This window comes from Amblyomma mixtum, chromosome 10 (genome assembly GCF_055824585.1).
Source record: "Amblyomma mixtum isolate Tamu chromosome 10, ASM5582458v1, whole genome shotgun sequence".
NCBI lineage: Eukaryota > Metazoa > Arthropoda > Arachnida > Ixodida > Ixodidae > Amblyomma > Amblyomma mixtum.
In genome coordinates this window covers 140,649,856-140,721,944 of record NC_143021.1, presented here as the reverse complement: position 1 = coordinate 140,721,944, position 72,089 = coordinate 140,649,856, and the positions used below count along the sequence as shown (strand labels likewise).

The window sequence follows — 72,089 nt, the reverse complement described above, 5'->3', positions numbered from 1 at the left end:
TTTTGGTATATATGCTGTGTGTCGGCGGTTCTGGAATAAAGTTGAAGTTCAGCACCTGTCCAGTCGCCCTTTCACTTTCTGCCCCTTGTCTGTGTGTCTGAGCGCTGTCAACCACAATCGATGCATTGAGCTGACTGCTCTGCAGCTACCCATGTGTATGCAACGAAGTGGCTTCAAAAGCAAAGTAGAACATGAAAAAAATTATTGCTTAAAATTTGCCGCTTCTTTTATGTTATTCAGGAAAACATTTGGCATTTAAAAGGCTAGGTGTGTGCTCTGAAAATTAAGAAAATTGTGTTCCTCTTGTGGCCTTTCGTGAAATTTCACCTCACTTCACTTTCTAGCTTTTCAGCATGAGATCCGAGCTGTTACCCACAGTTTGCTTTTTTTTGCTCATTGACTGGTGGCCCCCATGTCTGGGAGACAGTAGCATAGGGTTTAGGAGACAATCTGACTTCTGCGTTGGCCCTAAGCGCAAGCTTTTGAATGGGGGGGGGGAAGATTTAGGGTGCAACTTGTTGGCTGTAACTGCGGTTTGGCCATGATGGCTGGTCATTTTTTACTGTGACGCAGTGTCATTTACCTAATGCATAATTTGGTGATGCAAAGGACTCTTGCATGAAAAAAAAAGAACGTTCATTTTAACTGCTGCCATTAAAAATGTGCTGCACTAAAATGGGTGTCTGCCGGCATTCAGTATTCCAATAATTTCTTTTTTCCCCGAAGACACGACCACTTTTCTTGGCTCCTAGGAGATGCATCTATGAATCGGCTGCAAGGAGAGCACTGGAGAGCGTGCGGGAGCAAGTTTAAAAAAAGCACATAACAATAAATAAATTTATCATTTTCCTTTCAACTAAGCTATGTGGTATGTGCGTGAATTACTCTGGAATGCACAAAGACTGTGGTAATTGACAGGTGTCTCTTAACAAGCCTTGCATCCTTGTGCATGACTTCAGAATAGACAAAGCCTGTGTTAACTGACAGGTGATAGTTAACACAAGAACTGCGCAGTAACGACCTTGGCACAGCGTATGAGGCACTACACAAGACAGAGTACAAGAGAATTGACAGACTGCAGTAGACAATGCAGACTACGGAAGACATGCACAAAATATGACAAAACTGTAGACTACAGATATTTTCTGTCTTAGAATCCTGTAGTGTGTTTTCACTGGGAGGCGCCACTGTGGAGAGCTAGTTATCAGTTGGTGTTAGAATAAAAGCTCCACGAGGGAAGGAAACAATGTTTTGAAAGCAAAACTAGGCACTACCAAAGATATTTGTGCAAAACCTAATCTGCTTGTTAAACTGTCAAAGATGGCACTGCAGTAGAGGGAGATGAAGCTGGCTTAGAGTAGTATGTTAATATGCAACCACTGTCCTGCACAGAGTGCACATTGACTGTGTCTGAACGCATGCACTACTGAATAAAATCCGCCTTGCGACCTCACCTTATGTACTCGAGCCGCTCGGGTGGCCGATAACGCAAAACCCTTTGTTCGAGTACATCCGTGCGCTTTCTTAGAGCGCGAGACTGATCAGAGAAGCCTCTGCAGACAGGGCGACTCTGGAGAGTGTAGCATAGATGGTATATCCAGAATGTGCAGCAATTGAGATAGGTGGAAATAAGGATGCTTCTAGATTTATTAGAGGACCTCTGAAAGACATCAGGAGAGCACAAATTTGCTCTATCCCTACATTATGTTTTGATCAACACCTGAGGTAAACAATGCACTTCTATAAGCAGCAGTGAACGCACAATAGTGGTCGAAAATTGGCAGGCCCTTTCCGGCGACTTTTTCTTACTCGGGCTCTTGTCCATCACACGTGTTTGCGTACGTCGGTTTGAGGTGGTTATCGCTAAATGTTTGGTGACATTACGCAGCTACTACGGTCGCGACCAGTCAGTCGCTTCGCTCCAGGCGGGTCAGGAAGCTCTGCACGCTGGGGTTCCCGCACGACTCGGCAGCCGTTAACGCTTTCATTAATAAATGAAATTTTAATTCTGTATCCTCCTCTTTACCTAAATCTATGTCAGCTGTTTGCTTCATACGAAGTGTTCTTGAACACTGCCACGAAAAAAATAGTATTTTGCAAACTCATTAAGCATGTTTTCTGTCGGTCCTTTAAGCGACAAAACAACTGCTATGTTTTTGACTGGCGTTTTACTTTAACAGTTCACAGGTTTTCCCACTGATAAGCAAGCTTTGAATCCTGTTTTTGTTGGTATCAAAATCTGAAAGAGCTGCGTGCACTTTTACACGTTTCTTTTTCGCTTTGCTTATGTCATCCCCTTGGCTTCGTGTCTCGTTCTCCTGTGGCCTTTGGCTACTACGCTTTCGACGGGAATCGAGCCAGTGCTTCGGCGATATTTCTAAAAAAAGTGGAAGTTTATTGCTCAGATTTAGTCGCAATTAAACGATTTCGAGTAAAAATAACAAGATGACCTCTTCACAATTGGAGTGAAACGAAGAATCGTCTTTTTAAGTATGGTGTATGACAAATCCTACACAACCTTGTGTGCACTGGATGCAACTTACCATCATAGCTGTTTATTCTATGTGCTGTGGTCTGAATAATGAGGCATTCAAGATAGGGCCGTGGTACTCTGTTCTTTTTTCAGGCAATCACACGTGCCTGCGCCCAGTCGTTCTGGCTCCTAGATACCGCATTCTCGGAAAGCGCATTTTAAGTCGCTCGCCGATTCATCTTTCTTGTTATCCCAGAACCTTCATTCAATATGTACTGATTCTTCGATGCACACAGATGCGTAATCGGCACTCGGGAATTCGTACACGACGCTTGGGAACTTTTTTTCCCCCCGAGCTCTCGGGTTGGCACATGCACAGCCTGCACTTCGTAACAAAATATAATATAACTGCTTGAGTCTCGCTAACTCTTGCAACATACGAGTTCACGGCTCACTTCTGGGCAGCTGTGGTTTGGTGCAACGTAGGACGGACAAGGTCGCACTCAACGGAATCAATACAATGCTTTCTCTTGCTTTCTCGTCCTTCTCCTGTTGCTGCGCGTGGCACACAAAAACTTCTGTATTTTCTTTCCTTCCAGCTATTCGAAGCCATATCACCTCCATCTATGAAAAAACAATTCGACACCAGTCTATGCATACTGAAAAAATTTACGCAGAAAAAACACGACGAGACAAGGAGGAGCGCTAACTCACAACTGAAAATTTATTCCGAAACACAAGCACATATAAATAGGAAAAACAAAACGAAACATACCAATCTGACATCAAGAACATCACATGTCACCCTCTGTGTACCCCAGTGATTTTGCGAAAAAGCGGAACTCCCTATCAGAGAAGCGGACAGAAGTGTGGCTGATGCATTTATCTCCGCTGATACGCATATGAAACGCCTTTATGAGTTCCCGCACTAGTTGGTTCCTGTGCCTGAACAGAAGTGTTGCTTGGTCGACAACAGTCATCCTGAGTAGTGTCTGCCTTCGTCGGTGCTGCGCCTTTAGATCTTTTGCAATATATTGCTGTATCATTTCTCACGCAGTGCACGTGCTTGAAACTGGTTCCCCCCGGAATCGCGAGATGGTATGAAGCTGCAGAGAAGAAAATGGCGAGGAAGGGAAGGGATGCCACTCTCCCTGCTCTGGCGCAATGGCTGCGGTCAAAAACACCCAACCAGAGTTGTCTCGCGAGACAAGGAATGTCGGTTCGCTATAGTTGAGCATGCCTCCCAACCAAACACCAAAATTGAAACATAGAAGGTGAACCCCTCTGTTGTGATAGCGATGGCGATTAATTTGTAATTTATTATGCTGAATTGACAAAAGCTGGAGCTAAAATTATACCGTAAAGACAGCATAATTTTCCTTCGTTTCAAGCGTTATATTCCGGAGCGTGTCTGGAGCTTATTTTAAAACAGGGCTTTTTTTTTTTTTTCACGGAAGAGCCTGCATGCACGGTGCGACCGTAATATACACAAGGTTTTAGGCATTTTTGTCTCCAGCCGCCGCGGTGGCCCAGTGGGTATGGCGCTCGGCTGGTGACACGAAAGACGCGGGTTGGATCCCGACCAGTGCGGTTGAAGTTCGATGGAGGAAAAATTCTAGAGGCCCGTGTACTGTGCGACGTCAGTGCACGTTAAAGAACCCCAGGTGGTCGAAGTTCTCGGAGCCCTTCACTACGGCATTCCTCATAGCTTGAGTAGCAATGTTAAACCCCAATAAACCAAACCTAAACCAAGTTTGTCTCTGCTTCCGTAGCCATGCAAAAAAAAAAACCCCGAGGTGATAGAATTGCAGGCTTCTGCCGAGTAATTTATTTGTGCTAAGGCATTGCTCGCATACGATTTAGCAACAATCCAGTTTCCGCACGGAAAGAAAGGGTCACTGATAAATTCTTTATTTGATAAAAATCGTCGTGATGTCTGTACAACTAAAAGCAGTTTTCTTTCGTGGTCGAGGCTAATACGAGTCCCGCACTGCTGGAGCTGATCGCTTCAGTCCATGAATAAAAGAAATATTGCTCAGCATTGCAACAATGCTGCGTCACTTGTATCTAGGCATGTTCGTGCCACTGATGCAAGTCCCGTTTTTGAAGATCTGAGAAACAAGCACCACACTTGTTGCATATGAATACGCCAGCGTCTGTAATAGGAAAAAAAACGAAGCATAATTATCTGCAGTGTAGAATTTCCTAAAAAGCTGCCATATTTTGAGCACGCATTTCGTCTCAACCTTGATTTGGTGCACGCATGGGAAACAACACAAGGCTGCTGTCCCATTCCGGGCGCGTTTAAAACATTTCAACAAGCTAGGTGAACAACATGTTATACGGGCATGTCTTTTAAAGGCTGTTCCGAATGACTTTCACAATACGCAAGCAGGGAAGAAACTATGAGTAGAAATTTAGACGTTGTGTAAAAATTTCAACAAGCTAGGTGAACAACATGTTATACGGGCATGTCTTTTAAAGGCTGTTCCGAATGACTGTCACAATACGCAAGCGAGTAGAAATCACATCGCGGAGATCACATCGCAAATGTGAACTCCATCTATGAGTTCACATCATCAATATCAGATCAAGTCACCAGAAACTGCAAAACATAACAAGATTTAATTCACGGCGTTTCGGCTGGAGAACCAGCCGAAACATATATATATATATATATATATATATATATATATATATATATATATATATATATATATATATATATACATACATACATACACACACACGCACACACCACCCGGCGAACTCATCTCGCCGAAACACGAGGTCCGATATGATGGAGTCTGATAAGCTCTGAAGACTTTTTTCAAATTCTTTAACCAACTTCTGATCAAAACGTATAGAGGTGACAAGTCCTCAAATTATTTTATACCTACCATCCTCATCTTCCCTTTATTCGAAGAGTTAGGCTAGTGGCATCGAATGAGATGAGACCTATCCCATAAGACTACCGATGTCTGCCCCTAGCGATCGACGAGCACTAATCACGAACAGCTAAGAATCTCACAGGTAATTTTTCTTAACTATATCACAAGTGTTTACATTTTTTTAGCTAACCAGAAAGCACAGGTAAGCTGACAGCGTCTCAATAAATGCCTTTATTCACTAAACCATGAAGTCTGCAATATATTTTTGGAGCAACTGCTAAATGCCTATCATGTGCGCAAATCACCAATGTGATTTTATTTTAAGAATTCAGAAAAAAAATTCTCACACTCCGTTTATAATTTATAACCACCAATAGACAATTACAATAGCTCACATTGCCATCATGATGATGAAGAAGAATGATGCCTGAGATGAATAAGCTGAAGAGGCGAAAGCGTACTTGCCTTCTTTCACCGAAGAAGCCGCCGAAGTTTCAGCACGAGAATCCGTCGCAAAATGCCTTGGTTCTTTGAAACGCCGTTCCAGTTCTCGTTGCGCCAAGCGCTCGCTCCCCAGACCGTCCATAACACGCAAAGTCTCGGCGATATTTTCGAGACATACGTGGTCGACCTTCTGAGGCTCGTATCCCAAAACTTCATGCAGAGCGGCTAGCATTCGCTGCTCAATACTGATCCCCACGAACTGGACTGCGAGGAAATGCCGCGCCGGCCACAGGACTACGTACACGACGCTTTGATCCTGGGTCAGGGGATCTTGGTATTCGGTTAGCAAGCAGGCAATGAGTGCTCCTTTGTACACTCTACAACCGAGCGTTGCTGGGTGGTCGCCAAGCCGAAGCGCAAATGCCATTAGTTCCAGCACCTCTAGACACTCGTCTCAGGACAGTGAAACAATGAGGGAGTGGATCCGCCACCCTGCCAGGCGGTGAAACGGTGACAGCCAGCAGCGCAGCCACGCTATGCGCCGGAGGCAGATTTCTTCTGTCTCAGCCCGTTGCACACCTAGACAGATGCAACTCAGGATGTCCTCAGGTGGTAGTTGTTTCAGGCGCGGCAGCCACGACATTTGCGCTGCGTCCAGGCTTTGCAGCTCAGCTGGTAGAAAATGGGCAAGCAGACGACGAAGACTGAGCGTATGTCTTGCCACTGCCGTAGATGCCATGGAGAAGCACAGATGGGACGATTTTCAACCAGCGGTCGTCGATGAGGTCACAAATTTGAGCCGATCACTGCCGCTGCTGTTTTCTTTGCAGGCTGTTCTCCCGGAGGCTTCGGAGGTTTTTATGCGAGAAGAGCTTCCGTGCGATGCCACCAGAACAGCTTCTTTCACTTCTGGCGCATTTGGAAGCGGAGCAATTTCCAGACGCACTTGAACACCTTTCACGGGCACACTACCCTAACAGAATGGTGCAAACGCCCCTTGTCCTTCTTTTATAGATGAATCGGAAGTTATCTTTTGAAGGAAAGGAGCGTACTTATCTAAAGTGGAGCACTCCCATAAGCGGAGAAAATGTAAAATGCACAGAGTATCGCTATCAAGCCTGATAAACATGCCTCGCTCATTTGTGCGAAGAACGTCAGAACTCAACAGGTCTCCTGTGACTAGTTACTTGCGCGTTATTATGAAATTTTTTCGTGCATTCGTGCACCTGCGCTCTTGGGGCTACGCTTGTTTTCCTGATATTGAGCAATCTTGCGTTGCTTTGTTGGCAAGCGTGACACAAGAGGGATAGGCCTCATGTTTTCGGGAAGCGTAATTTTGGGCGCGAGCTGCAATATTACAAGAGCGAAAATGGGAATTGTCAATCTCACACCCCAGCTTGGATGAGGTCACTGCTCTTTGTGCAGGAGAAGACTGTTCTATAAATAATTTATGCTGCTTAAAGGGACACGGATCGGGTCAGACTCTTTTTTTTTCCCCATCTACGAGTTCCTCCTACCACATTTTTAACATTTTTTGTGACTGTAACAGTGGAATGTTTTTTATTCTTCTGCCTAAGAGATTTATTACTCCCTACATTGCAGGCATACTCAACGGATCTTGGTTTAAGCTTTGAACATAGAGGATTATAGGCGGTGACAATCGTAATTATTTACGCTGATAAAGGGGCAAAAAAGACAAGTTCCGAGTTCGCGCTCACGTGTAAGCAGAAAGCATTAAGGGAACCAAGCTTCCAGTCATGGACTTGGCGCTGAAGTCATTAGTAAATATCACGAAATGTGTTATTGGCGGACTCCCTTTCTTAACGGTATTTTATCCATTTCTCTTTGAAGAATTATGGTCACTGTGCTACCGTTCAGTTAAAAACACTACATTTAAATATGTCGCTTCTATACCCGCATAATAGTGTGCATGCATGTCTGCCTAGCTTCGACGAGTCAACGGCTTATTCAGAATTAGGAATACTATATAGAGGTTGGTTATCTTCTGCATATTACTCTTTCACTTGAACTTAAAAATTAAAGCGGTCTATTTTCGTGCATCTCTTACAAAGCCAGCCGGGCTCTTTGGTTGACTGAAGTCTAAAATAGCAGTTATTCTGTAAGCAATTAACTCAGACCTAGTGTGCATATACTGATATGAATACATACCATGGCGCGAAATAACAAGCGCCGACCAATCGTTAAACACAAACAAAAGCAAAAAGAGACGTTTCGGCTCCGCTACAAGAGCCTTGTTCACAATGAAAGGGAGAACGAATTGAGGGTTCATTTTAAATGCTTCATGGTGTGACGTAAGCAGCGCGTGTAGATCGGGGGTAGATTTCCTTCGTTACGGTTTAGCGTCTGTGACCTGTATTGGATATGGATGGATTCCAGGGAAAGCCTTGTCGTCTTGTTCTTTTCTTTTCCAATTATCCTCGCGCCATCCCAGTCGATGGCATGACCCGTGGAAACAGCATGTTCTGCTAGGGCGCTTTTCGCCACGTGCCCCTTGTTGGCATCATTGTTGTTCTGCTGCAATCGTTTGCGGAAGTCGCCCGTTTCACCTATGTACGATTAGTCAGAGCCAGCGGAAGGGATCCTGTAGTCAACGCCGGAGAACTTGTCTTTTTCCAGCTTATCTTTTACTTTCACTACCGCGTGTCTAAGCTTGCGCGTAGGAACGTGGGCGATGTCGACCTCACAGGACCGGAATATGCGGGACAGGCTCTCGCTTATGCCGGGTACGTAGGGTATTGCGACCCTTTTGCTTCTTTCCTGTCGTCGGGGTTGTTCCGGTGTTGGATGCGCCAAGCGATTTTTAATGGTCCGAATAAACGAACTGGGATAGCCCGAGTATAACAGGTCACGTCGTGTAGTCGCCAAGTCAGCCTCTCGCTGCTTCGGGGTTGAGCAGACTTTTTCTGCCCGGCGTACAAGAGAAGCAACCACGGACTTCTTTTGACAAATCGGGTGCACTGAACGGAAGTTCAGGTACCTGCCTGTGTGCGTGTCCTTTCTGAATACAGTAAAGCTAAATCGAGATTTGTCGCGTTTTACCAGCGTGTCCAGGAATGGTAGCCGGCCGTCGACCTCTTCCTCTCTCGTGAACTGTATGGCTGGTTCTATGCCGTTCAGATGCAGAAGGAATGCGCTCACCGCCGATTCCTTAATGACACAAAAGCAGTCGTCCACATACCGAAGGAAGATCCTTGGGCGCGGAGTGAAGCTGGAGAGGGCGCGAGACTCCAGCGACTCCATTGTTAAGTTCGCTGGGGTGACAGAAATACATACAAGTATTCATTGTGTCTTGCATTGTGAAGAGTGCTATTTTCCCGTGTATTAGAAGGGTCCGTTAAAATTTAGTGTCGCTGTGTACTTGAAATTTATACAGCTGAATCACACGATACTGATGGATGACCACTGCTTCCATATTGCCGAATTGTAAAATTAAATACTTGCAGTTGCTAAATATGTAGTACCTGCTATTGCTCTCACTGCATTTTTGTAACATTAAAGCCTGAATAAAAAGCATGACTGTGACTGCGAACGTACTGTTATCATTGAAGGTCCTGTTCCGGAAGCGTTAAAGAATGCACTTCCTCCTGGAAACATTGCTCTCTGTGAATACTTTAGAATGAGCAGTGAGTTACATAATCTATAGGAAGGAATTGAATGCGTTGAAGTGAATTCGATATGTTTCTTGTGCTCTAGGCCTATCATGAAATTAGCCCCATAATATGCAAATTCTTGTTCAGAAAGGCAACAAGATGTTCCTCTCTCTGTGGAGCACGTAGGCTTTCTTTTGCCTGCAGATAAAGTTTTTAACTACGCTGTTTTAAATACAGTCGTTTTGATCATATAAAACACTGTCATTCAATGAGCTAACTGAAGTACTCCCTAAAGCAATCTAAGGCGGAATGTATTGGGTTTCCCAAGGTTTCGACCAGTAATGCTTTCTTTTCCTCACTGATCCAGAAATTGTTGCTTCGAGTTTTTTCCTTGCCGCTGCTCGTTTCACTACCGGCGCTCAAACATGATGACTTCGTTTATATCAGAATGCTAATTAGCACACCTTTCCCAGCTGGACGCGATAGTATTGGTTGCGAAATATAGCTCCTAGTCTTGTCGACTAGGAGCCATATTGGGATAAGGTTTGTGGGACTTTAGCATTCCAAAGCGACTGAGCCTATGAGGGACACTATAGTGAAGGGCTCCGGTAATTTTAACCACCTGGAGTCCTTTAACGTGCACTGAATCGCAGAGTACACGGGCCTCTAGAATTTCACCTCGATCAAAATTCGACCGCCATGGTCAGGATCGAGCCCGCGTCTTTTGAGTCAGTAGCCGAGCGCCATAACCACGGAGCCAGCGCGGCGGGGCTATAGTGGGATGTACTTCCTATGTGTGGCGAATAGAAAATAACTACTACAAACACTGAACTAGAAAAAAGCATTGATGAACAAATAGAATACCAGAGATTTGCGGCCACAGACTTGGCACGCGATATTGTAAATCACTTCTGCGTCGCCAGCGAGACCTTTCCATCGTGTGAAGCCCTCTCAGCAGATCGCGGAATGCCAGCCGGGACACACGGAAGAATTGCTTTTGCTTTCATTCTTTTGCATATATCCCCCTATAAGACTGAGGTAAGCGATGTCAAGTTAATATTTGAGGGCAATCAAGAAGAGTGCTCTCTTTGGTTGTTTCCATCTATTAAAAGTTGAAGTCTTCGCGGGATCTCGGCGCGTCTACTTACCTGTAAATATTCGAAGCCCCGCCAGATCAAGCCCACATTAATGGCGAGCACTTTGTCGGGTGTGAAGCCTCCGTAGCCAAACAGGATAACCATACCCAACGTTTGAGTCGTTGGATCCTTGGCCAAAAAGTGTTCCATGCACAACATGATGGCCCGGTGAACATTGAGGTAAGAAGATTCATCGAGATTCCAAGAAACTGAGAAAAGGGAGAAAATGCGACGGTTTCGAAAGGAGTCTACGCGTGAGTTCGTAGGTGTCAAATATTTGATGTGTATTCAGATATTTTTACTGTATCACCGGCACTTCCTTAAAATTATTCGTGATTTTAGGATTCGTTTTGCTCTCGACGCAGAAAAATAACTACGAATTGGAGGTTGCGAAAAAAGAGCTGACCGCTCTCGAGACATGATGCCAGCATAAGTTTCTCGTGAACATTTGCGATGACTCTGATTGAAATGGCAGTCTTTCGCCTCAGGGGTCTGAATATTTCCGCCTCAGAATGGGTCAACGGCCTGTTTTTCGGTGGTATCAAATAATTACCTGCTGTACCGGCTCGAGTAATATTACAAAACTCTGTTTAACAGGCATGAAGGATGCGCTTTAGTCTAGAACAATTTCTCTATGAATGCTACATGAAGCACTGAGCGTAATAACTATAACAGCTCGAATCCTAAACATAACGCAGTTTTTAACGGAGACACCAGAAATGGCATTCAAAAAAGATGCATCTTTTAGCAGGCTTTCTCGCCGTTCTTTTCAAACACGCCATGAGCGTTTTTTTTTTTTTTTCGAAGCCCTCTGGAGGCCAGCCCAACAATACATATAGTTGTACCTCGGGTATATACGCAGCAAGAATATTTTTTGCTACGCACCGTAGCCTTTAGAGTGACTGCCACAACTCAGGTGACACGTAGAGCTAGAGACTCGCGTGCTCTTTTATTAACCTTTATTTAATTATTTATTTATTTATTTATTTATTTATTTATTTATTTAATACTGCGGATTCGCATGACTCCAAGCAGGCGTGAGCACAGATACAAATTAAAAACACGATATGCACGAGCGTCATGCAAGAGCATGACGCTCACATATTAGATAGCACTGTTGTGGAAGACCTTTGCGTCAGGTGCGCCCGCGGACCTATATACGTGTACATCCGCGTCATGCAGGAAATGCACCTTGGCTGCACATGTCTCCAGATAAGCGTATCTTCTCTAAAACTATGTTTACTCAATAATTTCTTTTACTGTCGCGTACAAAGGCTAGCGCACTTGAAGATCGCAGTATGAGACGGCAACATCTCATTTGCTGCTTTGTTTCCGGGATTTTGGCATGATATCAGCTGGGCACTGGGTTGCCAACGCTTTCACTAGGTGGAAACCACTAAGCCTTTTACCTACATAAAAATGATCTGGATATATGCTCGAACAATTCTCTGCAATATGACGGCCGGTTGCTTCGGTAACATAACCCACCGGGTTTGAACAAGAAGATACGGCGTCCATGTACGTTCTTTTCTTGCATGACCATCATGAGTTTTCGCGTGGCCGGAGACACTTTGGAGGGCAGAAAGTCCTCAAAAACCGGACCGCTGGTTTTCCGGATCTTGTACTAGTTTTTCACTGTGCGCAGGGCTGCTTGAACGTGGTATTTCCGCACGCGTAGAAAACGCAGAAGAAATTGCGCATCCTTCCGGGAATTGAGATCCTCCTCCTCTGCAATAGACAGCGGGTTAAAATTTTCCAGGTGTGTTCTCAGTAAAACATCCGCTCTTCCATCCTAACCCTACAATCTGTAATTTTTTTTTATGAAAGATTCCTTGCCTGGCACTCCATGTGGCTTTCTGATCGCTTTTACAGACACAGACTGCGTGCAGACCAGTGTGATGACTAGAAAGTTATTAGCATTCACGTTTGTCTGGGGCGAGAAGGTTGTGAAACAGTTCACGTTTAGCTTCTTCAAAAAAAGGTCGCTAGTTGGACATGAGTCGCTTGTGGCCAGACGTCACAAAGGGTAATACTCTTTAGCCAGTCGGTCTTAAACGGTTAGTGCTATAACATTTAGCGTCTTTCCAAGAAAACTCTTTATAATGATGGGTCCGGCAACGTTGCGTAACTTAGAAGAGGTGAATGAACGTATTGAGTTCTACTTACTTCAGTCTTCCTTCGGTGGACCGCGGTTGATTATTTCTCGACTTAAAATCTCAGTCGGAATATAAATCTCACTGAATTTTAACAATGGCAACAAATAACCGGTGAAGTGGCCAAGCTTCCCGCCAGTAGTTATTCTAGTGACAGCAAAGTTGCTTGTGTGAGATAACGTTTAAAAGAAAGAGGTATAAGATTACCCTCCCTCTGGCACTTTGTGAAGCCGCCTGCAAAACGACGTCACTCTCGTTCACTCATTTTTAGGCAGTCGAATTTCTACCTCACCTGATAAAAGCTGCAGAAGTTCCGCGAGGGATTCCTTTCTCCTCTCTGGAGTCTCTCCCAGCTGATCTTTGGCGATCTGTTGGAGCCTAACAGGGAGGGCATCCTCGGACGTATCGAGCACGTCGTCCGTTGACTTCTTCATGTTCACATCAGCCATCTCGGATAGCAGTGCCAACGAAGTAGCAGAGTCAACTTCGAGGGCACCGCACAGCCGAAGCGTCCCGCAACACTGCAAAGGAAGCAGACACTCTCAGCGGAGAAAGTGTCTGCGCGGCACGGGGCACTCCGGATGGCCGAGTCAGAGCTGTTTGGAAACCGGATGCTGCGGCCGTCAGAGCCGGCGATAACCTTGGTAGCAATATAGGTGCACCCGAGCGCGCATGAGCTGCTTCTGCCTCCCTGAAAGATGCACACCACTTTAGCCTAATTGTCCTGCCTGTACACCAGTCTGCACACAGTCCTTGGCACAACGGTTAACGATGGGGATCAAGTAACGCGTTGTCTTATGTCACGTCTCTTCATCGTCATTAGAGAATTTTCTTTGAGACCAAAGAGAGTCGCTAGAAAATGCTGCAAAAGGTGTCATTTAAAAACACTGTGTCCCTTCTGTGACATTGTTTGTTAGCGCCTCGATTTTTCCTAATGAACTTAAAAACCCTGCTAGCGGGTGTACGAGTTCAATAATTTTATTAGGAAAGAGGCAAAAGGGGAACCTTTTTGCCAGGTCCACTCACTGATCTTGTTTCTTTCATATAGGTTCGACAATACGGTCCTGCAATACGGCCTTGCAATAACACCAACTGTCTTTTTAAACTGGTAACAATAATATCACTGCAATAATAATCCCTAACAGGTGGAGAGACAGAAATATGTCGTAACGTCAAATTGCCACGTTCTTTAGTGCGTCTGAAATATCGAAAGTTTAAACTGCAGCTGCTCGCTTGTACACGCCAAAAAGCGAACCTGCATTTTGATTACGGTGAAGAGAAAAAGCGTAGGATGTGCTTAGATTTAGCCGGAAAAAACACACAAATTCTTAGGATAAATAATTCTTCTTGATGAATATCGCATAATTCGCTCAACCATGCAACGTCTGATGCTTGACAGCGCGTCATCTTCGAAACGTTTAGCGCTCTCTGTGCAGAGGAGGACAGCGACGGGGAATAACCGGAGTGACACTCGTGCCACTCATTTAATACCGTCCCCCCCCCCCCCTTCCCTCTATCTTTTCTCCCATTTCCCCCACAACGCTGAACAATCCAAATTTGTATCTCTGTTGCATGTCAAAACTCTTGCATTTCATTTTTTTTTTCAATTCTTGTTTTTCACTCCGACTCCAGTCAGTTGTCGCGCTATGGCTGACACGTCGACCACCGCAATGTAATTATTCTGCTAAGTCTTCTCGCAAACGTGTCCAACGTCTGGGCAGCCGGCGGCATGTGACTGCATGCTCGCTGTTCTCAGCCAGCGCTTTTTCGGACCGCAGCTGCATTCCGTTGGTATCATACAGTGACTTTTTGAGTGCATAATAAGCACGCAACCGCAGAAACAAAGTCAGGAACAGTTCGTTAACCGAAGTGTGCAAAATGCTGGCTAGAAATGACTAGGAAGAAAATCAGCCTCTGCAGTTCCGACTGGCAGAGGCTAAACACCGTGCTGAGCGTCCGAATTCAGTGTAGCCTGCTGCTTTCCGTGCGTAGTCTAGAGAGAGACATACCGGAGGCCCCCCAAAAAATGATAAAAAACACTCGTTTCACTGCCCCGCCGCACACAGCAGCCCATCCAGCACTGGCTCAGCGGTTAAACTGGCGGAGTTTTTAGAGAGCTGGCGCGTCCACCGCGCAACCCTGCGCGAAGAGAAACACAAATGTCGTGGTGAATCGCGTCACAGCCGCGGGTTGCGACATCCTTTCGCGCATTTTGACAAAATAGCTGGGCCTGTGGGTGCTTTATATTTTCGAAATTAGGCAGAACACAAGATGCACTGCGTAATACAGCATACATAAAGAAATCTATCTGAAAAGTATGTTGACGTTGAGCACTTCTCGGGAGTTGGCGATTGGCTAGAAATGTGCGCCAGCCAAAGCTTGAAGAAAAGAAAACCTATTGATGTTTCGGCGCTCATATCCCTTACATGATGAGAATGAGATGCAAGAATGGGTCGGTGCATTATATGGATACGATCATTCAGGGCACGCATGTTGAGAGTTGAACCCAGATATATCGAACCCGGATTATTGGAATTATTTCCTACATAGTGCATGTTAATTATTACCTTGCAAATTCTATGCAAATGTTCAAGAAAGGCACGCACTATATTGATGCAATTGGAGTGGCCATTCGCCATTATGAACTGAGCAGTGCTACTTTGCAAGTTGCACTTTTCCTGACCGCGTCACTCGCGTAGACGTGTCGGCTGCGCGTCCTTGGCCACCGGCAGGCAGCGCTTGCGCTGTGAAATCATAATGCCATATGAGCGTGGACCAAGGTTGAGGGGGCCTTCGGTCTCTTGCACTCATTTTTCGTCCAACATCGCGGTGATCTGCTTAAGCGAACTACTGTAATTGATGCCTTGCAGCGGCCCTCGGCTACTGCGCTTCACCTCCGATGGCATCGCGGAAACCGGCTGTACATTAATTTAATTGAATGATTAGACTATTTTTAATATACTGTTAACGGGATTGGACATAATATTCATAAGGCTCAGAAGTGGAAGAAGGAGAAGTGCGTCGCCATCTTAGATATTGCAAAGGCTTACGACAGCGTTGAACACAGCATTTTGCTTAAAACTGGCTTATGTACAACCTCCATTGCGCCTCTTTGCGTGGATAGGAGAGTTCTTAAGGAATAGAGCGTTATTTTGTTCTAAGGGTACCTTAACTACCACAACATACGCCCAGTCTAGAGGTGTCCCACAAGGCTCCGTTCTGTCGCCGTTATTGTTTAACATACTAATGCGTGATATCCCTATTCACCCAGCCATCAAAGTTTATGTGTATGCGGATGATATTGCTTTTTTCGCTTCTGCCAAGGACATTCATATCCTGTACCAATTACTGCAAGAGTATTTAAATGCTCTGGAAGTTTGGCTAGACAGCATAAAGTTAACTTTAAATGTCAACTAGTGTGCCGTCCTCGTTTTCCCACAGGCAACCCTTCTTTACATCTCTCTGTCGTATCACTCTATCCTCATCCCGCAAGTTGATTCAACAAAATACTTGGGTATAATATATGACCCGGATTTAGACTGGTGGCCACACATTAGAAGCATTGCGCTTAAGGGTGAGCGTGCCCTCGCCCGGTTGGTGAGGATCAGCAACAAAAAATTCGGTACGTGACGAGACACTCTACTACTTCTTTCTAAGACCTATGTGCGGCCAATCCTTTAATTCGGCTCCGTTCTCTTTTCTGGGTGCCCAAAGTGCAAGTGTGAACCCCTGTTTGTTATCGAGCGACGCGCTCTGCGCCTTTGCTCAGGTCTGCCCAAATCAGTATCTAATGCTGTGCTGTACTTGGAGGCGCGGATACCTCATCTCAATTCCCGGTTTCAGCTTATCACTGTGCGGACTTTTTTTAGGTCTTTGGAGCCTGTTCCTGGATTTGCTAACCCTATATTTACAACGAACCCAACTCTCTTCTTTGGTACTGCCTGGCCTCGGTATAAGCTCCCTCAGGTGGTGCTCACTAATTCCCTGCTGTCAAATATTTCTGTATCAATGAGATCTTTGGTACTAGTCAACCACAGGCGGGCTGACACGGCAGTCTTCTTTGACAACACCCTCCCAAGGAATGCTAAGAACCTGCCCGCCAATGTGTTAAATGGGCTCACAGAGGAGTACCTTGGCAATTTTCCTAACCATATATATTGCCGTCTATACAGATGCCTCCCAGCAAAATGAAAAGGCTGCTATTGGCATTTAGTCAAGGGTTCTTGATTGGAGCTACTCATTTCGGGCCCCTGACTATACCCCCATTTTTGTAGCTGAGTTTCTGGCCATTGAGTTGGCTTTAATAAGGATTCCCTGTAGTATCACTCGGGTTATTATACTCTCAGACAACCTTTCTGTTTTGGCAGCGCTCGAAACCTCGAGAGGTACTCCTATGAGTCCTTCCCTTCAATTTTTTATTCCTCCACATGTTACAGAAGTACGCTTTCACTGGGTCCCTGGGCACTGTGGAATTGTTTCTAATGAGAAGGCTGATTTTTTAGCAAAGTCTGCCCTTGATGGACCTATTGTCCCTTTCCTCCCAAATACTGTTTACTTGACTCTAGCACGCTTTCAGCGATTCCAGCGTTTCCACACATTCAGCCATGAGCCTCTCCTCGCTGCAGCGGATTTTCAACACCTGGCATTTCCTTGGAGTGTGGGGATGTGCAGTTCGAGGCAATGTGAGGTGTCCATGACCCTTTTGCGCGGCAGGATACCGCGGCTAAATCTTTATTTATGCTGATTGGGGCTTTCGATATCCAACCATTGTGAGTCTTGTGGCGAAAATGAGTCTATAGAACATTTTTTCCTCTCTTGCCGGCGGCTCGCTGCTCCCTGTAGAATTTACTTCGAGATCCCATTCGCTCGGCTTGGGCTACCTCTATCTATTCCAATTCTCTTATCCTACGGGGCAAGCGCCAAGGGATATATGCCCTGAAACCAGTGTGCGATTCTATTCACGATTATATAATTTCATCTGGTAGATTCCTCAGCTAGAATGTGAATTCACATCTTTTCCTTATCCGTATTTTTTCGTTTTGTACAAATTCTAGCTCTGCGTCCCAAAATTTTAAATATACTGCATTCCCTGTACATGAGTGCGTTTGTATCCGCTATGCACCTTGGCCAATCCCCCGCCGTGGGTATGTGCCATTCAGCCTGAGGACATCATCATCACCGTCATCATTACCGCCGCTCGAGAGCCTGGAGCAGTTCTGTTCCCGATTGTGTGGCCCGTAATCATAGTGAAAATTACTTATGTTTCTCTATGGCGCAACATTCATGGAAAATCTGGCGCAACTGCGGGGTACGCTTCCAGACACGCTTATGCTACCGACCAATACAGAACTCACCCTAGGTCACAAGCGCCGCGGCCGTCGCCACCGTAGAGCATCCTCTAAATTTGGACTCCTTCCGGCTGCAAAATGGCGACGCAACCTCGGTCTTCGGAGGCGGCAGCTGCCATGGCAACGGAGACCAGGCTTTCGGCTCAATTCCTCTGTCACCAGGCGCGAACACTCCCGTCGTTTCATGGCGACGTCGTCGAGGACGCCGAGGACTGCCTTAAGGTCTTCGAGCGTGTTGCCCGTTACAACGGCTGGAGGGACGACCGTAAGCTCCACAATGTCTATTTTGCGCTTGAGGAGTCGGTTCGGACATGGTTCGAAAACCACGAAGCTTCGTTTACATCCTGGAAGACCTTTTGCCGCGATCTGACAGCCACATAGCCGAATGCAGATCGTCGAGAGCGAGCAGAAGCTGCATTACACTTGCGCAACCAGCGCCACAACGAGAGTGTACGCATCTATTTCGAGGAGGTGGCCCGCCTTTTTGAACGCGCGGATCCCAACTTTACGGAAGACAAGAAGCTTCGCGACCTCATACGGGGTTTCAAACAAGGGCTTCTCGCAGGACTCGTGTGCTGCCCACCACGCACTGTTGCAGAATTCCTCACCGAGGAGGTAACTATGGCGAAGGCGCTTAAACAGCGAGCCCGCCAATACAATCGCGAAGTCAGCACCTTTGGGCATGACCCCTTCTTTATGCCACTGGGTAGCCATGAAACTTTTCTATGCGAGCCGGTCCAATCTGTCGTCAGAGAGGAAATGCAGGCCTTCCGGATGCCATCCGATACGTCATCTTTCCCGCCACTGTGTGGAGTCATTCGGGACGAACTACGCCTGGCAGCACAACAGCACAAAATTTCTGAGGTTCGTCGCCGGCTTGATGCAAAACCCACGTATGCGTCCATGCTACGTGCGGCCTTTGGGTACGATGCCACCGCCGCGATTCCAGTAGTGCTCCCACCAATTTATTTCGCGGCCACGATATGCCAGCCTACCAGCAACCGCGACAGAGTGATGTGTGGTGCGCCCTGGATCGTCGGCCCCACTGCTATCACTGTGGCGAAGCGGGTCACCTATACAGGGCATGCCCATACCGTCGAGTGGGCCTGCGTGCTTTCGCGCCGTACGACCAGTGCCCACAGGACGGAGAACGACCACATGAGACGGCATCTCATCTCTCGTCACGCCAGAACCTCCTCACTTCAGGCAACCGAGGGGCTCGATCCCCGTCGCTGAGGTGCAACCACTCCCCAAGCCCCTGTCAAGCTGCAAGCTACTCCGGACGCCGTTCTCCCAGTCCATGCCAGGAAAAGTGATTCCAGCGGTCTCTGGATGCGAGGACTTGTGAAGATCCTTCTACGCCACTACCATGCGACGATGTTTCTCAGGCAGCCAGTAGCGACAGCATCCAACGAGCTACCTCCGATTTGTGTGTTACAATTGAAGGAGTCGACGGGACCGCTTTGATGGATACAGGTGACGACTATTGCGTCATGTGCTTTGCCCTTGCCCTGTAACTGAAGAAATTTTGAGGCAGTGATCGGGGCCTAGCAGAAATTTTGACACAGTGATCGGGGCCTAGCATTCGCACTGCTCGGGGTCACCTGACAATCCCCGCCGGCACGTGCACAGCTCGTGTCGATATCCGTGGTTTTGAGTACGTCGGCGAATTTGTAGTCCCCCGTGTATGTTCCAGGGGCTTCATGAGCGGTCGCGACTTTCAGCAGCCGAACGGCGCTGTCATTGGCCTGCACGAAGGGCGGATCATGTCCTCGAAGAAACGGGCCGTGGCGCGCACTGACCAGATGGTTCACGTTTCATTGGTATCGTTACGGAGTGCGCCGCAGAAGAAGGTTGTAGGATGATTCGACAGGATACCGGGAAGCTACCGCAGGAAACTGAAGATGTCATTAAAAACGCCCAATAATTTAATAAATAAGCGCATGCTTGCTGACATAAGGAAGTTTAACATGTATAAAATCGAACACATTATCAAGAACGGAGGTAGCTTAAAAGCAGTCAAGACAAAAAAACAGGCATAGGTAAAAACCAGATTTGCGATATGTATATGGCATTGCCTTGCTAAGTCACCCAGGAGATGACCAGAAAAGCATGATAAATGAGTTAGATACGCAGATCAGAACAGTGCAGATAAAATTAACATGCAGGAAACCAAAGTAATGTTCAAGAGTCCAGCAAGAGAATAGCAGTTCGCATTTGCTAGGGAAGCGCTGGAAGTAGTAAGAGAATGTGTCTACTTAGGGCAGGTAGTGGCCGCTGATCGCGAGCATGAGAGGGAAGTAATCAGAACAATTGGATTGGGTAGAACCCATAGGGCAGGTTCTCTCAGCTCATGAATGGCAGTTTACCAATATCCCTGAAGAGAAAAGTATACAACAGCTGTATTTTACCGGTACTCACCTACGGGGCAGAAACATGGAGGCTAACAAAAAGGGTTCAGCTTAAGTTAAGGACAACGAAGCCAGCTGTGGAAAGGAAAATGGTAGGTGTAACGTTAATAGATCCGAAGCGGCCGGAGTGGGTGAAGGAACAAACGCGGGTTAATTACATCCTAATTGAAATCAATAGGAAAAAATGGGCTTGGGCAGGGCATGTAATGCGAAGGCAAGATAACCGCTGGTGCTCAAGGGTAACGGAGTGGGTTCCAAAAGAAGGAAAACGTAGCAGGGGGCGGCAGAAAGTTAGGTGAACGGATGAGATTAAGATTGCAGGAATACGGTGGCCGGAACTTGGAAAGGACAGGCTTAGGTGGAGAGACTTGGGAGAGGTCTTTGCCCAACAGTGTGCGTAGTAAGGTTGATGATAATGCTCTGCGACTTGCTGACGACGATTTAATTGTGCCACCCCGGTCCAGTGTGCTCGTTCTCGTGAGGAATGATTGTTTCCACGACTACGAGGGCAGCTCTGCTAGCAACGTACCCCTGCTGCTCGAGGAGGGAGTAGCCGTCGCTCGCTAGCTCGTCCAACTACAAGACTGTTGTGGCAGTGTGCTCCTTGCAAATTTTGCCGGCGAGTTACAGCATCTCTCGCCAAGGGCATGGCTGCACCAGATGCTCCCTTACGTTACCTTTGCTTATAACAAAGTGATTGAGAGAACAACCCGCTTTATCCCGTTCCGTATTTTTACAGAAGTGCGCGTGACGTCGATCCGATGCTTCTGTGCGCTGGTGACGACATTACACTACACGCGGGCAGCTTCGCCGAAAAAGCCATTAAAGGGGTAGAGACATCAAAATCCAAGGTTGTACAAAAGACTGCCATACGTTTCCTTTGTATGTGAGGACCATAAGAGCGAAGTATTAAACTTAAGGGAGGTCTAGAACATATTTTAATTTCATTTTAAAGTTTGTGAAAATGCTCACTCTTGAAGTCTGAGCCATCGCTAGTGCATCAATGTGACGTAGGAACAGAGAAGAAAACACAAGCAAGTATTTTCTACGTCATTGCACAGTTTTCTGACGTACGGGACCAAGTTTTGCGGTTTCGCGGCCTAGCAACCTTGGTTACGAGTGCTCACGAGTCTTTTTTTTTTTTCTGCACGCTCGCGACTGCGACGGTGCTTTACGCCCGGCGTTGCCGCAGGTGATGTCGTTGCCGAAAGATCCGCTTTTGCACAGACATATTGCCGGTGCTCTAATGTAGGAAGCATTCTCTGGTATCATGGATGTTATGTATTTTCTTGTGCGAACGTGAAGTGCGCCGAGCATGCCGGCCGGTCGACCAGCCTGGATCCCGCCTGCCGGCGTCATAAAAAGGAGCTGAAGTGTGTTCTTGACGTAAATAATAAACCCTGGGATAATAAATGTGAAAAATGTGTCATTTTTGAGGATCGCTGACGAATACTGAGCTGCTGGCAAAGGTAACGACTGTGATACGAGCAAACGTCTTGCCACAACCACCTCGCAGCTGCCGCTGGCCCGACGTTGCGGTCCGGCTCGCAGGCGCTCGCTTCGCTGCTGAAGACGTCGCGGAGATTTACCATACTATTATTTTATTGCGAGATGATGCTGTTGACAGTAAAGCGATGTGTAGAGTAGGCCTTTTATTATAGCGCAGGCGACTTCCGAAGCGCCGGCCGCTGCGCGGCTTCGATGCGAAAGAGGCTATAGGCCTAGCGACGACCACGGCAACTAGGCAGCAGAAGAGCTCGTCGCCCGGAGCGCCCGCGAGCGATGCCGTTGCCGAAAGCTCGAAACATAAGCAGGCGTGCTTTGTCGCTGCTCGAGCAGTCTTTCTGATAACAAGGCGATCTTGTCTTTTCTTATGAGATTTGTACACCATCCCAAGCAGCGCTCAGGCACTGCTGCACGGCGGCGAAGTGCGACATCGGTGGTGGGCGGAGCTTGGGCAGAGCGGCGCAGCGATGCTCACCGCTCCGTGTCCCTGCTTGTAGTGGGGCGGCAGTTCGCAAGCGACGATCAGTGCGGCGCGTCGGCCAAGTGGCCATATGGCTGGATGAATGTTGCTGCGCGAGCATTATTTGTCTAAATAATGATTGCACTTCGCGCTCTGAGCTCGCTACTTATTTTTGGTCGGCGAATGTTTTCGCTCGGCCACCGATATGCCCAAGGCACGTCGGCCGATGGGTCTCGTTTTGGTCGGCGGCGTTGTCACACTAGGACGACGCTTGGTCGTTGGGGCGTCGTCGTCGTCGTCGGTGCAGCGTGAATAGCTAGTCGGGGAACGACCAGGTTGGCCGACGCGACGGTCGGCGTCGCTGTCGCGTCGACTTCGGGGTCCCGTCGGCCGAGTGTGAACGCGCCTCGACTGCGCGCTGGTCCCAGGCTGCCCTAGTCGTCGCTAGGCCTAGATGGTCTCGCTTGGAAGCCGCAGTTGACGGCGCTTTGGAAGTCGACTGTGCTATAATAAAAGGCCTACTCTTCACATCGCTTTAGTGCGAACTCGTCCCATAATAGAAGGTAAGTTCGATTTCCACGACGCCTTCATCAACGGAGCTAGCAGACGAGCAGCGCGCACGAAGCAGCAGCGTCGAGCTGTCGGGATGGGACAACGACGGCGTGAGGTCGGCGCTGTTGTCGACAGAGTGTGACACACGGGTCGGCCGACGGCTGCTATCTCGGCGACGCGACGGCGATGCGCTCGTCAGGCGACGACCGGCACTCGGTCGGCGTCTGCGCAGTGTGACAGACGCGCCGACGGCACGAAAATCGCTGCCGCCGACCATCGCTAGACTGAAACCGGCCGATCGTAGGCCTAGTGTGAACGCGCCTTTACCATTTGACGTTGCCTACACGCTCGGCGTTCGCTGGCGCAATCTGAGCTGCGTCGGGCCTGACGACTGCCTCCTCTTCGGGATCGCTGGCCAGCGGATCAAAAATGAAGTGGTTGTCGGGGTTCGAGCCGCGGCGTCGTCTTCCTCGTCTGCGTCATCCCGCGATTCCTCATAATCGGTGTCTTCGCCGAAATAAAACTCTTCTTTCCGACTCGGAGCTGTTCGGAATTGCGACTTGCCCTCCGTCCGGCTCTCCGTGTTTACGCGCACCACGTGCGTGTCAAGCAGACGACATGCCTACAACGACGTCACGGCTTTCTGGACCCACGTGACAACGCATTGTCTGGTTTTTGACGTCATGCAAGAGCCTGGAAAAACCTGGCAACTACGAACCGAAACCGAAACTGCTGGTTACAAATAATACGATTATTAATTATATAATGCGAGTTCATGCTTTTAAGATGGTGTTCCATGCTTACTGAATCGCTACGCATTATTTACAACCCAGAGGTACAAAACAAAAATTTGGTGTCTCTACCCCTTGCTTGCATGCCCACCAAGACTAAGGAAAACACGGGCTCCCGAAATTACAACCTCCGCCCTAGGTAACTGCCTTATAAACAGGTGAGGGCGTGTGGGTGTGGGCCCCTGTAAGCCAAAAATGATTGTCCGAATTACATTTTCTCCGCTATTAAGGACCGTATAAAGTCTCCCGCCCCGTCAGCAATATGAATTATAAAGTCGTTCCTGATGGAAGTGCGCCCGTCGGCGACTACGAACTGATATTTTATACCTTCGGGTGGTTTAAAATCGTAGCTCTCGCGTGACTGCAGTGCTCTTCACTCCGTATATTAAACTGCACTCTCGTTCTCTGCATGCTATTCTTAACTTTTGTTTCCCGTCCTTATCGACGGTATTTTTCAACTTTCCTCTGTGGTTTTCCTATCGACATTTGTTTTTTTGCCTTTCTCTTTATTTGTAAGTACTTTGCTCCGCATCAACACGACGCTTTCCTTTTACGGAGGAGCGCCTACTGCCATTCGCCTCACCAGCGGTTGGGCTGGGCTAGGTTTTTGGGAAGGAACTCGGCCGCTCAAAGGTTTCCGTCTACGTCTGCGGCTGCCATTCTCCTGCTTCGTTACAATATTGATGACCACGCTTTGCCATTCGTGCCATAGATTGTGTCTTCCACACCCAAGCTTGCAAGTTTCGAACATATGGGCTTCTATAAAACGCACGCTACCAGTATATACCTGGGGAACCCGCGCTGAAGTTAGACGCGTCAATTTCAGCGCCGTAAAAAACAGCCAGCGAGAGCAGCAAACAGATTTCGTTGCACTCGGTGAGGTATCTCTCTGAGCTGCGCCGAGAGAAGCTAGGCAATAAATGCTATCTACCGAACGCGGGCCTCAAATCGTTTAGAGTGTGCTCGAGCGTTTGTAGCCGAGCAAGCGGCTAAGATCGCCAGTTTTTAGTCGCCAATAAAACAACTGCAGTGCCGCATGGGCCACGCGGATTCTCTATACCTTTATCTCACCTTCTCCGAAAACAGCTACCAGAATGACTTGCTTAAGAGACTGAGACGTGTGCGTCGATTGATAAAGTCAGTAAGGCACCCATTTTGAAGAATAGCATTGTCCTCCAGCTGCCGTCGTGAACACGTGCCGTTTGTTTCTCTCAGCTAGACCACTCGATATGATTATTTTCGCGCCCCCGCCCCCCCCCCCCCCTCGACAAAAAAATAATCCCTTGAAAGGGCGGGTACTTAGCCAGCGAGCGTTAAAGAACGAAGAGTTATGAAGACAACCAGCCAGTAACTTGTTATAGAGGCGCTGGTAAGACCTTAACGCATATGCTTCTGAAAAATGCGGCACCTGGTTTCATATTATGTGATATATTTTTTGTACGCATTTTTTTTTTTCATTTTTGGGAGCGCTTCACAGTGCTTCTTCTGAGATAAATACTTCCGCATCTTTCATAAAATCTATGCAGGATGACAAAGCATAGAATGTTAGAGTGCCTCTGAGTGACGCCTAGAGTACATTGCGCCCGGCAGAGGGCTTGACGCCAGTCATTAGATGAAACCACCCCTAAATACGGCCTGAATAGAATGAGATGTATCAGCAGCAGCACTCAGAAGTGCAATTTTAAGCCGCACATCTTCTTGTGGGCAATGGAAACAGCTGTGCCGGGTAAGTGATTGCGTTTGTTATCTTACCGAGAGGGGTGTGCACTTCCTAACGCCGACGAACGCCGGCAAACCATCGCCGCATCAGTACCACAACTCGGCTCCTCAATGGCGGATATCCAGATGTTAAACCTGCGTTTGCTGCTGCTTGGATTCCGTGTAGCGCAACTGTTGCGCTTGGACGAAGAGAACTTGCCGTGGTTGCCGCGACTTCGGGAACTGCCGCCCTCCGATGTTCACGGTGCGTTATGCGAAGCTGTCCGAGCGGCTGAGAGCGACGAATTCCGTCTCCGGCGGGTAGCATGCCTGCGCGGCTGGATGGCGCAGCGCCAGCGCTTACAGGTGTGGCGGGTCTTCCGTCTTACGGCTGCGCCTACTTTTGATGAGTGTCCCGCTCTGCTGAGGCGCATTGCGGCTGCTTTGGCAGTTGGCGAACGCGAAGCAACTATTGAGTGGACAGCGCATAGGGATGTGTTCACCGCCTGCTTGCTGACCGAAGAGCCAGACTGCCCGATAGAGACGTACTGCGCCGTGTATGTAGCTCTGTGGCCGGGGCGGCCTTTGCTGGCCGTCGACTACCTGCGGGCCACCATTCATCAGCCATTGCTGACAGCTCTACGCGCAGCACTGGGATACGATCCACGGTTGCTGGTATGCGTGGATCAGGACAACATTGACAACGTCTACCGCGACGGCTATCTTGCCCTGTGTGATGTGACTGGCACACCTCCACCTGTGATTCCTTGCAACATGTAATTCTACGGTGGATGCGCACGCTGGAAGTTCTGTCTGCTCGTCAATTGAAGAAGGCAAGTGTACGACATAATTTAGATATTTTTCTTTTCAAGAACCTTTTAGCTTTGAAATAATGTTAATAATGTCTAGAAAATACGCATTATTGTTTAATATAATATTTACGTTAATTTAGCATTAATTATTAAGGAACTCTTTAGGGACACTTTAGAACATGCTGATCTGGAATTTGAAAAAGAAATCAGAAATGTACACAGTCGACTTCAGTCCCCCGCCATAACGCGGAACGCCTCTCGCTGACTGATTCTTGTGGAACTATTGCGCAGATGCGATGAGAGCCGGAGGCAGGTCCTCTGCATTCGTCGTCGGCTTCAGCCTGCTACTACAGCTGCTAGGGGCCGAGGCAAGCGCAGGGACCGACTGTAGCGGCCGACAACGCCGGTGCACCCCGCTTCTGATTTCCCATGACCTCCTGGATTTGCTGGCATTTTAGAATTATTTTTAGCCACACACACAGGTTGTTGTTGTTGCCTGTATTTTTTTTTTGTTCTCGTTGAGCGTTTTCCTTTGACTCTGCTTTCGCTTCGCCGTATTGACTCTAATTTTTCTGTGAATTAAAGACGCATTCTGTCCTTATAAACTTCGTTACTCCCTTCAGCGTTTGGCTGCACGACAGGGAGATTTTACTGGTATCTGGCCGTCAGTGATAAAGTTGAGTGTTTGCGTCGGCGCTGCTTGAACTTTCGTGGTTGCTCATGCCTCAGGGCTCTTGGCGTATTGGATTGTACATAATAAGGCTCGTTTGAAAATCAAATTTTTTTTTCGTAGTTCAGCCCTGGTCCTGCGTTTTTGTGTCTCTCTTTCGTTCTTGTTGGTTCGCGCTGCCGCTTTACCCGATTGTGCTGAGCTGGGCGAGTTCGGCTCGTCTGTCTCTTCTTCCTTTGTACTCATCCCATTGTTGAGCTGAATTTTCCAAGGCATCCACACGCTATGCGAAGAAATTCGGAACGCCTCGAGGCGCCCTTAGCACAGGCGAGCGCTTGGAAAGAGCCAGCCGAATGTAGTAAAAGTGCCTGGTCTCAGCCGGTCGAATGTGCTGCGTTAGATACTATCAGCCTCTCTAATACAACAATAAGCGAAACGTTTACTGTGAGATTCGCTGCAAATGCTGACCATGCTGCAAGCCGTTAACGTCACGTGGATCACTCTGAACATTCATAACAATGCGATAACTGCAGAAAACAGCCGCCGGCCGTGCGCAGCTTGAGGAACATACTTGGAGATAACGGCGACCCAGTCGTGGGCTTCGCCCGCATGCAGCCACTCTCGTGCAGTTTGCCGACTCGTTTCATGATAGCGCACTGATCTACTGAGCGAACAGTCGTAGCTCGAGTGATATTATTAAAATAACAGAAGAGAGTACAGCTTCTCGTTCCTGCCAACCGATGAAATCGCACATGATTTTTTGCCTCACCGTCTCATGTGAGGTGCGTGATCTGTGCCTGAAGGGAAGGAAGGGAAGGGGAAACTTTATTTTCACTACTAGTTTTTCCTGCAGTTTGGGGACATCTTCAGAGACGTCTTGGTTCTGCCCCCAGGAGCCTTCTCTGTTGAAGTCGTCCGCCTCTAATCCATGGTCGGTTGCCCTCAGTCCAGGCCTCCGCTGGCCACTGCCGCCCGTTGAACTCGCTGTGCCAGACTTTGTTGGTCTTCACAGCGGTCGCTGACAGCAGGGTCTCCCACTGCTCCGCACTCGGGTTTTGTATTTTGGGGACCACGTCTATGTTTTGGCAGGCCCATGTGATGTGGTATAGAGTAGGTTTTTCTTCGCACCAGGGACATTTGTCCGTGTATATCCTAGGGCGCATTTTGTTTAGTATATGTAGGTTTGGGAAAGAGCCTGTTTGTAATTGTCTCCAAGTGACAGCTTCCTCTCTACTGAGAGATTTGTGCATTGGGGGATATCGCACTCTTCTGCCTCTATAGTTTTGTAGTATGGCCAAGTATTCCCCGGGTTCTGGCGCGAGTTCCGCGGTCTCGTCGGATGCTCGCAATGTAACGTATCCTCGAGCTATACTGTCGGTCTCTTGGTTCCCTGCCACCCCCGTGTGCCCCGGTACCCACACATTTTTGTGTGGGATCTTGTCGTTTTGTTCTTTCTGGTTTTTAATTCTGTTGCCCGCTGCTAGGAGTATACGGAGCGCGTGACGACATATCCTGCCATTCATGTAATTTCGGCAGGCTGTTTGAAAGTCCGTGAGTACTGATAGTGACCGCCCGGTTCTATAGCCCTCCGCCACCGATAGAGCAACGGCTACTTCCTCGGAATCTGTGCCTGAAAAAAATGCCTCTCCCGTAACCGAGAGTAGAGCAAGCATGAAATGTTTACGGGCATAACGCATTGGTTGTAGATGGTACTAGTCAAAATCTTGAAATGTGTCTAGTATTCAACACACCACACCACACTCTTCTTGTTGCGCCGAAGCGTTCGCCTGCAATAGTGCGGGCTTAGGTAGGCAGCCACGAATCGTGGCGGCCTTGTCGCTTTCGGGAGCGGCCGCATGATCGTGGTGTTGTCGGCAGGGGCGAGCAGTCTTCTGATGTGGCGTGTCACTCGCAAAGAGATCGCTTTCCGCAATACGCTTCCTACCTCTCCTTTCATCAGGCTCCATTGCTCGGCTTAAGGAGCGGTGACGGTGGCGGCATTAAAATGCAGGACGCTGCAGAAGCTTACGCGGACACGACGAGACGCAGGCCTGACAAGAATGTACAATCGCCCAATTTTTTAACCTGAACGCGCGAGCGTCGACCGGCCAGTCGATAAGCGCCGTACAACGGAGCATAGCGGCGAAGTGTGCGAGAATACGCGCGTGCGCACAATGCCCAGGCCAGTGCAGCTGCCCTCTGCCAGGCTGTTCCGGGAACCGGACCCCACCCCCTTTCGAGCACCGTTATCGTCTTCGTCTTTTCTTTTCTGAACGCTGCCATCACGCTATAAATAAAGGGTCAAGTGGCACCGCTTGGGCTCGATGGAATGCGACATACACCGGCTGATTGCACTACGTGCGAATCAGCACTTCTTTTTATTTTTATTTTCCCTATGGCTCACGCGGCAATTTCCTGCGGCAAAAAGATATCTGCCGCTGGAAGTCCTGCTGATTAGAAACTTCGATGTTGCAAAGAATAGCGTGCCTTGCCTATGTCTGACCAGAAATAAATTTATTGCTTTTCTCGAGAGCAAAACCAGAAGAAAAACAACGCCTCAATAAGGATACCTTTGCTCGCACTGGTTACCAAGGGGTATTAGAGATTTTGGTAATTCCAGCTGCTTGAGAAATTGTGGGGTCCCGGGTGTCGCAACTCGCTTTTTGCCCTTCAGTATTTGGAGAAGGCTCCTCCAGACTGAACAACCGTTGCGATGCGTCGCGGAAGAGAGTCGTACAGCGCTGGTACGAGGTTGTGGTCGATTTTCAACAGCTCCCATTCGGCTTCAACTTTGCACCATAGTTCATCGCAGCTCACGTTGTGAAGCCCCATTTTTGATAAGTTCTTTTTCATTAGGCCCCACACGTTTTCAATTACATTCATGTCCGCTCCTTGTGGCGGCCAGTCAATGGTCATGATTCCGAGTTCTTCCAGGCGGCCTTTGGCAGCGCGAGACGTGTGCACGGGGGACAAGTCCTGCTGTAGGATGAAGCAGCCGTCATTGAAAGGACCGTCGAGCACATGAGGCAGGAGCACCTGTTCGACGATATTAATGTAGGAGGCGGTACAAAATCGGCCCTGTATTCTGTGTAGTGGTCCAAGGCCCTCTTTGGTTACAATCCCCCAAACGTTTATGCTTTTGCGTCCACTGGCTCTTACTTGGTGGACGTATCGGGGGTCATACCTACAAGAGAGGAGAACAATAAGTCAATTTAAAATTGCGGCAATTTACACCACAAACGTATCTTAAATTAACAATAACAAGAAAAGGCTCACAGGAATAAATTTGTGAAAATAGAAACAGGCACAAACTAACTAAATATTCATAATAGGAAGAAACGAACCTCGTTAGGTCTGGTCTGTATACTTTGCGTTTTTGGTCCCACTGCGTGCAGAATGTGGACTCGTCGGTAAAGACGACATTGTGCCAGTCATCTGCTGTCCAGTGCAGATGGGCCTGTGCAAAATCCAGTCTTTTTGCTTTCGCTGTGTCGGAAAGAAGCGGCTTTTGGGCAGCACTTCGATTCTTCAGGCCTTCTTCCAAAAGCCGTTTTCTCACCAATTCTTCGCTGACATCGAGGCCAACCGCATCTCTAACCTGGCCAGCCGTCATGAAGGGATTAGTCTCGGCGACGAGAACCAAGGCGGCATCCTCTTCTGCTGTCGTCTTCCGAACGCAGTTCCTTGCTGCATCACCTATGCGCCCTTCGTCTCTAAACGCGCAAATTATCATGTTCACTGTCGCTACATGTAAATCCAAAGCCATCGCGATCTGTCTTTGGGATGTGCCGCTCAAAGACATGCGTACTGCAGCTACTCTCTTTTCCTCTGGCACCCGAGGAGGCATTGTTGATGCTGCGTGAAGCAAACACTCCAGAAAGCGGATGCAAGGCCTTATATACTGTGAAGCGCGATAGCAATGACATCTGATCGGATTATTTCACTTATCAATTCACACTTCCCTCTCCTACAGAAAAGAAGGCGGTACCACGTTGCCTTTTCTAATCCTTTGTCAGTGGCGTGGAGAAAACATAAGGAAAGACGGTAACGGACAAAAAAGCAGGTGGGGTGGGGTCCGGTTGCCGGAACAGCCTGGCAGAGGGAAGCTGCATTGGACTGTGCATTGCGCGCACGCGCGTATTCTCGCACACTTCGCCGCTGTGCTCCGTTATACGGCGCTTATCGACTGGCCGGTCGATGCTCGCGCGTTCAGGTTAAAAAATTGGGCGATTGTACATGCAGCGCGTTCGAATACTCCGTTGGCGTGTATACATATGCCTACCAAAGGGGGAAACTTCATGAGCAGAAGGCCCAGCGGCCGGTCTTTTACATGCGTGAGTGTGGGACCGCGGCGCCATCCTCGGGAACGGCGCGGAAGACGGCACTCTCTCTTAGAGAGTACCGTTAAATCTCGTCCGGTGCCCGGATGCTCTCGTTTCAGTGCCCGGATGAGTGGAATTCAGTCCCCGGATGAGTGGAATTCAGTGCCCGGATGAGTGAAATTCAGTGCCCGGGTGAGTGGAATTTCGTGCCCGGATGTTCGCTCTCGGTCTCGGCGTGACGTCACCACACTGTCGACAACGGGAGCTAAAAGCATTTCATAATTAAAATCACCGAGACACCCCACGACAAAGCTATGAGTGGGCTCGGCGGCACACTAGCTGGTCGCTAATGAGGAACTTGTGTAGCAGAGCGGCGTATAGATTCAGCGCACACCCCCGACCTGCCTTGTTGCACGATAACTTGAATAGGCCTGCGCGCTGGTTGTCTCTTTCTTCGGGGTAGGAGCGCCTAGAGTAGCCCTTTCTACTACGGCCAGAGCTTCTGCTGCTCTGATTTCATTTCGTCAGCAGCGTAATTCGCGCCGCAGCCGAACCGCATCACCAATGATATTTCAAAATTCGAATTGGTGGGATAGGACGGTGTACGTAAGAGAAATTTAACTCTATTTCCGATGAATATTGCGAACGAACAGTGCTCCATCGGATTAAGGAGTAAGGTGGATAACACCGCCATATTTGACGTGTAGCATGTGTCAAGCATAAAGGAAACACGGCAACGCGCTATCCGTGCTTCTGTGAGCGGAAGCATGGCCAGATGGCGAAAGTTTGCGCATGTGCGGGAAGCTCGAGAGGCGGCACCTATAACGCCTTTTCTAGTCCGTCGTCGCGCTCCTACTTGGCGGTTCTCGCGAATTTTATCTGGCAATATCAGACAGAGAAGCAGACGACGGCGCGCAACAAAACAGTGGACGACATTACAAAACCAGGACCATAGGTAATCCAAAGTAAAAGGTTCATAGCAAAAGCAGTGTCAAGGATAAAAGGATAAATACGACGGCAATAGAACAATTAGAAAGCAGCAGCAAGAACGAGAACATTCCTGTATTCACAAAATCTTCGAGAAACGTTAGGAACTCCTATGATAACTAAACTGAGAGCATGCCAACCTCTCTGTCACTGGCCTTTGAGATATTGCAGGCATGAATGATTTCCCTGCCACATTTTTTTTTGTTGAATAGCATCCAGCATTATTTTTGCAACCTCTGCTCTAGTAGAGCGTTAAGCTGGGCTACTCGACGGATGCGCCTCTTGAAAATGACGTTACTGCGCCATAAAACAAGCACAACCGAAACAAAAGTGCCGAGAACGCGTGCACTCACAACTGAATTTTATTCGATGATATGTATGCGCTAAAAAGAACAACGTGGTCATCGCTGCCAAATAGTTGCGGTCACATCTTCGCACCCAAAAATTGCGCTTCAAAATCTGAAAGCTCAACGGAATGATCCCTAGGACACAGGTGTCGTTTTTTTCTTTATAATATAGGCTTCGAACAACTCTCAGGTACGGCGTCACTTTGCCTGTAAAAAAATTTATTCTTGTCTAGAAGCGGAAGGCGCAACTTCTCCAATTTTTTTTTTGCCGCACAACAATGCTTTTCAACGTGGGAATACTCACCAGAAGACTGTAAAATTCTTCCGTTACCATCTTTCATATCAATCAATTAAGTTGTCAGTCTGTCCGCGTCCCTTCCACTTCTCTTTGTGTTGTTCGTGTTTGTCTCCAGTTACCTTGTTTGCAAGAGGAACATCAGCTCTTTTGCTCTCTCTTTGAAAGACCAATCCACATTGGCCAATATAGGCACTGTTGTGTGACAAATAAACTTGGTGCACAAACCCAGTTGCGCCTTTCTTGAATGGCCCACTTCGTCATTATCTGCATTTGTGGTTCTTTTTCTTGGACGCGATAGGGAAGAATCTTGATAACTTGCATGGTACTGGAGAAAGCATTTTCGTGTTGTCTCCTGGTCGCCTTTCTTAAATTATTCAAAAGCTTGTGACGCAGAGGATTCCATATAGACGCTGAAGTTTTAGTATACACAAGGTGGTTATTTTTGTTCCCCATCGAACAATCGCTTGTGCCTCAAAGCTATCTTTCGCTTAATGACGACAGGCTTTTTTTTTTCAAGCAACTTCAAGGCTGTTTAATTGTATGCGGAGTTGCAAAGGGTTGTACGACAAAAACACTTACAATTCCTGGTACATAGGGATACAAAAGTAAGAAAAACTTGCATAAAGAATATAAATATCAACTCTTTTTTCTGTCGTCTTATGGTGAACAAAAGCACAAAATTCCACCTGTATTTTGAAAGTAACAACGCAGATGCATACGCAGCTTGAAATACTTTAGAAAGGGTAAGGTGTGTTGATTTTAAACGTTAATAACAACACGTAGTTCTACACTTTTTCGTGTCTAATTCTATGATTATTTTCATTACTACTTGGTCTGCAGCGCGCCACAACTAAGACCATCCATATAAACTTGTGCTGCAATGTTTTTGTAAATTCCAATGCCAGGATGTAATAAATGCTAGGTGGTCGCAGTAGCCTTAATCTGCTACTAGAGCGCTTGTCTCTCGCAATGTTTTTCCTAGCTGCTGCTTATTTGTGAAACCCAGGGCTGAGGCTTCCGCCGAAAGTGAGGAAATTTCTGCGCCTTTCATTTTTTTTTTGCATACGAACTACAGCCAGCTGTAACTGAAAAATATTTGAAACGTCGCAGACTGCAGCGTCGCAAGCTGTTGGTTGCAGATTAAGAGCACTCAAGTCTTCAGTTTTAATCCCTTAGTTGCATGCCAACGTTTGCAAGGTATTTTTTCTTTATCTTGCGTCATAGATGCCTCCTTTGTATACTCTAGCTTTTAAAAGGAACGATTATTAGTTTAAAAATCCGTTTGCACCAGTAAAATTTAAAAAAAAAACATGCGCTGACAAAGCAGAAAGCTGATTGTCCCCGTAAATACCTGCATTAAGGAAAGCAAACTAAACATTTTAAAGATGATACTGATAATAAATAAAGCAATGTTTGAGCACGGCTTTATAAAATTTTGATCTTGCAATATACTCAGGTCCCCTTTACACGGGGACCGAACGGTCGCGTTTTTGATGCTCTCCGCAGAAATGGATAAATCGGTCCTAGGCCGAGGTACTGTTGCGGCTTCTGCTGCCAGTAATACTTACCATACTGTTCTTCCCCTTCTGCCTGATGGTAAGCTGGTTTTTAACTCCGTATTTCTGCATGCGGACCTTGTTAGCCGTCCCTATCGTGCCCAGGACTTTAGAGATGCCTTACGGGGTGTCGTTGACCTCTGCGACATCAGCTCAATCGGACAGTTTCAGATGTCTCACGTATGGATGATAACATGCAAGACAGCGTTAGGGAAAGCTAAGCTCGTGAGCACTCAGGAGTTACAAGCGAAAAACCGCCATTGTCTAGTGATTGACCCGGAACCGAAGACAGTAAAGCTCAAGATACTTTGGCTCCCAGAACATCTTGAAGATTTTTACATTTGGGACTCCCTTCGTGGTTGCGGAAAGATTACGTCCATCACAGTGGAGCACTGGAGGGTTCCAGAAATAAAGGGTGTGCGCACCTTGAATCGAGACGTTGCCTTGACTCTTGCTGATGGCGTCACTGTCACCGACGTGCCACACATTTTAACAATTTGCGGTGTACAATGTCTGGTTTTAGTGCCAGGAAGGCCACCACTGTGTCTCCGCTGCCACAAGGTTGGCCATATACGCTGTCATTGCCGCACTCCTCGGTGTGATGATTGTCGGCGTTTCGGCCATACTACAGAGGAGTGCGTATTGTCGTATGATGATAAGCTACGCGGTCGCACCCTTGCCATGGACGACGCATTGCAGGAGCAGCTGATGGACGCAACAGAAGTTTTGGATGCTGCTGGTGGCACGCCAGCCGTTGCGCCCATTGACTGAGCGACTACTGACCCGCTGTCTGGCCCCGTTCCTGCTGTGCAGCATGAGCCTACCCAGCCTTCACAGATGGAGCAGCTGTCTGCAGATGATGAGCGTCAATGCCTGGCGGAGCAGGCTCCAGCTATATGCAGTGTCAGTGATGGCACTCCTGGCGCACGTGCCTGTGCTGTGCGTGGGCCAGAGGAAGACAAGGACGGCGGTGTGGCTCCGGTGCCGAGCGCCTGCACTGCTACATCTTCTGAGGCTCCTGCCAAATGTGCCCCACAGGTAACAGAGTGCCAACCTGGCACTGCACTCCCCGACGGCAACTGTGATGCCGATGAGCAACTTTTAAGTGTGGCCTCGAAGCGTCGTGTGTCTCCGAGTTCTGCCTCCTCTGAGGAGGACAGTGTCCCCGCCAAGCACAAGTCCCGCCGTCGATAGTCAAAGAATAAGAAACCTCCTCGGCGCGCCAGATCAAGGAGAAAGGGCGTCAACTCTAGGGAGGTCTCACCTTCCGGTGTGATGCCCCCAGGCATCGTGGATGCCTGATTGAAGCTCAAGTTAGCCACCATGGCGTCTAAGCAGCAGTTGACTGTCGCAACACTCAACATATGTAGACTCCGTTCAAGGCAGAAACAGGTACAGTTAGGCCGATTGCTTTGGGGCATTCGGCTTGACATTGTCGCTATTCAAGAAACTGAGATAGAAAGTGAAGTGGATACAGAGATAGCCCTGCGACCTTTCCTAACAGATTACAACGTCTGTGCGTCGCACTCAGTGGGTCTTTCGGCAGGTTGCTTTCTTTTCTGAAAGAAGAGTCTACCTATTTCTGACTTTAAGTACCAGGTTGACATAGAAGGGCGTCTGATATGTTGTGACTTTCGACTGCATGGCGAGTCGTGGAGGGTTATGAATGTGTATGCTTCATATAATCCGGTGCAACGAGCAGTTTTTTTGCATGTCATTGCAACTCTCCTAGGATGTGATCGTTATGTCGTTTTCATGGGTGACTTCAACTGTGTGTGCGACCCACGCGATCGCACAGGTCCTAACCAAAACGAGCATAAGAGCTCTGGTATATTATTGTCTATTACCGAAAACGCAGGTTTAATTGATGCCGGATTGTCATCCACCTTCACATACATCAGAGCAGCCTCACATTCACGCTTTGATCGCATTTACCTTTCCGTAGATCTCCTTAAGCGGCACATTTCATGTGATGTCAAGTCTGTTTCTTTCTCAGATCATGCTATGGTCATTGCGCGGATTGGAGAATGCGCCAATCCCAAATTTCAGCCGCAGTGAGAACTGTGGAAGCTTAATTCCGAGCTTCTAAATGATAAGCATTTTCAGCAGCGAGTGATGACAGCTTTGGAATCTTGCTTGGTCATGGATGTCCCATTATTTGCAGCTTGGGAGATATTTAAGCTAGAAGTTCATAGCATACCTATTGAGATCGGCTCTGTGAAGTCTTATTTTAAGCATGGTGAGGAGAAACGGTTACTTCAGAGTCTTTATAATCTGCATGCGCTTGAATGTGAGGCTCCTGGCTTGTACACAGAGGAAATTGGTTCTGTTACGTTCAACCTTCAGAAGTTTTATGCAGAACGCTATCGTGCGGCCCGTGTACGATCCCGCAGCACCCATGCTCTGCACTCTGAGGAGCCTACTAGACAGGCCTTGCTAGATGAGCGTCGTCACGTGGCTGCCAAGCGAATTTCTGACCTCTACTGTGGTGGTGCCGTGGTCACAAGTACAGATGTAAGAGTTACCGAGTTTGAAAACCACTATAGCTCTCTGTTTGCTGCCACGTCTAGCACTGCTGATGATGATCATATAGCGCGATTGGTGCCCATGATTAACCCACTCAATGAGGATGAGTGCAAGGCAATAAGTGGCTCTTTAAGCTTGGGTGAATTGCAAGATGCAATTGATCAATTGCCGCTTTCGCAAACCCCGGAGCCTGACGGCATCTCAGGAGAATTTTATAAGGCATTTAAATCCGTTCTAGCCCCTGTGCTGCTCCAAATTTTTGAGACAAGTATTGATGTTGAATTTCTGCCTCAGTCATTTAGAAAAGTAATATTTTCTTTGTACCAAAAACCGAGGACAAGGAAAAACTTCGATTTGTTGATGGCTACAGACCAATCACGCTTTCTAATGTAGATTATAAGATTTTTGCTAAAGTGCTGTCAAATCGGCTCCAGCTTGCAATGTCTACTTTGATTCGGCCTCATCAAACGTGTGGCTTGCGGGGACGATCAATACAATCTAACGTACATGTAGCGCGTACGGCGTTGCAGTATTGCAGTGACGCTCAAGAACAAGTAGCAATGCTGCAAGTTTACCCGGCAAAGGCATTTGATCGAGTGTGCCATTCATTTCGTTTTCCACTTTTAAATCACGTCAATCTCGGTTCAATACTTTCTACTGGCATACGCCTTTGTTACAAATCCTGTACCGCGCGCTTGATTGTTAATGGCGGTCTCTCGCAACCAGTCCCATTTCAGTCTTCGGTGAAACAAGGGTGCCCACTGCCTCCGCTCCTGTTCGCATTATACTTGGAGCCACTTTGCATAAGTGTTATAAACAGTAGAGGTGTCAATGGTGTCCGAATAATGGGCCACGAACTGAAGGTATGGGCTTATGCAGATGACCTTGCGTTTTTTTTTTGTACTGATAAGCCAAGCATCGATGAGGTTATTCGTTTAACGGAGGACTTTGGTTCGGTGTCAGGAAGTCGGAGTAATCGCTCTAAGACTTGCAGTCTTTGGTTTGGTAGCTGGGGTTCGACACCTGCGGAATATGCTGGTATAACATGGACATGCAGGCCACCAAAGTACCTTGGCGTCCCTTTGAGTGCCTATAAGCATAGCGCACATTATTGGAAAGACCGCGTGTCAACTCTTCAGCGCTATGCTCAAACGTTTCTCCTCCATGGCCTCTCAATTTTTGGCAGGGCGACCGCCTCTAATGTGTTTCTCGCCACTAAAATATATAATGTACTGCAAATTATTCATTGCGCAAGACTTCCTATCCAGCGTTTTCACAGGGTTTTCGCTACTTTTGTGTGGGATTCGTCTTTTGAATCCATGAGGCGTGATAACATCTTTCGGTGTAAGCGCTGGTGGCCTTGGTCTAGTTCACCTGTATGTCCAACAGATAGTGTCAAGTTTCATGTTTTTCCCTGACACTACACACCCAATGGTACGTTCATTCCTGTAAACAAATTTAGTTCATGTTTTACCCAACCTCATTGTGTCTTACAATGTTTGTGACCGTCCGTGTGTGTGGAGCATAATGCAAGAGGTGTATTTGGCTGTCCGTTTCCTACTTATTCGTTTTTCTCCTGAGTTCCTTTTTTTTAGTGCGGAAGAAAAAGTTGTACAAGGATTTGATTAGTATGCTCTTCCCTCCGCCCATGTCCCGCTCTATGTATTTTGGTTTACCTGGGCATGACGTACTCAAAAGAGTACGTAAGATGCCAGTCTCGCCGTGTACAAAGACCTTTTTCTTTAAGTTACACACCGGTACGTTGCCCGTTAGAACATGGTTAGAGAAAAAGGGTATTTGTGTGTCTACCGTTAATTGCCGCCTTTGTGATGAACCAGAAACATTTGAGCATTGTTTCATCATTTGCAAAGATTCAGTACTCTTCTGGTATATCCTTCAACGCACATTTAAAAAAAGAATTCATCTGACTCCACATTCTGTTCGCTATCTCACTGCGCTGCCATTTGTTGCTGAACCTCTTGACATGTTCTTTCTGATTGGACTGCACAGCCTCTGGAAAACCCGCATGATGGACTGACACTGTGAATCTGCTGTGTCTACAAAGGATCACTTCAGTCGAATGGTTGTTCATCTAAGAGACGTGTATGCCCAGACTGATTACGAACCGGAGTGGCACTCACTATTAGTAATGTGCTCTGCATTGCCCCTTTTCTTGTGCATGGTCTTTTCAATATCTATTGTTTAACACTGTTTTCATAATGGCTTGTATATAGTTCATGTACATAGAACATTACATCGTAATAAATACGATGTTGAAGAAAAAAGCCTTCGTGGCGGATTAGTACCGTCTCCACTTCAAATTTCAAATGCCGTGGTTCAATTCCCTGACTCGACAGTTTTGTTTTAAGTACTGACGCCGAAATGTGGACACATTTGCTAACATTCCTTGGTCACGACCGGATGAGTCATTAAAGGCTTTCGTCTTAAAATCACAGTACACTGTACTAATGGGTGACTTCAGTGCAAATGTAAGCAAGAAGCTGGCCAGAAACTATGCGGTAGGCTACTATGACATAGCCTCCAGGAATAGCATGGAAAAGTTATTAGTAGACTTCACTGATAGAAGTAACTTACTAATCATCAATGACTTCTTCCTGAAAAAAAATAACAGGCGGTGGATGAGGAAGAGCCGATATGATCGAATAAAAATGAAATATATTTTACACTATGCGCTCACCCTGGCATCGTAGAGGATGTGGTGGTGCTCGGAAAGGTGCGTTGTAGCGATTACAGAATAGTGAGGTCTAGAATTATCATAGACTTGAAGACAGAATAGAAGAAATCAATGAAGCGAAAGCCCATTAACGAGTTAGCGGTAAGAAGGAAAGTAGAGGAATACAGAATGTTGCTGCACAACAGATATTCCGCTCTATCATACGACGGCGATAATAAAGGTCAAGCAATCTACAATGATGTCATGGTTATCACTACGGAGTTAACAATAGAAGTAGGCGGTAGGATCGTTGGACAGGATACCGGCAAGCTATCTCAGGAGAAAAAAAGTGGGATATAGAAACGCCAGAGTTTGAAACGACTAACCCAATGGACAGAACAGAACTGGTACAGCTATGAAAGTTAATAAATAAGACCAAGGTAGCCGACATAACGCAGCTTAATATAGAGAAAGCATGCTCTCAAGAACGGAGGTAGCCTAAAAGCAGTGAAGAGAAAACTAGGCATAGGTTAACACCAGATGCATGGGCTAAGAGATAAAGAAGGCAATGTCATTAGAAATACACAGAAGATAGTTAATGTAGCCGAATAATTATAGACAAATCTATGCAGTCACCAACGTAATCAGAACATTAATGAGAGTTGCAGGAGCGCAGAGCAACGGGACATCCGGCCAGTAAAGAGGAAGTAAAGAAAGCCGTAGGAACAATGCAAAGGTGCAAGCAGCTGGTGAAGATTAGATAACCGCCGATCTCCTGAAGAATGGAAGGTAGGTTGAGCGACAAAAACTAGCCAGACTGTAGACTCAATGCCCTATGACCTCGAGCATACCTATGCTTCCTATACTACCTACAATGTATTAGTCCTAATCAGTGCGATAGTGTGTTTTAGTGTTCAGGTAGGTTTCATTGTATAGGAAGAGCAGGCCATTGTCAGGTGCGAAACTACCTTTTGCTTGCTTTTCCTTGATTTGCGCAATGTAGGACAGAAATAAACAAAAACAAAAATACGAAGAAAGCTAACTATATTTTAGTAAGAAAAGTGACGGCAACGGCTTGAAAAACTTTAGACTCTTCAGTTACTTCCCGTCACCTTGCAGGCGACGGGAAGTAATCGCAAATATAATTACGGCATTCTGAGATTCCAATCAACCAAATGATCACGCAGGGTTTCGTAAAGGATACTCGACAATAGTCCATATTCACAATGTCAATCAGATTACTGAGAAATGTGCAGAATATCACGAACTCCTATGTATAGCTTTCATTCGTTACGCGAAAGCATTAGACTCCGTGGAAACGTCAGCTGTCATACAGGCATTGCGGAATCAGGGCGTGGAAGAGTTTTATGGGAAAATGCTGGAAGATATCTCTAACAACTGAAGTCAGTAATAAAGACAGCAAAAAAATTACAGTAAGAAAGGGTGGCAGGGAAGAACCCACCATCTCACCAATGCTATTGACTGTCTACTACAAAGACGTGTTCCGACGCCTGGATTTGGAACATTTTGGGATAAGTGTTAATGGAGAATATGTAAAAAATTTGCGATTCGCTGATGACATTCCTCTGCTAAGTCACCCAGGAGATGAGCTGGAAAACAGGGGCAATGAGTTAGGCAGCGCAGAACGGTGGGTGTAAAAATTAACATTCAGAAAACCGTAGTAGTGCTCAACAGCCTCGCAATGGAACCGCGAGGTGGGCGCATATGGCAGGTTTTTTGAGGTGATGAATGCAGGTCACTAATATCCCTCAAGAGAAAAGTATAGAGCAGCTGTATGTTACCGGTGCTCACCTATGCGGCAGAAGCGTGGAGGCTAACAAAGAGGGGTCACCTTAAGTTATGGACAATGCAGCGAGCTACGGAAGGATAAATGATTTGTGTAGCTTTGAAAGCCACGAAGCGAGCAGTGTGGGCCCCGGATCACACGTGGTAATGACATCCCAGTCGAAATCAAGAGGAAGAAATAGGCCTGGGCAGGGCATGTAAGGCAAAAGCAAGATAACCGCTGGTCCTTAAGGGTAACGAAGGAAGAAGTAAAGAAAGCCTTAGGAGCATTGCAAAGGACGAAAACAGCTGATGACGATCATGTAACAGCACACTTGTTGAAAGACGGAGGAGATTGTGCGAGAAAAAATAGCCATCGTGTATACGCAATGCTTTGCCACCTCTAGCGTACTAGTAGTTTGGAAGAACTCTAACATTATCCTAATTCATAAGAAAGGAGAAGTCAAGTACTTGAAGAACTACAGAGCGATCGTTGCCTACAAGGCATTTGCTAAGGTAATCTCTAATAGCGTCAGGACAACCTTAGACCTCACACACCCAAATGTTCAGGAAGGCTTTCGTAAAGGATACTCTAATATATGCCATATTCACAGTATCAATCGGGTGACAGAGAAATGCGCAGAATATAAGCAACCTCTATATATAGTCTTCATTAATTACGAGAAAGCATTTTACTCAGTGAAATCCTCAGCTACCATGTATGCATTGCGGAATCAGGGTGCAGAAGAGTGTTATGTGAAAATATTGCAAGGTATTTATAACGACTGCTCAGATACCATACTTCAGCATAAACTCAGCAATAAAATTCGAAGAAGGAAAGGACTCCGGCAGGGAGACGCGATCTTGACAATGGTATTCACCGCCTGCTTACAGGAGGTATTCCGGGGCCTGAAACGGGAACAGTTGAGGATAAGAGTTAATGAAGATTACCTAAGTAATTTGCGATTCGCTTGTGACATTGCCTTGCTAAGTCCCTTAGGACATGAGCTGCAAAGCATCATCATTGAATTAGGCAAGCAGAATTAGGGGCTAAAAATCAAGGTGCAGAAAACCAAAGTGATATTCAACAGTCTAGCAAGAGAACAGCAGTTCGCAGTTGATGTCGCGGTGCTGGCAGTAGTAAGAGAATATGCCGACTTAGGGCAGGTTGTGACCACTGATGGCGACCATGAGAGGCAAGTAATTAGGAGAATAAGAATGGGGTGCAGCGCATATGGCACGTTCTCTGAGATCATGAATGGCAGTTTGTCAATATCCCTGAAGAAAAAAGTTTACAAGAGCTGTATCTTACCGGCACTCACCTGTGGGGCACAAACGTGGAGTCTAACAAAGAGGGTTCAGCTTAAGCACAACACAGCGAACTATAGAAAGAAAAGTGATAGGTGCACGTTAAGAAATCAGAAGCGAACTGAGTGGGTGAAGAAACAAACGCGGGTTAATGACATCCTAGTCGAAATCAAGAGCAAGAAATGGGCTTGGGCAGGGCTTGAAAAACGAAGCCAAGATAACTGCTGGTCCTTAAGGGTAACGGAGTGGATTCCAAGAAAAGGAAAACGCAGCAGGGGGCGGCCTAAAGTTAGGTGGACAGATGAAATTAAGTTTCCAGAGATACGGTGCCCGGAACTGGGAAAGGACCAGGTTAATTAGAGATTCTTGGGAGACGCATTTGTCCACCAGGGGGCATATTCGGGCTAATGATGATGATCCTCTGCGACTTGTTGACGATGGCGTAATGGTGCCACCCCGGTCCAGTGTGCTTGTTCTCGTGAGGAATGATTTTTTTTCCACGACTACGATTGTAGTACTGCTACCAACGTACCTCTGCTGCTCGAGAATGGAGTAGCCCTCGCTCGAGGGCTCGTCCAACTACAAGACGGCTGTGGTAATGGGCTCCTTGCAAATTTTGTCAACGAGTTGCAGCATCTCGGCAACGGCACCGCTGTCGCCTTCTTTCTTGACTCGCTATGTTGCCTCAAGTGTGTGCCCTACAGACAGCCCCTCAAGACCGGGCTCCACCATTCCGTGCACTTCCGCCCGTCAGAATCAATCCGGACTTGGCGCCTGAGGAGAAGACTCTTCTCTCGGTGCTTTGTGCGGATTGCTTATCAGGCGCGCCAGTGGACCTGGCTTCCCCGGAAATCAATGAAGACTTTACATTTTTTGGTGATTTTAGCGCAAACGATATGGCGCAGCTTCAAAGGGCGGACGCAGAGGTACGCCGCTCTTCGCGTACCTAGAAGGCTGCGATAGTCCCCGTGTTCTTCGTGTATTCCTTCGTGGGCTGCATTCATTCCCTCTGCAAAACGGCGTTCTCTTCAAGCGCAACCTTGAGAGCAACACTGTAAAAATTCTACTCGTAGTGCCGTCACAGCTGCGACCCGATATCTTGAGCGCTTGCCACGACGAACCATCTGCCGGCCACATGGGAGTCAGTCGTACCTTAGCAAGGATTGGGTAGAGGTACTACTTTCATAGATTACTTTCATTAGTGCGCTCATGCGTCAAAACCTGTCGTAACTGGGCCGTAAGTCGCCACCCTTCAAATCCACTGGATTTCTTCACCCCATAGCATCTCCGAAAACGCCTTTCCAACAAGTAGAAATGTACTTACTCGGCCCATTCCCGCAGTCACCCACTGGAAAACGTTGGATTGCTGTCGCGACAGATTATCGACGGGGTACGCTGAGACAACGGCGCTTGCGAACGGAGCTGCTTTCGAAGTAGCCAAGTTTTTTTTTACGCAACATCGTGCTGTGTCATGGTGCCCCTACGGTTATAATTCCTGACCGCGGAGCTGCTTTCACGGCCCGCTTGACTAAGGCAGTCTTAGATCTAACCCAAACCAGCCATAGGCAAAATACGGCGTACCACCCACAGACAACTGACTTGGTGGAACGCCTTAACAGAACCTTTGCTTACATTCTCTTGATGTATGTGGATGTGGAGCATAAAACGTGCGACCAAATTCTCCCATACGAATCATTCGCGTACAATAAGGACCTGCAAGAGCCAACGCGGCTCACACCCTTCCAGCTTGTCTTCGGTAGTCGAGTTATTACTTCTTTTGATGCCATGTTGCCTGTCGACCATCAGTGTTACCAAGGGCCTAATCTTGACGTCGCCGCTTTCATTCAGCGGGCAGAAGAAGCACGTCAACTGGCCAAGCAACGAAAATGCCATTAGGAGCACGTCGACGCTGACCACTATAATCTCAGACGGCGAATTGATACGTTCGAGCCAGGCTACCATGTGTGGGTTTGGACACCATTCTTCACTGTGGGCTGTCTGAAAAATTACTGCGCGATACTTCGGTCCTTACCGTGTTCTCAGCCGCATTATCGACGTGACATACAAAGTTTCACCGGCAACCCCAGCCCGCTCATCGCGCAGACCACCACGTCCGGATGTTGTGCACGTCGTTCGTAAGAAGCCTTACGACGGCCGTCCTGCTGATTGGACTTGTACATGAGTCCTGCCGGTTCTGTGTCGTGATAACTGTGTTTAACATTGCGCTTCTAACATCTTTTTCCTACTGCGAAAGCTGGCCGCATCAAGGCGATGCTGCAGAGGAGGGAGAAATGATAGAGCTCAGAAATGGAGGAAGTAGAGGAACATCGCCATCTTGCTTGCGACCTCTCGGCAGCCTGGAGCAGTTCTTCTGTCCCCGATTGTGTGGCACGTAATATTCGTGACTATATAATATAGGCTTTGGCCAGTTCCAAAGAGCCGTTCACTGCAGCTTCAATACGAAACAGGCTTTATCCTAGCGAGCGCCCAGCTGCCAGTGCACCCGCGGCTGCACATCCTTATAAAAGCTTGCCACTAGCGTGCGTAGAATGTATTCATGCCACTAGGTTACAATTAAGCTTATCTATCGTGATGTTTTTATGCCGAATTATCCATAGCTGAAATTATCTTGCAATTCCCTTAGACCCCGATATTAGGGGATTGATTGTATATAATTATGTAAATGTGTTCGTAAAGCTTCTCAGCGATTATTCGTTTTGGTTGCGTCATTTTAGCGCTGCCTTATTCATCTGATGAAGAATTGTGATTCATCTATGTACGCCGTGAAAGTTGTATGCTGAGAAATGGGGCCGCGCAAAAGGCAATTCAAGCCATACCAAAACGACGCCTCCCAAGGCACAGGTTCCTCAAATGCTTCAGCGGAACACCTTAAAGACACTGGCCATGCCTTCGATAAAGACGAGGCATGTGTGACTGCCAGGGAAAAACAAATATCAGATAACACGCGTTTGAACCCCACCGCGGCGGCCACGTATCGATGGAGGCGCAGCGCAAAAGGCGTTCGTGTGCTGTGCAATGTCAATGCATGGGAACCGCCTATCCGGGTCCCGAGGTGGACGAAATTATTCTGAAGACCTCCACTACGGCATATCCCATATGGGCATATCCCAGTCATTACCTAATCGATACTCAATCGATGGCATTCGAAAGATATCAGAACGCGATTTAAAGCATTCTATGATAATTGCATGATAATTAATGATGAATTGAGTAATAATAGTTAAGCAATTAGCCTAATAACCTTTCTAGTCAGACCACATAAATAAATAAAACCGAGTAGTAGTGCGAGACGAGCACGTTGACCACTCCGCTATGCCAGCTCGATGATTTGGAATGAACAAGGGCGTGTCTAGCTAATATGGCGTCTTCGTTCACTCCCATCTTCCTCACTTCCCGTTACGGCGAGGTTCAGGTGTCCACCGAGATCTGCGAGACAGATACAATTCCTATGCTCAAAAACCATTTACCGACGACGAAGGCGTACAGCCGAACGGGCGATGGCGTTCTGTTGACTCCCTGGAAGCGTTGCAACACCCTGTCGCGTTCCACTCTTAGAAGCGAAGCTTAATATTTTAACCTGACATCAGTGACACAAGGAGCAACACAGCACTAAAGGCTTTCGCCTCACCTCATTTTGGGTCATCAAACTGCCGCCCTGAATATTTCACTTGCCGCGGTTCGTTTCACTACTGGCGCTCAAACTTGTTGACTTCGCTTATGTCAGAACGCCAATTAGCACACCTTTCTCAGCTGGAGGCGACTGTATTGGTTGCAAAATACAGTACAGTCTTGTCGACTAGGACCTATAGTGTGATATGGTTTAAAGACCACCTGGGGTTCTTTAACGTGCACTGACATCGCACAGTACACGGGCCTCTAGAATTTCGCCTCAATCAATACTTGACCGCCACGCCCGGGATAGAACCCGCGTCTTTTGAGTCAGTAGCAGAGCTCCATAACCACTGTTGCACCGCGGCGGGTCTGTAGTAAGATATACTTTCTCAGTGTGGCGAAGATAAAATGACTACCAAAAAAACAGAACTGGAAAAAAAGATTGATGAACAAATAGAATACCAGACATTTGCGGCCATAGACTTGGCACGCGATATCGTAAATATCTGCTGCGTCGCCAGCGAGACCATTCCATCGTATGAAGCGCTCTCACCAGATCGTGGAATGCCGGGCTGGGACGCACGGAAGAATTGGTTTTCCTTTCATTATTGTGCATTTATCTCCCTATAACAATGAGGAAAACGGTGTCAAGGTAATTTTTGAGGGCAATCAAAAAGGGTGGATGCTCTCTTCAGTTGTTTCAATCTACTAAATGTTGAATTATTCGCGGGATCTCGACGCATGTACTTACCTGTAAATATTCGAAGCCCCGCCTGATCAAGCCGACATTAATGGCGCGCACTTTGTCGGGTGTGAAGCCTCCGTAGCCAAACAGGATAACCAAGCCCAACGTTTGGGTCGTTGGATCCATAGCCAAGTGTTCCATGCACAGCATAATGGCCCGGTGTACATCGACGTATGAAGATTCATCGAGATTCCAAGAACCTGAGGAAACGGAGAAAAGTCGACTGTTTCCAATGGAGTCTACGCGTGAATTTATAGGTGTCAAATATTTCTGGTTTATTGAGATATTTTGCTCTATTACTGGAACTTCGTTAAATTATTCGTGATTTTAGGATTTATTAAGCGCTTGGTGCAGAGCTGGACCAACTGCTCGGGTACATGGCTCAGCTTATAAAGTTTTATTTGAAAAATAACTACGAATTGGAGGTTGCGAAAAAAAGAGCTGGCCGCTCTCTAGACGTGGTGCCAGCATAAGCTTCTCGTGCACAGTTGCAATGACTCCGATTGTAATGGTAGTCTTTCGCCTCAGGTGTCTGAATACTTCCGCACCTGAAGGGGTCAACGGCCTGTTTTTCGGCCGTATGAAATAATTACTTGCTGTACCAGATCCAGTAATATAACAAACCCCTCTTTAGTAGGCATGAAGCGTGCGCTTTAGATTAGAACAATTTTTCAATGAATGTTACATCAAGCACTGAGCGTAATAACTAAAACAGCTGCAATCTTAAACACAACCCAGTTTTTAACGGAGACACCAGAAATGGCATGCAAAAAAAGATGCGTCTGTTAGCACGCGTTCTCGCCATACTTTTCGAACGCGAAATGAACGTTCTTTTCGGAAACCTTCTGGAGGCCAGCACAACACTACATATAATTACCCCTCGGGTATTTACGCAGCAAGAGTATTTTTACTACGCACCGCAATTACTGCGCAATATTTTTTACTAGCTTCAGAGTAGCTGCCGCAACTCAGGTGACACGTAGAGCTAAAGACTCGCGTGCTGTTTGATTAGCCAGTAAATGACATATTAGATAGCACTGTTGCATGAAGACTTTCTCGCCAGGTGCGCCAGTGGACCTGTATACGTATACATCTGCGCCATGCCCGAAATGTACTTTGGCTCCACATGTCACAAGATAGGCGTATCTTGTCTTAAACTTTCTGTTTACTCCAGAAGTTCTTTTACTTTTACGTAAAAGTACGAGCGAACGTGAAGGTCGCAGTATCAGACGGCAAGATCTCACCTTTTGTTTGGTTTCCAAGATTTTGGCACTATATCAGGTGGCCACTGTGTTGCCAAAGCTATCAATAGGTGGAAACCACTAAGCCTTCTACCTACATAAAAATGATCTGGATATATGCTCGAACAATTCTCTGCAATATGAAGGCAGGTTGCTTCGGAAACATTACCCACCGGGTTTGAACAGGAAGATGCGGCGTCCATGTACGTCCTTTTCTTGCAATACCATTCTGAGTTTTCGCGTGACCGGAGACACTTTGGAGGGCAGAAAGTCCCGAAAGGCCGGACCGCTAGTGTTCCGGATCTTGTAGTTGTTCTTTACGGTGCGTAGGGCTGCTTCAACGTTGTATTTCCGCACGTGTAGAAAGCGCAGAAGAAATTGCGCATCCTTCCGGGAATTGAGATCCTCCTCCTCTGCAGTAGACAGCGGGTTAAAATTTTCCAGGTGTGTTCTCAGTAAAACATCCGCTCTTCCATCCTAAACCTACAATCTGTAATTTTTTTTATGAAAGATTCCTCGCCTGAGCACTCCATGTGGCCTTCTGACCGCTTTTACAGACACAGACTGCGTGCAGACCAGTATGATGACTAGAAAGTTATTAGCATTCAAGTTTATCTGCGGCGAGAAGGTTGTGAAACAGTTCGCGTTTAGCTTCTTCAAAAAAAGGTCGCTACTTGGACATGAGTCGCTTGTGGCCAGACGCCACAAAGGGTAAAACTCTTCAGCCAGTCGGTCTTAAACGGTTAGTTCTATAACGTTCAGCGTCTTTCCAAGAAAGCTCTATATATTAATGGGTCCGGCAACGTTGCGGAACTTAGAAGAGATGAATGAACGTATTGAGTTCTACTTACTTCAGTCTTCCCTCGGTGGACCAAGGATGATTATTTCTCTACTTAAAATCTCAGTCGGAATATAAACCTCACTGAATTTTAACAATGGCAGCAAATAACCGGTTAAGTGGCCAAGCTTCCCGCCAGTAGTTATTCTAGTGACAGCTTAAGTTGCTTGTGTGAGATAACGTTAAAAAAAACGAAATATAATATTACCCTGCCTCTGGCACTTTGTAAAGCCGCCTGTAAAACGGGTGCACTCTCGTTCACTCATTTTTAGGCAGTCGAATTTCTACCTCACCTGATAAAAGCTGCAAAAGTTTCGCGAGGGATTCCTTTCTCCGCTCTGGAGTCTCTCCAAGCTGATCTTCGGCGATCTGTTGGAGCCTAACAGGGAGGGCATCCTTGGACGTATCGAACACGTTGTCCGTTGACTTCTTTATGTACACACCAGCCATCTCCAATAGCTGTGCCAACGAAAGCAGCAGAGTCGACTTAGAAGGCACCGCACAGCCGAAGCGTCAAGCAACACTGCAAAGGAAGCAGACACTCTCAGCGGAGAAAGTGTTTGCGCGGCTCGGGGCACTCCTGATAGCCGTGTCACAGCTGTTTGGAAACCGTTTGCTGCGGCCGCCAAAGCCGGCGCCAGCCTTCAAAGCGATGCAGGCGCACACAAGCGCGCATGAGCTGTCTCTGGCTCCCTGAAAAATGGACACCGCTTTAACCTAACTGCGCTGCCTGTACATCGGTGGACACGCAGTCCTTGGCACAACGGTTAACGACGGGGATCACGTAACGCGTTGCCTTATGTCACGTCTCTTCATCATCATTAGAGAATTTTCTTGGAAACAAAAGACAGTCGCCAGAAAATTCTGCAAAAGGTGTCATTTAAAAACGCTGTGTCCCTTCTGTGTCGTTGTTTCTTAGCGCCTGGATTTTTCATAATGAACTTAAAAACCCTGTAGCGGCTGTACGACTTCAATAATTTTATTAGGAAACAGGCGAAAGGGGAACCTTTTTGACAGGGCCGCTCACTGATCTTTTTTCTTTCATTCAGGTCCAACAATACGGTCCTGCAATACGGCCCTACAATAACACCAACTGCCTTTTTAAACTAGTAACAATAATATCACTGCAATAATAATCCCTAACAGGTGGAGAGACAAAAGTATGTCGTAACAATAAATTGCCACGTTCTTTAGTGCGTCTAAAATATCGAAAGTTGAAACTGCAGCTGCTCGCTTGTACACGCCAAAAAGCGAACCTGCGTTTTGATTATGGTGAAGAGAAAAAGCGTTGGATGTGCATAGATTTAGCCGGACAAAACACACAAATTCGTCGGAGAAATTATTCTTCTTGATGAATATCGCATAATTCGCTCAGACATGCAATGTCTGATGCTTGGCAGTGCGTCATCTTCGAAACGTTTAGCGCTCTCTGTGCAGAGGGGGACAGCGACGGGGAATAACCGGAGTGACACTCGCGCCACTCATTTATTACCGTTCCCCCCCCCCCCTTCCCTCTATCTTTTCTCCCATTTCACCCACCACGCTGAACAATTCAGTTTTGTAACTCTGTTGCATGTCAAAACTTTTGCATTTCATTTTTTTTTTTCAATTCTTGTTTTTCACTACGACTCCAGTCAGTTTTCACCCTATGGCTGACTCGTGGACCACCGCTCTGTAATTATTCTGCTAAGTCTTCTCGCAAACGTGTCCAACGTCTGGGCAGCCGGCGGCATGTGACTGCATGCTCGCAGTCCCACAGCCAGCGCTTTTTCGGTCCGGAGCTGCCTTTCAGTGGCATCATACAGTGATTTTTGAGTGCATAATGAGCGCCGCAACTGGAGAAACAAAACCAGGAACAGTTCGTTAACCGAAGCGTGCAAAGTGCTGGCTTGAAATGACTAGGAAGAAAATCAGCCTCTGCAGTTCCGACTGCAAGAGGCAAACACCGTGCTGAGCGTCCGAATGCAGTGTAGCCTGCTGCTTTCCGTGCGTAGCCTAGAGAGAGGCATACCGGGGGCCAAAAAAAAAGATAAAAAACGCTCGTTTCACTGCCCCGCCGAACAAAGCCGCCCATCCGGCACTGGCTCAGCGGTTAAACTGGCGGAGTTTTTAGAGAGCTGGCGTGTCCACCGCGCAACCCTGCGCGAAGAGAAACACAAATGTCATGGTGAATCGCGTCACACCCGCGGGTTGCGACATCCTTTCGCGCATTTTGACAAAATAGCTGGGCCTGTGGGTGCTCTATGTTTTCAAAATTAAGCTGAAGACAAGAGGCACTGAGGAATACAGCATACATAAAGGAATCTATCTGAAAAGTATGTTGATGTTGAGCACTCCTCGTGAGTTGGCGATTGGCTAGAAATGTGCGCTAGCCAAAGCTTGAAGAACAGAAAACATATTGATGTTTCGGCGCTCATATCCCTTATAGGGTCAGAATGAGATGCAAGAATGGGTCGGTGCATTATATGGACACGATCTTTCAGGGCATGCATGTTGACAGTTGAACCCAGATATATCGAACCCGGATTATTGGAATTATTTCCTACATAGTCCATGTTAATTATGTTATTATGCGAAGCATATTACACGCACAACCGAGCTCTTTCTTGCTGCGCCGCGCACGGCCGCGTAGCTACCACTTGACCTTCATCGGCGCACCACGTGATATGACGTCACAACAGCTGTGAAAGCTGGGGCCTCGTGCGCTCGTTTGCGGACGCGCAGTCTCCGCCGGCGGCCTAACTCCCGCTCCTACCGCTAGGAGATACTGATGTCACGCGAAAGGCGACGCACTCGTTGAGTCAGTTGAGCAGCGAGATGTCAGCCAGGGAGAGGGCGGCTTGCCAGACCGCAAAACTATGCTTCGCATCCTAGGCTTAACCATCAGCTAAGCCAGGCCATTTTACCTTGCCAATTCTATGATAATGTTCAGGAAAGGCACGAACTATATTGATGCAATTGCCGCGGCTATTCGCCATAATTAACTCAGCAGTGCAACTTTGCATGTTACGCTTTTCCTGACCGCGTCGCTCGCGTGGAGGTGTCGGCTGCGTGTCCTTGGCTGCCGGCAGGCAGCGCTTGGGCTGTGAAATCGTAATGCCATATGAACGTGCAGCAAGGTTAAGGGGGCCTTCGGTCTGTTGCACTCATTTTTTATGCCACATCGCGGTGATCTGCTTAAGCAAACTACTGTAGTTGATGGCTTGCGGCGGCCCTCGGCTAGTGCGCTTCACCTCCGATTGCACCGCGGAAACCGGCTGTACATTAATTTAATTGAATGATTAGACTATTTGTAATATACTGCTAACGGGATTGGACATAATATTCATAAGGCTCAGAACTGGAAGAAGTAGAAGTGCATGGCCATCTTGCTTACCGCCGCTCGAGAGCCTGGAGCAGTCTGTCCCCCATTGTGTGGCCCGTAATCATAGAGAAAAATACTTATGTTTCTCTATGGCGCAACATTCATGGCAAATCTGGCGCAACAGCGGAGTACGCTTCCAGATACGCTTATGCTACCGACCAATACGGAACTCACCCTAGGTCCAGCAAAGCGGAAAGTTGGGCAAGTTGGATAACGTTCATGATGTAAAAAATAGCGCACAGGGAACACACGGGACGGAAAGTAAACGACGCAGACAAGCGCTAACTCGCAACTGAGGTTTATTGCTGACGAGCGCAATATAAGGTAGTCACTTTAAAAACATAAAACAAAAACAACCACAAACAGTCCCTCCTGGAAAGACCAAGTCAGAGGAAAAAATTGAAATTTAAGCATCAGGCGCCACTCATCGCTGTGGAAGATCAGTTAAAAAAACCGTTATCAAAAAAGGAATTCAATGCAACGCTGAGGCTAAAAAATCGATTTCACAGTCTGCCAAGTTAACAGAGGGCTCACTGATACACGGATTCCGACATTTCCTAATATGGTATGCCTCCATTATCTCGCGTACACGCTGATCTCGATGTCTGAAAAGTATGACGGTACTAGAAAAAATCGGTTTACAAGTTTTCCCCTTCTGCTCTTCTTTTTTGCTACATTCCCGGCAATGCTCAGGAAGATTGCCATAATGATCTTTTAGGGAATTACGGTGTTCACCAAGCCTAACGTTGAGGCATCGCCCCGTTTGTCCTACATAGACGGCTCCGCAGGACAACGGTAGTTTGTACACTACACCCAAGCTGCAGGGAACAAACGGGGCGCGGTGCCTAACGGTGCATCCGCGCTTTTTTCGTTTATCTCCAACACCTTCTTGCCTGTTCCGTATCTGAGAGCATAAACTGCTCAGCTTGCTTGGCCCGGAAAAAACCACCTGGACGCCGTAGCGGCTCCCTACCTTCTTTAACCCATGTGCCATTCTATGCACGTAGGGCACCACGCCGACTTTTTGCCGCTCCCTTCCAACGTCTTGGGATTTTTGTGCCCTTTTAATCCAGCGCACTAGTTTGCCGCACGTCATCGAGATGACATGCATGGGATACCCTGAATCCTTGAGCCTGTTCACCTGTGCAGAGACGCTCTTTTGGAACGAGTGAATGCACGATTTGGTGATGGCTGCCTTAATGCAGGACGTCACGATACCATTCTTCACGATTTTTGAGTGTCCCGAAGCAAAATTAAGAAGGGCCTTGGCAGAACGGGGGCTGTAAGTCCAGCAAATGTGATCCTTGCACATGGACAACGACAAGTCTAAGAACTGTAGCACCCCTTCTTTGGGTGACTCAACGGTGAACGTTTTTGAACGTTTTTAAACAGGGCATGCCCATACCGTCACGTGGGCCTGTGTGTTTTCGCGCCGTACGACCAGTGCCCACAGGACGGAGAACGACCACATGAGACAGCATCTCATCTCTCGTCACGCCAGAACCACATCACTTCAGGCAACCGAGGGGCTCGATCCCCGTGGCTGAGCCTCTGTCAAGCTGCAAGCTACTCCGGACGCCGTTCTCCCAGTCCATGCCAGAAAAACTGATTCCAGCGGCCTCTGGATGCGAGGACTTGCGAAGATCCTCCTACGCCACTACCATGCGACGATGTTTCTCAGGCAGCCAGTAGCGACAGCATCCAACGATCTACCTCCGATTTGTGTGTTACAATTGATGGAGTCAACGGGACCGCTTTTATGAATACAGGTGCCGATTATTGCGTCATGTGCTTTGCCCTTGCCCTGTAACTGAAGAAATTTTGACGCAGTGATCGGGGCCTAGCATTCGCACTGCTCGGGGTCACCTGACAATCCCCGCCGGCACGTGCACAGCTCGTGTCGATATCCGTAGTTTTGAGTACGTCGGCGAATTTGTAATCCTCCGTGAGTGTTTCAGGGACTTCATCCGCGGTCGCGACTTTCAGCAGACGAACGGCGCTGTCATTGGCCTGCACGAAGGGCGGATCATGTCCTCGAAGAAACGGGCCGTGGCGCGCACTCACCAGATGGTTCACGTTTCAGTGGTATCGTTACGGAGTGCGCCGCAGAAGGAGGTTGAAGGATGATTCGACAGGATACCGGGAAGCTACCGCAGGAAACTAAAGATCTCATTAAAAAACGCCCAATAATTTAATAAATAAGCGCATGCTTGCTGACATAAGGATGTTTAACATGTATAATATCGAGCCTGCTCTCAAGAACGGAGGTAGCTTAAAAGCAGTCAACACAAAAATAGGCATAGGTAAAAACTAGATGTATGCGTGAAGAGACAAAGAGGGCAATGGAGAATGTAATTTGCAACATGGATAAGATATTTAAAGTAGCCGAAGAGTTCTACAAAAAACTATACATTAACGGATATAATCAGAACGTAACTGAGAGAGGCAGTCAAGCACAGCAATGGGACATCCCGCAGTTAACGAAGGGTGAAGTAAAGAAAGCCTTAGGAGCAACGCAAAGGGGGAAAGCAGCAGGTGAGAATCAGGTAACAGGAGATTTGTTGAAAGACAGAGTAGAGATTGTGCGAAAAAAACTAGTCCCCTGTATACGCAATTCCTTGTGACCTCGAGCGTTCCACGAGCTTGGAAGAACGCTAGCATTACCTGAATTCATAACAAAGAAGACGTCAAAGACTTCAAGAATTGCAGGCCGATCAGCTAACTGTCCGTTGCTTGCAAAGTATTTACTAAGCTAATCGCTAATTGAGTTAGGACAACCTTAGACCCCAATAAACAAAATTAACAGGCAGGCTTTCGTAAAGGATACTCGACATTAGACCATATTTACGCTGTCAATCAGGCGATAGAGAAATGCGCAAAATATATCCAACCCCTAAATAAAGCCTTCATTGATTGCAAAAAAGTGTTTGACTCAGTGGAAACCTCAGCTCTCATGCAGACATTGCGGAATCACGGTGTAGAAGAGTGTTATCTGAAAATACTGGAAAATACAGCGATTGCAGATACTTATAACTGTAATCCTCCATAAAGTCAGCAATAAAATTCTAATAAGAAAGGTATCGGGTAGGGAGGCCTGATCTCGCCAGTGCTATTCACCGCATTTTTACAGCAGGTATTTCGGGCCCTGAAACGGTAACAGTTGGGGATAAGAGTTAATGGAGCATTCCTAAGTAATTTGCGATCTGTATATGGCATTGCCTTGCTAAGTCACCCAGGGCGTGAGCAGAAAAGCATGATAAATGAGTTAGACAGGCAGAGCAGAACAGTGCAGCTAAAAATTAACACGCATAAAACCAAAGTAATGCTCAACAGTCTAGCAAGAGAATAGCAGTTCGCAGTTGGTAGGGAGGCGCGGGAAGTAGTAAGAGAATCTGTCTACTTAGGGCAGGTAGTGGCCGCTGATCGCGAGCATGAGAGGGAAGTAATCAGAACAATTGGATTGGGTAGAACCCATAGGGCAGGTTCTCTCAGCTCATGAATGGCAGTTTACCAATATCCCTGAAGAGAAAAGTATACAACAGCTGTATTTTACCGGTACTCACCTACGGGGCAGAAACATGGAGGCTAACAAAGAGGGTTCAACTTAAGTTAAGGACAACGAAGCCAGCTGTGGAAAGGAAAATGATAGGTGTAACGTTAAGAGATCAGAAGTGGGTGGAGTGGGCGAGGGAACAAACGCGGGTTAATGACATCCTAATTGAAATCAATAGGAAAAAATGGGCTTGGGCAGGGCATGTAATGCGAAAGCAAGATAACCGCTAGTCGTCAAGGGTAACGGAGTGGGTTTCAAGAGAAGGCAAACGTAGCAGGTGTCGGCAGAAAGTTACGTGGACGGATGAGATTAAGATTGCGGGGATACGGTGGCCGCAACTGGGAAAGGACAGATTTAATTGGAGAGTCTGGGGAGAGGTCTTTGCCCAACAGTGGGCGTAGTAAGGCTGATGATAATGCTCTGCGACTTGTTGGCGACGATGCAATTGTGCCACCCCGGTCCAGTGTGCTCGTTCTCGTGAGGAATGATTGCTTCCACGACTACGAGAGCAGCACTGCCACCAACGTACCCCTGCTGCTCGAGAAGGGAGCAGCCGTCACTCGCTAGCTCGTCCAACTACAAGACTGTTGTGGCAGGGTGCTCCTTGCAAATTTTGCCAGCGAGTTGCAGCATCTCTCGCTATGGGCATGGCTGCAGCAGATGCTGCCTTACGTTACCTTTGCTTATAATAAAGTGGTTGAGAGAACAGCCCACTTTATCCCGTTCCGTATTTTTACAGAATTGCGCGTGACGTCGATCCGATGCTTCTGTGCGCTGGTGACGACCACACACTACACGCGGGCAGCTTCGCCGAAAAAGCCGTTAAGCCCGTCAGCTGGCTTGCTTGCGCATCAAGACAAAGGAAAACACGGGCTCCCGAAATTACAACCTCCGCCCTAGGTAAGTGCCCTATAAACAGGTGAGGGCGTGTGGGAGTCGGCCCCTGTAAGCCAAAAATGGTTGTCCGAATTACAGTTTCTCCGCTATTAAGCACCGTATAAAGTCTTCCGCCACGTCGGCAACGCGAATTATAAAGTCGTTCCTGATGGGAGTGCGCCCGTCGGCGACTACGAACTGATATTTTATTCCTTCGGGTGGTTCAAAACCGCAGCTGTCGCGTGACTGCAGTGCTCTTCACTCCGTATATGAAACTGCGCTCTCGTTCCCTGCATGCTATTCTTAACTTTTGTGGGGTTTCCCGTCCTTATCGACGGTATTTTTCAACTTTCCTCCGTGGTTTTCCTGTCGACATTTGTTGTTTTTTTTTCTTTTCTCTTTATTTGTAAATATTTTGCTCCTCATCAACACGATGCTTTCCTTTTACGGAGGAGCGACTACTGCCATCCACCTCACCAGCTCTACCTTCGCGCTGATTCAACACGACGTCTAAGAGGACACAGTCGCATTAGAAGCAGTTGGGCTTGGCTACGTTTTTGGAAAGGAACTCGGCCGCTCAAAGGTTTCCGTCTACGTCTACGGCCGCCATTCTCCTTCTTCGTCACAATATTGATGACCACGCTTTTGCACTCGTGCCATAGATTGCACTGTCTTCCACCCCCAAGCTTGCATGTTTCGAGCATATGGGCTTCTATAAAATGCACGCTACCAGAATATACCTGGGGAACCCGCGCTGAAGTGAGACGCGTCGATTGCAGCGCCATAAAAAAACACCCATCGAGAGCAGCAAGGAGATTTTGTTGCACTCGGTGAGGTATCTGAGCTGCGCCGAGAGAAGCTAGGCAATAAATGCTATCTGCCGAACGCGGGCCTCAAATCGTTTAGTGTGCTCGCGCGTTTGTAGCCGAGCGAGCGGCTGAGATCGCCAGTTTTTAGTCGCCAAATAAAACAACTGCAGTGCCGCATGTGCCACGCGGATTCTCTATAACTTTATCTCACCTGCCCCGAAAACAGCTACCAGAATGACTTGCTTAAGAGACTGAGTCGGGTGCGTCGATCGATAAATCCACTAAGGCACCCGTTTTGAAGAATGGCATTGTCCTCCAGCTGCCTTCGTAAACACGTGCCGTTTGTTCCTCTCAGCTAGACCACTCAATAAGATTAGTTTTGTGCCCCGCCGACAAAAGAATAATCCCGTGAAAGGGCGGATACTTAGCTAGCGAGCATTAAAGAACAAAGAGTTATGTGGACCACCAACCAGTAACTTGTTATAGAGACGCTGGTAAGCCCTTAACGCATATGCTTCTAAAAAAATGCGGCACATGACTTCATATTATCTGTTAAACTTATTGTGCGCATCTTTTTATTCATTTTGGGCCCGCTTGACAGCGCTTCTTCTGAGATAAATACTTCCGCATCTTTCACAAAATCTATGCAGGATGACAAAGCATAGAATGATACAGTGCCTCTGAGTGACGCCTTGAGTACATTGCGCCCGGCAGAGGGCTTGACGCCAGTCATTAGATGGAACCACCCATAAATACGGCCTGAATAGAATGACATGTATCAGCAGCAGCACTCAGAAGTGCAATTTTAAACCGCACATCTTCTTGTGGGCAATGGAAACAGCTGTGCCAGGGAAGTGATTGCGTTTGTTAACTTATCAAGAGGGGTGTGCACTTCCTTACGCCGACGAACGCCGGCTAACAATCGCCGCATCAGTACCGCAACTCGGCTCCTAAATGGCGGATATCCAGGTGTTAAACCTGCAATTTCTGCTGCGTGGATTCCGTACAGCGCAACTGTTGTGCTTGGACGAAGAGAACTTGCCGTGGTTGCCGCGACTTCGGGAATAGCCGCCCTCCGATGTTCACAGTGCGTTATGCGAAGCTGTCCAAGCGGCTGAGAGCGACGAATTCCGTCTCCGGCGGATAGCATGTCTGCGCGGCTAGATGGCGCACCGCAAGCGCTTAGTTATGTCCCGGGTCTTCCGTCTTACGACTGCGCCAACTTCTGATGAGTGTCCCGCGCTGCTGAGGCGCATTGCGGCTGCCATGGCAGTTGGCGAACGCGAAGCAACTGTCGACTGGACAGAGCATAGGGATGTGTTCACTGCCTGCTTGCTGACCAAAGAGCCAGACAGCCCGACAGAGACGTACTGCGACGTGTATGTAGCTCTGTGGCCGGGGCGGCCTTTGCTGGCCGTCGACTACCGGCGGGCCACCATTCGGCAGCGATTGCTGACAGCTCTGCGCGCAGCACTGGGCTACGATCCTCGGTTACTGGTATGCGTGAATCACGACAACATTGACAACGTCTACCGCGCCGGCTGTGTTGCCCTGTGTGATGTGTCTGGCACACCTCCACCTGTGATCCCATGCTACATGTAATTCTACGGCGGATGCGTGCGCTGGAAGTTCTTTCTCCTCGTCAATTGAAGAAGGCAAGTGTACGACATAATTTAGATTTTTTTTCTTCTCAAGAACCTTTCAGCTATAAAATAATCTTAATGTTTAGAAAATATACATTACGGTTTAATATAATAGTTACATTATTTTAATATTAATTATTAAAGAACTCTTAGGGACACTTTAGAACATGTTGATGTGGAATTTAAAAAAAAAACTTGAAATGTGCACAGTCGCCCACATCCAGCCTGAACATGACTTCATGTCGCCGCCATAACGCAGAACGCCATCGCTGATTCTTGTGGAACTATTGGGCATATGCGATGAGAGCCGGTGGCAGGTCGCCTGGATTCGTCGTCGGCTTCCGCCTGCTACTACAGCTGCTGGGGGCCGAGGGAAGCGCAGGGACCGACTGTAGCGGCCGACAACGCTGGTGAATCCGCCTTCTGATTTCCCATTACCTTCTGGATTTGATGTCATTTTGGACGCAGCACAGGTTGTTGTTGTTGCCTGTATTTTGTTTTGTTCTCGTTGAGCGTTTTCCTTTCACTCTGCTTTCGCTTCGGCGTGTAGACTCTAATTTTGCTGTGAATTAAAGACGCATTCTGTACTTATCAACTTCGTTACCCCTTCAGCGTTTGGCAGCACGACAGTGAGATTTTACTGGTATCTGGCCTTCAGTAATAAAGTGGAGTGTTGCGTCGGCGCTGCTTGCACTTTCATGGTTGCCCATGCCACTGGGCTCATGGCGTATTGGATTGTATATAGTATGGCCCATTTGAAAATAAATTTATTTGGTAGTTCAGCCCTGGTCCTGCGTTCTTGTGTCTGTCTTTCGTTCTTGTTGGTTCGCGCTGACGCTTTCCCCGATTGCGCTGAGCTGGGCGAGTTCGCCTCGTCTGCGTCTTCTTCCTTTGTACTCATCCCTTTGTTGAGCTGAATTTTCCAAGGTGTCCAAACGCTATGCGAAGAAATTCGGAACGCCTCGAGGAACCCTTAGCATAGGCGAGCGCTTGGAAAGAGCCAGCCGAATGTAGTAAAAGTGCCTGGTTTCAGCCGGTCGAATGTGCTGCGTGCCTTTTAGCGCACAGCGCGCTTTGAAACGAACAGCATCAGATACTATCAGCCTCTCTAATAAAGGAACAAGCAAAATATTTACTGTGAGATTCGCTGCAAACGCTGAGCATGCTGCAAGCAGTTAACGTCACGTGGATCGCTCTGAACAATGCGACAACTGCAGAAAACAACCGCCGACCGTGCACAGCTTAAGGAACATACTTGGTGATGACGGTGACCCAGTCGTGTGCTTCGTGCGCATGCAGCCACTCTCGTGGAGTTTGCCGACTCGTTCCATGATAGTGCACTGATCTACTGAGCGAACAGTCGTAGCTTGAGTGATATTATTAAAATAACACAAGAGAGTACAGTTTCTTGCTCTCTGCAAACTGTTGAGACCGCCGGTAATTTTTTGCCTCACTGTCTAATGTCAGGTGCGTGATCACAGCCTGAAAAAAAAGTCACCGAGACATCCCCCTACAAAGCAATGATTTGGCTCGGCTGCTCACTAGCTGGTCGCTAATGAGGCACTTGTGTAGCAGCACACACCCCCGACCTGCCGTGTTGCACGATAAGTTGAATAGGCCTGCGCGCTAGAGTAGCCCTTTCTACTACTGCCAGAGCTTCTGCTGCTCTGATTTCGTTTCGTCAGCAGCGTACTTCGCGCCGCAGCCGAATCGCACGAGCCCTAATATTCCAAAACTCGAATTGTTCGGATGGAACGGCGTTCGGAGATAAACTTGACTATATTGCCGATGAATGTTGCCAGCGAACAGCGCTCCAGGGGATCAAGGGGCTAGGTGGATAACACTGTCATATTTGACGTGTCGCATGTGTCATGCATAACGGAAACACGGCAAAGCGCGGCCCACGCTTTTGTGAGCGGAAGCGTGGCCAGATGGCGAAAGTTTGCGCATATGCGGAAGGCTCGAGAGGCGGCACCTATTACGCCTTTTCCAGTCAGTCGTCGCGTTCCTACTTGGCGGTTCACGCTGACTTTATCTGGCAATATCAGAGAGAGAAGCAGGCGACAACGAACAACAAAGCAATGGACGACACTCGAAAACCAAGACCATAGGTAATGCAAAGGAAAACGTTCATACCGAAAGCAGTGTCAAGGGTAAAATGATAAATACGAAAACAATAGAACCATTACAAAGCGGCAGCAATAGCAAAAACATTCCTGTAACTCACAAAATTTTCGAGAAACGTTACTTCCTCCTATGATAACGAAACAGGGAGCGTGCCAACCTATCTGTCACTGGCCTTCGAAATATTGCTGGCTTGTATGATTTCTCTGCCTCATTTTTTTTGTTGAATAGCTTCCAGCATTATTTTTGCACCCTCTGCTGTAGTAGAGAGGCAAGCTGGGCTACTTGACGAATGCGCGTCTTGAATATGACGTCACTGCGCCATAAAACACGCACAACCGAGACAGAAGTGCCGAGAACGCACGCACTCACAACTGAATTTTATTCGATGAAAGATGAATGCGCGAAAAAAAAAACCACGTGGTCATCGGTGCCAAGTAGTTGCGGACATCCTCGCGCCTAGAAATTGCGCTTCACAATTTGAAAGTTCGGCGCAATGATCGCTAGGACACACGTGTATTTTTTTTTCTTCATAGTATAGGCCTCGAACAACTCTCAGGTACGGCGCAACTGTGCCTGTAAAAAAATTTTGTCTTGTCTAGAAGCGGAAGGCGCAACTTCTCCTGTGATTTTCTTGCACGCACAACAATGCTTTTGAACGTGGGAATACTCACCAGAAGACAGACTGTAAAATTTTCTTTTATACCACCTTCATACAAAAAAAATTCAGTTGTCAGTCTGTCCGCGTCCCTTCCAGTTCTGTTTGTGTTGTTCATGTTTTTCTCCAGTTACCTTTTTTTTTAAGGGGAACATCAGCTCTTTCGCTCTCTCTTTGAAAGACCAATCCACAATTACCAATATAGGAACTGCTGTGTGACAAATAAACTTCGTGCACAGTGCCAGTTGCGCCTTTCTTGAATGGCCCAGTTCGTCATTATCTGCATTTTTGGCTCTTTTTCTAGATAGGGAAAATATGGAAGAATCTTGATAACTTGTATGGTGCAGGAGACAGCATTTTTGTGTTGTCTCCTGGTCGCCTTTGTTAAATTATTCAAAAGCTTGTGACGCAGAGGATCTCATGTAGACGCTGAAGTTTTAGTATACAGCAGCTGATTATTTTTGTTCCCCATCCAACAATCGCTTGTGCCTCAAAGCTATCCTTCACTTAATGATGACAACCTTCTTTTTTTTCAAGAAACTTGAAGGGTGTTTAATTGTATGCGGTGTTGCAAAAGCTTGTACGAGAAAAACACTTACAATTCCAGGTACAGAGGGCAAAACGCTTGTCTAGAACACGTTCTGGGCGTGTTTCGGGCTGAACACGCAATATCTAGCGATAACATTTGGTTAAAAATGGTCTGGATGCAACCATGTGCAGCTAAAAACGTAGGATTTCATCGCAATGTTTTGCCTTCCTGGTCGCAGCAGCTACGGGACCTGTGGAACGTACAGTTCGGTCGTTATAGGCATGTGTTTGGCCCTCTGTACATAGGGTTACACAAGTAACAAAAACTGGCATAAGGAATATAAATATCAGTTATTTTTTCTGTCGTCTTATGGTGAACAAAAGCATAAAATTCCACTTATGTTTTGAAACTAACAACGCAGATGCATACGCACCTTAAAATACTTTAGAAAGGGCAAGGTGTGTTGATTCCAAACGTTAATAACAACACGTAGTTCTACTCTTTTTCGTGTCTAATTCTAGGATTATTTTCATTACTACTTGGTCAGCAGCAAACAACTATGACCATCCATATAAACTTGTGCTGCAATGTTTTTGCAAATTCCACTGCCAGGATGTAATAAAAGCTAGTTGGTCGCAGGAGCCTTACTCTGCAACTAGAGCGCTTGTCTCTCACATTCTTTTTCCTAGCTGCTGCTTATTTATCGAAACCCGGGGCGGAGGCATCCGCCGAAAGTGAGGAAACTTCTGCGCCTCCAAATTTTTTTTTTTCATACGAATACTGCCAGCTGTCACTGAAAAATATTTGAATTGTCGCAGGCTGCTGGTTGCAGATTGAGAGCACTCAAGCCCTCAGTTTAAGCCCTTAGTTGCGTGCCAACGTTTGCAAGGTATTTTTTCTTTATCCTGCGTCATAGTGGCCCCTTTGTATGCTCTAGCTTTTAAAAGGAACGATTATTAGTTTAAAAATCCGTTTACACCTGTAAAATTAAAAAAAAACCATGCGCTGGCACAGTGAAAAGTTGATTGTCCCTGTAAATGCCTGCATTAAGTAACGCAAACTAAACATGTTGAAGACGATTACGATAATAGATAAAGCAAAGTTTGAGCGCGGCTGTGTAAAGTTTTGGTCTTGCAATATACTAAGGTCCTCTTTAGACGCACCCTTTAGACGTACGTGTTGGAGTTTACAGTTCCAAAAGTTTCTTTATTTTCAGCACAAACTCTTTGGAAAAAAGGCAAAGGTCCTCTGTTTGGGGTGCTTTTATTGCTGATTATATTTAACATGAACAGCCAGAAGATGGAATTCAGAAAGATTTTCAGGTGGCAGCCGTTTTTTACCTAAATCAAAACTCAATGACGGAGGGCAAAACACGCAGCTGGTATCTCCTGTGCAGTGTGGTTATTTCAAGCAGTATAATATGCGTTCGTGACATAATTGCAGGTTACTACACCCACGACGTGAACTCCGGTGCACTTTTCAACGCAGCGTCACAGCAAGTGCAGGCTTGGCGTAGCTGGAAAATAGATGAAAAGGAGGCGCTGCGCAACATGTGTGATGGACAGTATCCAAAGAGGAAATACGCTTCTGTAATATGGGAACGATAAATGTTTTTATGTCAAATTGATAAACAATGGTGCGTAAATATGGCGCGTGGTTCCCGTGAAAAAACAAATTAAGTATGGGAGGGCAAAATAAACTGATTATTCTTTACTTCCCTGTTTCGGTGTAGAGGCTATGCAACGATTCTCGGCATGAAGATCTCGATAGGCGTTCTCCAGCCAGAGCTGCAGCTGGTACTGCGCAGCCGAGCAGATACAATACAAAGTAGAAGACAAACAGTTCATGCTCATCGTTGTTGCCTGCTTCCTGCGGCATGGACGTGATACGATGAGAAACAGCTAGTCCATGTTCAGCGATAGCAAGCAGTAGGTGGCGGTGTTGCTCTCTGTAAGGAAAATGACGATAAATATTGATAGGAGCAAAGTATAGGGAAACCATTTCAATTCGCAGTAATAGAATGTCTGGTCACGAATGATTCACACAGTTCTTGCGTTTGAATTCCTATGCTGCATTCAGAACGGCTTCATTTGTTGCCTCTAAATTAGGCAGAACTTTACGATTTTATTTCGTGCAGTGTGAAGCCCCTCATCCCGTTAGGAATTGCCAGTCATAGGGAGAAAACAGGTGACTTCTTATGTATGGCTGCGTCGGCCCCTTCGTAGGGTGCTAAATGAATTTGGAAAAATAGATTGACATGCTCCACTGACAGTAAACCCTGCTGCTTGCTCGAGCAGCAGATACGAGGGCGCAACTAGACAAGGAAAAGTACTTACCACAGTGGGTTCAAAACATGCATAGCTTGTACTTGGTGCCCTGTGGTGAAATTATCGCCCGGAGCCAAATTCCACTGTGCAGCCGCACGCACTTCCTCCTCGTTACACGTCGAAATTGCAACGCATGAACTCTCTCGTACCTTTTTGTAGCACACGGACATCTCGGTTTCATAGGTGCCACTGCTAATGCACCGGTCTATAGCCTTAGAAATGACTTGAAAGAAATCCTTCAGAATATTATCTTCTAATTCCCCTTTGTTCAACCCAATCCAGTCCATGCTCAAGCAAGGCCAAGTGTAGCCTGCCTCAATTTGACTGAATATCCCGGAAGGATCTCACACTGCCTGAAACAATCGAAACGCTTCGGGTGGCTGTAATGCTGGGCTGTATGTAATTGTTGAGAACGAGCATGCCTAGGGCCCAGAAAGCAGTTGCCAGGTGTCGATGTATTAAACGGTCAGCCGCAGACATCGGAGGACTCCTTCCCAGAAGTGCGCATGAAAGCAGCAACAAATAGCTTCCCGCGTGGAACGTTCGTTGCGATCCAAAAAGCAGGTGACAGCGGGTAAATGAAAAGACGCCTATTGTACACGCAGCTCAAACTAAAGCGAAGCATAAGTAGGCGCATGATGTCCAGGTATCCATAAAGGTGATTCTGTTCCTTACCCTACGCCGGCTGAAGAAGCACAGCGGAACAGGGGAATATTGCGCGTATGGGTAAACGTCTCCACTTGATAAAATGCTGCTACCAGTAGGAAGGAGGACTAAATCAATAACCTTGTATTTGAAATCTCGCCAAAGCCCCATTTTCTCTATGTGCAAGGTATTGTTCAGGCTTCGGTATCCTTCAATCAAAGCCGAAGCTTCAGATATTTTCTTAACGTCTCCATGCACCTTGCCATAAATTGCCTATGCAGCGCGGATCGTCTCTCGTCTTGGGAACCTCGGTATGCTTGCCGAATCGCGATAAAAGACCTCAGACGCACTCACTCTCCGGTAAATCTTACACCGTTGGTTGCGGTCTTCAGGAACGTTAATGTCGCTTTCACTAACGCTGATAACTTCGCAAAGGGGAGAATTAAAATATTCATATAGCTAACTGTTGAGGTCAGTGTCGATCACCCACCGATTTCTCACCTCCGTGAATATTAGGCCATAAAAGTCTACTTTAGTCATATCTGGTGTACTGCTGAAAAACGGTGTAAAGATTATCCTTTCCTGAATTCTATGCAGTGGACGCGTTTTTGATAAATGACCACACCTGCTACGAATCCCTTCGTACTGATCTTTAAATTCACAATATATCTGTGAGGTTGTAGCTTTCACAAACTTAACCGCAACGGGAAGCTGCTTCGCTGTTTGGTAAAGCCTTTCTGTATCTGACGAGAAATAAAGGAGGACCGGTCTAACGGGGATCCACGCGAAGCTTCCATGATATTAATCATGGGATGGTATAGCTCAGACGAGGTCCAGTCGAACAGGAGGGAGTGGGGAATAAATGCGTGAATCCACAGAAATGTCCTCCGACAATAATTAGCCATGTCTTTCCGAACCTTCCGCAGGAATGCCTAGCGTATACTACAACACTTTAAATGTATTCTGCACCCAACTCACGTGCTAGGTGCACATCAGTATATTTTAGACAAGACGTGAAAGTATAGACTAGGCTTATATCAATTAGTAGAAAAAGTATCTCCCGTGGAGTACGTCTTGCTGTGACAACGTGGCGACCTGCGCGCGCGTCTGGAAGGCCAAACCTTTGTGGCTGCATTGCGCCCACTCGGGAGTGCTGCACATTGGGCTGAGAATTCAAGTGCAGATATACAACATTGGAAGCAGTGACTTCGGTGGTAATGAGTTCACTCCTTAAAAAGAGATCAGTTCTGCTCTCGCAGCCAATTCACGCCAATGTATAACTGATTTCATCGACAGCAGAGCCTAGACGCGAGTTACCCGTTGAACTTCATGGGAGGCAGTATATGTGCGATAAACCTCAGCAAAGGAGAAAGTTCAACAGGGAAGCCATTCGCCCAAGTCATGCCCCGCACGAACTTGTTGCTAGGCGACCAGTAAGAAACAAAACAATCTAGCTTTGCTGTTTCTGCAGTGACATGGTACCGCCGTCGTTTACAAAATGGTAATTGGCTTGATTTATTCCAAGACCGACGGTGTGGTAATTTACTGACAAAAACTGTAGGTGCGCAAAAATAAAAACAATGCGAATGTGGAATTGCGTGCAGTGCACTTCCGCCGATGTTGCCTCCTATCGCACTACCTCAAGTTCTGAAAGAATTTGTTTTTTTTTAATTAAAAGAAGGACTAAGGTGTTTCAAGAATGCCTTGATAGCCTGCTCCTGATTGACTTCGACCCTATAGCGTACACGAAGAACCGCAAACATTCAGCGCACAGCACTTTTCGCATTCAACCCGATCGATATCCGGCCCTCATGTCGTAGGTCAAAATCAGGAAAACTTTTATTCATGTGTACGTCCATAAGCTATGTATTGTAAAAATAGAAATATACTGAAATTAAAAAAAAAGGGAGCTGCTTCTTTTCGGAGGCGACCAGTCAAATTTTTGTACCTGAAAAAATAAGGGTGTTCATTACTTTTTATTCAATCTTTTTAATTCCAAGATAGCAAACATCTCCCTTCGGTCAGAAGAATTAACCGAACAATCGTTTTTAATGATATTTGTAGAGAAATCTCTGGGAATGGATTTCTCTCTGAAGCAGATCTGATCATTAATGACGTCAGCTGTTGCGACCAAAACAGGGCGCCATTCACAATTATCTGATTAGTGCATTTTATTCATTAAAACCACATTCGAATAAAAATTCTTTTAAGCCAGCTTATTCAAAATCATTTGTTCAAGTTTATATTGGAGGTGGAGTCAGAGGCCCGGACAAAATTCCTTATGAAAACAAACTTGCGAGCCACACCATGTGCGCGGATAATGAAGGAGGACGGAATTTTTTTGGTGGAGCTATTATGTACTGCGAAAGCTTTATTCCAAAGTATAAACCTTGGCGTCTTGCGCTGCTGCAGGGTCTTGTGATATAAGACCTGGGAGGACTGGGAGACCATACTTCGCTCCGAGGACCCGTCTGTGCAGACCATCGCCACCGGCCGGGCTGCCAGTGCCTTAGGAACATAAACACTTGAGTGCAGTGCCGTCGTGAAGGGACTAACGGGAGTACCCCGAACTCCTTCACATTTTTCTCTCTGTGTGTGGGTTTGCGCTGTTTCTGCATTCGTTCCAAGTGAAATAAGTAAATAAATAATAAATGGCAGGTGATTTAGCATTGCCAGGCACAAAAACTTCTGCGGAAGCACAGTTCTTGCAGGTGTACAGTACCGCCACGTACTTGAAAGCTCCAATGAGTGGTCCACTGACCCAGATAGACAGTATGCGTGTCTTCAACACGTTCATCGTCAATTTCACCGCACCTAATTTACGACGGCGGCCTATGCTTGAATGCCGCGTTTCTCCAGCAATGTTGTAAACGCCAACGCGTTTTCTCCATTGAGGTATTTCCGCCACGACGTTCGCGGTTCGAATCGGTGGAGGAGGCCGGAGGCGTAGATTTTATGTGCAAATGCTGCATATTAGGTGCGCGCCTGGACAGTGCTGAACAGGCGAACAGCAAACCAGTGCTGTGTATGGATGCTCTAGAAAGAGAGTTACAGGTAGAAAGGGCAGATATGCGCAAAATTCAAGAACAGCTTGGTGTTGGAGTCAAAAATGGCTGACACCGCCACTGGAAGCTACATTATCTGACATTCCGGCGCCAGCCACGTGGATGGGGCTTGCATTGGCATGGACCACGATAAACAAGCAAGTCAGACATGTTCAGACAGGAACAGCTACGCACAGGTGGCAGCTACGAAGGGTAGAGGCGATAGAGAAAAGGGGAAGAAGCTAAACCCAAGGAATGAGGTCACAAGTACTGATAAGAGGCAGAAATATCCGGAAGTTAGGAGAGAGGGGGAGCGTACCCTAGTGCTTATCGCTGGTGACTCAAACATGAGGCGCTGCAAAAGAGCTATACTGGGGCTGTAAAGGGTGATAGGCAGGTAGCAGTCGGGGTACTTCCAGGGAGGACAATGGACGAGGTACTGAGAGAGACAAAAAGTGAACTTTACGAGAATGTTGCAAGGTGTAGCTTGGTAGTGGTAGCGGCGGAGCTAAATGATGTCCTGAATGGTGACGCCGCACAAGTAGTGAAAAGATTAGCTGAGGGAGTTGACGGTATAAGGGCGATAGCACAGCAAGCGGAGATCGTGGTGTGCAGAGTACCGTAGGTAAAAGGAAGGAATGGAGAGGTTGCTAACGATGTTGTGAATCTTAATCGAGAGATAAAGGCGTTAAGCCTCCGAAACGTTTTGAGGCGGTAGACATAAACAAGGAAGTTCACAGAGCAGGCTTGGGCAGAGGCTTTAGACAAGATGGCATTGATTTCAGTTGAAGGGTAGGAGAAGGGAAGGCTGGCGCCTGGGAGGCCAAGCGGTAGCTTTTTTAGGGTGTCCACGGTGGCTCAGGATGCAGGGGTGGGTAGAAGCGAAGTAGTAAATGTAAAAATGGCGGCTGAGCCCAACAAAATGGCTACTAGGAGGCCCAGAAAGAAAACTACGAAAAAGAAATTTTACGCCAGAATCAGTTACATCAACATTCCAGGGGGTAGAAACAGAGCGAAATGGCTAGAAATAGAACAGCAGTTAAAGGAAGAAGAAATAGATATGTACGCTTTATGCGAGACATATCTGAGGGATCTAGAAGATCCACCTTTAATCGATGGCTATGTCTGGGAAGAGTGCAACAGAACAGCAACGGAGTAGAAGGGAGGAGGAGTAGGTATGCTGATACACACACCACAGAAACACGTACAGGCAATGAGTAATCTTGGCGCCTTGCAGTCGCGGACTGCGTGGTTTCTCGCGCGCCGACCAGGTTCAAGGGCCGTTGGCTTCTGTGCGGCAATCCTGCCGTTGGAAACACGAGATGTGATGGCTCGCACCGGAGGACTCTTCAGGAGGGAGGGACAAATTCGCCGTGTCGTTGCTCAGGGGCAAGCGGGCGATGGGTTGGCGCCGCCGCCACTCGCAGTCTCCCCCGCGACCACGCGAGAGCACAGTTCGGGAGGAACGTCGCATTCCACATCACAGACGAGGAGGATTGATGCCTTTGTTCATGGCGACGCCATCGCCAGAAGCCGCCCCCAGGCCAGTTTTTCTTTGCTTTTTCTGCGAAAAACAGCGTCTTTGATCAGCGTAGCCCGAAGGCGCCAGCCCGGCTCGCCTGCCTCCGCTGGCTGGGCCCCGATCACAACAGTCCGTCTGCCGCCAAGAAGACGCCACGAAGTTGTTGGAGCAGATCGGTGCACCACGAATGTGCGTCAGTGTACGAGTCCTTCTGCTCGGCAGGTCCGCCAGGAAGCCCTGCACAGCGTGCAATGATCCTCGAAACAGAGCATTAGTGATCACGCCTACGCTAAGCCCATACCTCAAGCCGGGCAGCACACGGCCAACCTCAGAGAACTGCCAGGTTTTAGGATAAGGTTAAACAAATGCTGTAAATTTTGATACCCAACACAGCCTTCGCCTCGAAGCGCATGCCTGGAAAGCTGGCCTACCGGACCAGTTGAGCAAATTTTTGTTTACTTTTGTACTGGAAGCCACTCGCTTCCGAATTTTGGCCACAGAAAACCGCTCAAACTAGACGACAAAGAGAACAAAACGGTGACGCTTTATAGATGCAAATGAAAAGGATAAAAACCAAATTGTTTCCCTCGGGTACCTTAAGCACTCCCCACGGGGCCACTCTGAAAAACATGTTTTCAGGTCGTTACCTTTTCAATTTTCTCGCCCTTTTGTAGAGGAGTTCAGATCGTAATGATCACGAGAAGTACGAGCGTGCTTGGTTCCCTTCACTTTGAATGACCGCATACTGCCATCACCTTTGCACAACCTGCCAAAGCTTCGCTCAATATCGAAGCCCAAGTCATTAATCTCTTTAATGCCTTACAAGAAAGCTACCCAAGGCATTGGTGCTAGTGACGTACAATGACCTATCTTGCTAACATTTCCGCGTGTCAGCGTACGCTGCTAGACATAGGCACCACCAGTGAATGGTGCAAAACACGCAAGACCACTGCTGCCAAAGTTAGCAAAGGTCATCCAAAGACTATACAATGCTCAAAACTTTTTTCCTTTTCTGCAGGAGCAAGAAAAAGAAAAAGAAAACAGCAGACACTTTTCCTCGGAATCTGCTAACTACCCTCGTCGCGACCCGAAGGGGTTGCCCATTCTTCAGCCTAGCCCTGCGGGGTCGCACACCGACATTGGCTTCAGCCGCCGAGACCAGACAATAGACGAAGGGCTTAAGTGCGCGTTGACAACTTCGAGCTCCAGACGTCACGCGACAATGATTTGTTCCGCACCCAGAGAGTGCAACTTTAACGCCTGAGCAGGACTGGAAAAGAATGCGGGAGGGGAACGATCTATGAAAGCAATGCCGACGAGCATTTCCCCTCGATTCAAGAATGGCCCTAGTCTGAAACGCGTTCTGTTGCGTTCTTTCGCGTGGTAGCTATGCATGCTTCTTTGTGTCCTGCTGCAAGTTTTATCGGACGATTACACTGTTGGCCAGACTTTAAGCTTACAATATACTCGGCCCGTACTTTCTCGGTTCTCTCGAGACCACACCTTGGCTTGGCTCTCCTTTCGCGCGGCCGCCCTCTGAAAACTGCCTAGCAGATCGGCCCTGCGTGCCTCCCTTTCGCGCGGTGTCCTCACCCTCCGCATGTGCTCTCTGACGGAGCACCGAGCCGCATTTCCCACTTGAATCCACACTATCGGCTCGTGCCTTTGGTGAGTCACTGCACATCGCAGTGTCGAACTGTCCCGATGGCAGTTTACTTCGTGCTGAGCATAACTGGCTCTTCCGAGGCTTGCTATTGGATCCTGCGACTCTAACGCTCG

The 72,089-nt window shown here is 47.3% G+C and overlaps 1 long non-coding RNA gene and 1 pseudogene across 1 annotated transcript; both read right to left on the bottom strand.

The window, feature by feature from the left end:
• Positions 1-11,920: 11,920 nt before the first annotated feature.
• On the bottom strand, positions 11,921-13,162 carry LOC149327120 (uncharacterized). The gene is made up of 2 exons (XR_016286230.1): positions 13,001-13,162; positions 11,921-12,283 (listed from the first exon to the last, which is right to left on the bottom strand). It is a non-coding gene; the product is annotated as an uncharacterized LOC149327120 (long non-coding RNA).
• A 16,464-nt stretch (positions 13,163-29,626) lies between these two features.
• LOC149327119 (uncharacterized) lies at positions 29,627-50,959 on the bottom strand (annotated as a pseudogene).
• Positions 50,960-72,089: the final 21,130 nt, after the last annotated feature.